This window comes from Mastacembelus armatus, chromosome 9 (assembly GCF_900324485.2).
Source record: "Mastacembelus armatus chromosome 9, fMasArm1.2, whole genome shotgun sequence".
Lineage (NCBI taxonomy): Eukaryota > Metazoa > Chordata > Actinopteri > Synbranchiformes > Mastacembelidae > Mastacembelus > Mastacembelus armatus.
The window spans coordinates 1,369,405-1,441,493 of NC_046641.1; the positions used below are offsets into that span (position 1 = coordinate 1,369,405).

The 72,089-nt window shown below is 39.0% G+C and overlaps 1 protein-coding gene across 1 annotated transcript; it reads left to right on the forward strand.

Moving 5' to 3' along the window:
* Positions 1-9,629: 9,629 nt before the first annotated feature.
* LOC113138897 (crumbs cell polarity complex component 2) lies at positions 9,630-49,685 on the forward strand. The gene is made up of 13 exons (XM_026321741.1): positions 9,630-9,699; positions 15,808-16,503; positions 17,864-18,059; positions 20,278-20,417; positions 21,283-21,468; positions 21,582-21,695; positions 33,803-34,756; positions 40,931-41,472; positions 42,009-42,174; positions 43,322-44,183; positions 47,823-47,939; positions 48,098-48,224; positions 48,855-49,685. Exons 1-13 carry the CDS (start codon positions 9,630-9,632, stop codon positions 49,074-49,076), a joined length of 4,392 nt encoding a protein of 1,463 aa, XP_026177526.1. The 3' UTR covers positions 49,077-49,685.
* Positions 49,686-72,089: the final 22,404 nt, after the last annotated feature.

Below are 72,089 nucleotides of genomic sequence, written 5' to 3' on the forward strand. Positions count from 1 at the left end.
GGAGACAGGGGAGACGCTGGGGACACGGGAGCTTCTAGGAACCCAGGCGACTCCCCCTCTGGCGGCCGCGGGAGCTCCGGGAACACTACGGGCATGATAGGGTCCGGGAGAGTAGTGGGAAGGACCGAATCCAAGATGGGCTGCTTGGGGAGCTGAGGCGGATCAGGCAGCTCGGGGAGCAGAGACGAACCCGGCATCTCTGGGAGCAGAGGCGAGTCCGAGAGCCCTGGGAACAGAGACGGGACCGGCAGCCCAGGTAGCAGAGGCGGCTGTCTCTTCGGGGTTACTCGAGACTGAGGGACTGAGGGCGCCGGTGGCGGAGGGACTGAAGGGGCTCCTCGCACGGAAGGGACGCCGGGCTAGGCCGGCAAGGAGCCTCGGCGCGTGTGGCTTGGGTGCGGCGCCGAGGGACTGGGACGGGCAGCGGTGGCAGCGGCACTGGAGGCGGAGGCAGCGGCGGCGGCTGCGGCCCGGGTGACGAGGGTGACGACTGCCGCTGTGGCGGCTCGGAAACCTCGGGGATCGGCAGCTCGGGGATCGGCTGCTCGGGGATCGGCTGCTCGGGGATCGGCAGCTCGGGGATCGGCTGCTCGGGGATCGGCTGCTCGGGAGACGGCAGCTCGGGAGGCGGCAGCTCGGGCTGCTGGGATGGCCTCGGGGACTCTGGAGACGCTGGAATCTCTTGGGTGGGTGCCCTCTGCCGGCGAGAAGGCAGGTTAGGTGGCTGTGGGGGCACCGAGTGCTGTGGCGAAGGAGAGTAGCGTAACGAGGAAGACTGGCCGGGCGATCCTCTCCGAGGGTGACCTCCAGACCACCTTGCCAAACGGGTACCACAGTAGGGGCTTAGATAGGAATTATCGCTGAGGAGGTCTGTCCAAAAGAGGTCCCAGTCCTCATCATCAAGGCACTCACCGTCAGAATAATAGAGGAAGTTCCTGAGCTCTGAGTGATCCAGCCGAAATTCCGGGTCCTCGGGGTACTCCGGGTCCTCGGGAAAGTCGAGAAACTGGTCAGGCGAGAGAACGGGGGCATCGGAGCACGGCGGCTTTAGGGTCCAGGGCTTAGCCTTAAGCTCTTCCCAGATAGCGCGCACTTCTGCCGGAGGTTGAGAAGCCCGTGGAAAGGATTGGAGCTCCGATGGAGACACTGGCAGGATTCCGGAAGACGACCAGCGGGGTAAGTCAGGTCTGACGGGCCTACTGCGGGATCTAGAAGCTGAACTCCTTGGAGACTGCGGATGAGACGGCCGGGAAAACGGGTGCGGGGACGGTCGGGGGAGTCCAGGCTTTGAGAAGGAGTCAGGCGATCTCCTCCTGTTTGTTCGGTGTTGGTCTGATCTTCTGTAACGGACACCAAAGGAAGCGGGAACAAGAGACATGGTTAAGCTCTTTATTTTGCACTCACGATATGTATAGGAAACCAGGAACCAGGAACGGTGTGTCCAGGGGAGTGTTACGGAGATCAGACAGAGAGTAGGAGTTAGGGAAGTCCATATATACAGAAGGGGGAGTGCAGACGAGGTGCAGGTGAGTGACTAGGGGACAGGTGAGACTGCTTGTGATGATTGCCAGGGGAAAAGCCTGGCAGAACCGTAACAAATATAATAATACACATAATAATATAATATAATTTGTACCACATACAAGAACTATTTATATGCTTGTAAACTGTTGATTTGTTCCCAGATTTTCCCAGGCCACGTTTGCTAACCTTGATACATTCACTTAGCTAGAATGATAATAAAATTTTTAAAATTTTAAAACTTGTATTTCCTAGCGGCATTGGAGATTGGTACTATTGCTAGTATTTATTAAATTTACATGTCATATCAACCTAGAAATGTTAATAAGCATAAATGAACAAGTTTCAACCATAAAATTTGATGAGGTTTTGTAACCTTGCCCATTTTTGTCCCGTGATTGGCTGGAGAATGATCAGCCAAGATGCTTGCCATCTTGTTTTTACACTGATTAGTGTATTGAGCCTTTGCTACCACTAGATGGCACAAAAAAGGCCTGGCTATGAGGACAACAGGTCTAAGTAAAGCAGAATGAAGAATAAGTTGCCACAAACCCAAAATCTAATGTCCCCATATGACGATGCAGGGTCTCAGGACTCCTCTTTCTGTAATTTAAGTCTCCAAATATCCAGTAATGTCCCCACTGGCAGCTACTTTATTGTATGTGACAAATTCTGTATATTGTTGACCTGTGATGGACTGGTGACCTGTCCAGGGTGTACCCCTGCCTTTCACTCAAAGAGAGCTGGGATAGGCTCCAGCAGATCCCCGTGACCCTGGTTAGGAATAAGCAGGTATAGATAATGGAGGGATGGATGAAAATTCTGTATCTTCTAAAGCAAATGTTATCCTTTCACTTTTAGTGAGGAGTAAAGGAATAAGATGGAATCAATTCAAATTCAAGGTATTTGTAGTGTAAAGCATTTTAAAGTTGAATCCTGAAGAAAAAAAAAAAACATTCTTAGGAAGGCATGTTTTGAGACAGCATGTAGGTTGTTCACTAACTGTGTAGCCACATACTTATTTTTTAATTTATTTTTTCCATTTTCTGCTAAATCTGGCTGTAAGTTTTCTGCCTACATACAAAAATGCTTGATTGACATTTTGATTGAATGAGGTAGAATCCAGTTACCCAGAAAGTTCTGGTAATAAAAGATCAACATGTTTCCTGTTTCACAAGGAGGTTGTAGTTGTCACAATGAATGGGGGAAACACACTGTGGTCTTAAATTATAAATAGTATGTTTACATGTACAACTTAAAACAAACTTTAAGCAGATCAGTGCAGGAAGTTTGACTCACACATGATGGAGTAAATGTGTACTCTATTATGGACATTCTTGAAAACAGATTAAAGTTTGTGATTTTTTCTTCTTAGCCTGGTTTTACACCCTAAGCTGTTTAAGAGGAATATCTAACATGTACTCCTATTTTCCCTGTTCTGCTGTTCACTGTAACTGACTGCATCATCAGTCTGTCTGCAACACCTGTTGGCTCACAAAAACAATACATCACCAACATTGCCACCTGCTGGCCAACACCGTATGTAACAGCCTGGTGTTGCCTTGATTCTGGAGCGCCCTCTATTGGGTCAGACAGGGAGAACAGCTAAAATTACAAAGAGTCTTCCTTTTAGGTGTCTGACAAACCTTACATTTGAAAATGTATGCTATGAGTTTTCTCATCTATAGTATCTTTTGTTGCAAGTTGAACATTTAGTATTCTCTTGTAACAGGTACTGCATAACACACACTACAAGTGCAGAGCCCTATGATACAGTATCACTGCTGGAACAGAACATAAAAACATGTCTGGACTGGCCTGGCCTGACTCCCCTGCTGTGAATTCCTAGTAGTACTGTCAGACCCAAGCAGACAGACAGACAGTCCTAAAGGCTAAATGGAATGCAATGTTTTACTTTTATATTTAGCTTCCAACAAGAGGAAGCTTGCTTTCATCCCACCTAGCTTTGTTCAAATCCCTTTCATTACTTGAGCATTTGAGTGGGCATACTTCAGGCCAGGATTGGAGGAGGAGCCAAGGGGTACCATTGGGGGTGGGGGCTTAGGGGGGCACTGTTGGTAACCTCTCTGGCTTATTAGTCCCTCATCAAGATTAATGCAGATATGAGGCCAGTGAAGAGGAAAACAGATTGAAGCCTGGCAATCTCTTTATACCACAGAAAGAAAATATTAAAGAGGTCATCTGTTGTTCATTTTATGAATCAGCCCATCTGAAATGTTCATATTCCTGTGTTGAGTCTGAAGATTTTGCCATACATCCACCTTATTTATCAGAAATACAATGTATTGTACAGTATGCTGTGGATTCCAGCCAAACATGGATGGCATCTCAATAAGATCCAGTAGAGAAGAAAAGACCTTCACACAGACACGTAGTGAGAAAGACCCCATTTGGTCTACAAATCACTTTATTATGCTAATCAGATGTCTGTTTTGGAGATACACTGTCAGGCAAGAACATTTATCCATCATAGGAAAACCTTACAGATTTGGTAATGTATCTAGTTCTTACTTGGCCAGACTGGAATCCTCTTACTGGGAGTCCCACTATCCACAGTAATTCCCCAGTGGAGGAGGTGAACCATCATGTCGTAGTTCTTATCACAGTCAGGCTGCTACAGCAAAACACCTTTTCATTTAATCTGTGTTTCCAATTGGAGGTTTTGCTCAGTAACCTGCCTCTTTTTAAGTGGCATTCTTATGGTTGCATGCTGTCACAGCCATTTGGAAGAACAACAGAAAAAAAGTCTGATGTAAAAATGTAGTTTACTCACCTTTGATTTCTTATTTGATTTCTAGAAAAGAACTGGGAAACTTTATCAGACTGACACAATGCCATATATGTTGTGCAGGGCAACCATACTGGTCATAAGAACATTAAAGATTTTATTCAGTTTTTTCAGGTTTGTAGACTTGGTGAGTTTTCCTTAAGTGCCACAGAACACATACAATAAATCTGTTACAAAGACATACCAGGTCAGGTCTATGGTTAAGTTTAGCCATGGTGCAGTTTTTTTCAGCATTGTTTATCTTTTAAAAGCTGACAGCAGAGACCTATATGTCTTCAATAGGTTTCTTTTTTATTTTTAATTAATTTGAACATAGCACACACAGTTTAAAAGCAAATATCAATTCCCATTGTCAGGGTAATTTTCTCAGACTGGACAATGTTCCTCCAGGTCCACTAACGTGCAGAAGTGAAAACCCCTGTTACTCCTTTAATTTCAAGAAATGTACACACTTATACACAATCCCCCACCCCACCCCAAGTCCAGTAAGAGCTCAACAAAATTCTTTGCCAGAGTTTAACAGAAGGGGGAGGTGTGAATTAAGGGTCACAGGGTGATTGGAGCTCCTTCGAGATGCCATTGTTTTGATGTTAGAATGTGGACAGGAGGGAAATGTGTGTATTGGTGCGTGTGTGGGGGAGGGAGACACACAGAGCAGGAGTAGTGAGGATGAGCTGGAGTACCCATAGCAAATCTCCTGTCTAGAACTTTATAAGGAGACCCATAAATTATGAACAGCCCTGTCCCTGCTTTCTCCTCCTCTCTCAAGAGAAGGTGCTAAAGGTCATCAGGGATTTTTCCTGAGGAAATCATAAAATGCAAGGTGGTCACACTGTTACTCTCTTCAGAAACCACTCTTTAAAAATATACAGTGCAGATTTTCTTTAATTTGAGGTTCTTTAGACCTGAATATGTACGATAGATTTACTTAGGTAAATCTATCGTACATATTCAGGTCTAAAGAACCTCAAATTAAAGAAAAAGAACCTCAAATTAAAGAAAAAGAACCTCAAATTAAAGAAAATCTGCACTGTATATTTTGTTTGTTAGAACTGTTATTCTGACTTTGGCATACCATTGCTGTCAGAGTATTAATAGGTACACCTGAATGGGCAGTGACTGGCTGCCATAAACCTCACTTACCATTCAAAAGCAGAATTAGTAGCTGTCAATACTAACAGTAGTAGCCCGCTGCTGCTCTTAGAGCTGCTTTGAAACTTAAGCAGACAGAGGTACAGACACAACTGCAAGTGCTTCATACATTTGAGAAACTATAAGCAGTTTAACATAATGCTGAAGAAGCTTCTCTTACCCCCTCCATGCCAATCTGGTGTCATATTGGAGCACTTTCAGCCACAGACGGACACAACTGAAGATCACCATCAAATGCTACAGGAGGTCTTTCATACCTGTGGCTATCAGTCTCTAGAAATCCTCCCCTTTCTGTAGGGAGGAAATCTAAAAACCGGGTATTGTCTGAGACCTAGATTATGGTCTCAATCTGTGCAATATCATTTCAAGATGTATTATGTGCAATACACTCATATACAACTGATACTGGTACAACATGTCCTCATGTGGTCGCTCTTCTGTTAATAACATACTTTTATTTATTTACATTACATATGCTACTGTTGTTGATGTTCATTGTTATCTGTTGCTTGTTGGAGCATCTCTTGCACAGGAATTCCCTCTTGGATTAATATAGTTTCATATAGTTAGTTCTCGTAGGTGTTAGTTTGTGAGTACCATTAGCCACGATAAAAGATAAAAATGCAAAAACAAATGGTCGTTGTTGCTGGTTTTTAAAAATGTCGGGTTTTTGATTCCTGTATCGGACAAGGTCAGACGTAGTGCTCATGACTCTTCCAGTGACATCACTCCCTGTCCAATTGCTGGCCCGCAGTCTGTTGACATCACATCTTAGTATCAGGTCAGCTTGTTTGGAACCTCGGCTGAGGAGGTACTAAAAAGTACCTGCTACCTGGTACTATTCCCTAATGTGAATAAAAAAAAAAAAAAAAAACGAGTCGAGTTGAGTAGAACCGAGTAGTGCATTATGCCACATGGGAGTTTATTTTAGTTACCTTTAAGCTGAAGTTTAGCTTACAGTGTCCATTATTTTAAATGGTCAATTCACAAATTCCAAAAATAAAATAAAACAGATTAGGCTGTTATTTATTACTATACTATAGCTTTGTTTTCTGTGAAAAGACCAAAATCAATAATATGTCAGTGACTTTTCTGACTACCGCTACTCATATGTGCATCTTTAAAAATGTGTCATGAAGGTATACTTTAATTTAAAAAGCCCATTACTTTCTTAAAACCTAAAGCTGTTATTTACTTTTTCCTTTTACAGTCAGGATGTAGGAGGTGACGTTGTTCTTTGGCAGTTTTGCATGTCTTGTTGCACTCACTGTGGGTATCTCTGTGATACCATAAAGTGCAGCTGTAAAAAGGGAGGGAGTGTTGGAGCTGTAATTTTCAGGTGTGATTCTGTAATTGCTGTGAGTGTATTGTGTATTGTAAGCAGGTTTGCTTGTAACCACAGATCACTTAGCTGGCAGCAGATCGTATAAGCCACTGTTCCATGCAGTTTCATGGGTAAGCAGCACATACTGACTGCAGGAACAGGCAGTTTTGGTGTTAGCAGACATGATGACCTCCTGTCATGGAGGCACATGTCTGTGTCCTGAATGACACTGGATTTATCTGTCCAGTTGTGTTTAAAGTACACAATACACCAAGTCAAAGACATGGGTGCGATTAAGAGGTCAAACCCAGCCTACCCTGCGCTTCTGTTTACTAAGACATCAGTGGTGGATCCACAACTTTTTTTGCACTTGGACAAATACATTTTAATAATATATTTATTCTTACATTATAATAATAAACACTTCCCAAACATTTTAATCTTAGACAAAAGGAACAAAACCAGTGTAGGGGATGATCTGGGATGTAAGACATGTAGTAGGAGTCCAAAATTTCAAGTAGCTATAGTGTATATTAAACAAATTTCCATGTCCATATTCCCTGGCAAGCAGGATGACAGCATCCTTGGGGCTGCTCTTTGTGTGGCTGATCAGGTTGAGACTCCACGTCAGCCTGCCATCTATTTCTGTGTGGTGCTACAGCTTTAATTAAAGTAGCAGCCAGTTGCTGAAGAATTTGAAGCTGTGGAGCTGCTGTGACTCACTACTTTACACATTTGCATATTGCTTTTTGAAGGTGCTGAAGTGAAAAGGCCTTCACATCTCCCTCCCACAGTAAGTGTTTAATTAAACTTTTTTGTTGCAGCAATCGCAGTGGGTTGGATTTAAGCCTGATGCTAGGCTCAGGAGATGACTGGAGATGGGGGTGGGAGTGTGTGTGGGAGTTGGGGTGAGTTAAGGCATTAGTCTAGCAGCTATTGAGGCCTCTGACAACCAGATAAGTGCTGGATTATCCCCCTCCACCAGTGCCCCCAGCAGCAGGGGAGGATGAGGGAACTGGGGTGCAACAATACACTGATCCAAGGCCTATACGCATAGTAATCCTGGACAGAACTCCACATTTGGCAGTTATGAGTTAAAAAATATGAAAAATATCAGTTTTTATACATCTAAAATGAGTTGTTAGATCTGGTAATGTGTCAGTGATTGATAAAATTCACAGGAACATTGCTTTTGTAACAAGCCTTCTTTATAGTCACATTCTAAACATTCAAGACAAATATTTTAGTCTATTGACAAATTTCTGATGACTTTACAACAGACTATACCAGAGATAGAGCATAAATATACTGGACTTGTGTCAACTATTGTTTCTGGTTCAACATCCACCAACTAATAGGAAGATGGATATAGGTATACAAGGTGATATCCAAGCCATCCATTGAAAATAGGATGGCTTGGATATAAATTTATGTATTCTTTTCCTATAATGCAGAATCTTTTCACTGAAACAAAAGTATGCTATTTTTTATAATTATGTTATATGTAACTCATTGTTCTTCATCAGAAATAAGGAAACCTGTCCTGGAGAAACACTGGAAAGGTCAATGGCGATACATAAAATGATATATATATACTTAGTCTTAGTCTGTTGCAAACTTCAAATGTAGTTTTAATTACAGACAGGACAGTCTTCAATGACAACGCAATGTACATCAGATTATTTTAAGGTAAAGTAAACAACATTGCACTAATAAGTTCATCTAAATTTCAGCAATTGTAACATTGTCTTAAAAGATGTATATTCTCTTTGTCCAATTTTTACTCACATGGGTTTAACTTTATATTTATTGTCATTTGCACTAAAATATGGGTTATCTATTCCACTAATACTGGAAGGGTTGCAGGGGGCTGGGAGAGGAGTAACACCTCAGACAAAATAACATTTCTCCTAGGCCATGGCACAATTACTTACAAAACAGTAAAATCAACACTTGCACTCAAATATAATAAGATAAAAGAATAGAAAGCATATTGACTGTAAAATGTCCCTTTATCATTTTTACCTGAACCATATATAACAAAAAGTCCAAATCTGGCTCTGGATTATTAAATTGACTTTTTAAAATTTTTCTAATTTAGGGACCTACATCTAATCGATAAATGATAAATGACAAATGACATAATATCTAATTTATTTTATTTGAAGTTTTTATTGCAAATTTTAAGTTTAAAATCAATCAAGAATATTTTTGCACTCCTTTCTTTCATCAGATATGCAGTATATAAGCTAAATTATTTTATTAGTTTATAATTGATCATCAAAATATACTATCTATAAATTCGATACAAGTCCAGTTAGGGTTGAGGTAAAATTTGATGACATCAGCTTGGACTTGGACTAAGAAAATATTAATAATTATAATAGAATTTATATGCATTTGTGTGCACAGAGAAATTTCTGAAAAACATGTAAAAGTAAAAAGTAAAAACTGTAAATATTTAAATAACAGCTGTGAACACTGAGTCCACATCTACAAGTGTTACAAGAGTCTGGACAAAAATACAATGACACAGTAGTTCAGAAAGTCTAATCCAGTATTCCACCCCATGTTTTCCTCTCTTCACTCTCTGCTGGGGTGATTACTTTGCTTTACTCCAGCTTAGCTGGTCCCCCGAGAGACTCACACACAATCCACAACACACATTCACATACACTCAGTTCAGCATGGAGGTGCTGGCGCTCACTCTCAGCAGCTAAGTTGGAGCAGCCTGGATGGAGCACCGCAGTGTGCTGGATGGAGAACCTGTGAGCTGACAGCATCCTTCTACATTGACTGGAAACCTCAGTAGACTACTTTACCATGGAGTTTGGGAGAGTTTGGTCCCGATATCAGAAGACAGTTATGATCACCATGATGATGTTCAAACTGGGTAAGTCAGTTTACTACCACTGTCAGATATAAAAAGCCTACCTTAACATGAGCAATTATTCCATACGTCAGAGTAGGAACTTTTTAGAGAGTTTTACAGTGAAAAACCAAGAATTCACAAATGATCCACAACTATTTGGTGTGCATATGTTTATGTGTGTGCCGTGTGTGTTAAGAGCAATGCTGTAGTTTGATAACTATTTTCAGTTTCATAGATTCAAGATCCTTGACTAATATTTCCAAGACACTTGGTCTAAGTTGGTATTAAATACAAAGAAGGTGTACACATATATACCACATATATTCCATTAATTTATAGGGTAACATTGAGGGTGATTGTGGGTTGTGATTTATATGAAATCCTATAAATTTTTGGGAGTATTTATGTGTAGGTCTGTAATTTCTTTTGAAGTATCAGCACATTTCAGAATTTGACTTAATTTTTACCACTTCTTGGCTCATACAATAACCATTAATGAAGACATTAAACGTAGCTATTTTCTTTATAACTGGCTGTTGATGAATCTGCAGCCGGTGCAGCACCAGCTCCAGGGTGTGTCTGAGCTGGGGGTGCAGGGGGGGGGCTGGTCAACCCCAGGACCTTATGAAACCCCACTGACCTATTTTTCCCGCAACCTTCATTTGTGTGAAGCATCTGAAGCTTGTTTTAAAAAAAAAGCTATGGACAGACTGCAGGGATTGGCTGTGGGTGGCATTGTTAAAGATCACCGTGGTAACAAGCTGAGCGTCTGGCTGCACTGCTGCACAGCTTTTTTGTCTCAGCTTTGAATGGAGGGAGTGATGGGTATTAAGGAGCATGGCAAGAGACCTGGCATTCTGAGCTTTGAAGGATTTAAAGACAGCAGCCAAAAACACAAACAGGAAGCAGAGTACATGTGATGCTGAAGATGGACATTTGCCTAGTAGGAAAACTGTGTTCAAGACCTTCACGAAAAGAAAGGTGCACAAATGAACATGCACACGCAGCATTTACCGAACAATTTTCTTAGAGAAAATGCAGGCCACAAATGCAGGAGTTTCATTTTAATGAAATTTATATTAAATTTCCTAAAACAGCAGGTTTAGGAAAGAGGGAAAACACCAGAGGAACCATTCTCCCACTCACTATGGGCCTCTCAAGGGCTGCCATCTCCAGATGATACACACAGAGGACACATGCATTTATGGCTCTGAGTGTAAAACTGTGACTAACTCAAGGAGAATTTGCTCATAGGAGTTGGAAATTAGTGACCCACAAAATGGAATATTTATTCAAATGGTTTATAGTAAATGTAGTTGGTTGTGAGGTATTTTATTCTACGAAAAAGTTGCTGGGAGGATTACCCTCCCCATGTCGCCATCAAATCTTTAGAAATGACTAATTACTTTGAAAACCATTGGTTTGGAGTTCATTGTTGAGCTAACAACCACGCCAACAATTCTAATGTGTCAAATGAAAGTTAGAAATATCTCCTGGTGAAAGTGGATTTGGCATGATAAACACATGTTGAAGGCCAAACTAAAGACAGACATTCCATTAAAAATGATGAGACAAAAGGATCTCAGACTGGGTGTGTATCTGTGATTGCTTCAGGAAAGATATGTGCACTTTTTTTGTATGAAAATGCAGCCAATTGTTGTGGAGCCTTTGGAGCACAATGTTGAGGCCAGGCAGCTGCCAGTCTCTTGTGGTGATTCAAAAAAAATTGTCTGAGCTCAACTTGTGCATTAGCCAGGGACTTCCCCTCCTCTATGATTCACAGTGCTGCTTTACCCTGCAGCATGACTCTCTGCTGACTTTGTGTTGCTGTTGTCTTGGGGTAAACAATTGCACCTCCAGCCCCAGTCTCTTTTAAAAACTTCAAAAAACTGAGTCACCTTAAGCATATGCTCTCTGCTGTACAGGTGCTAAATATTCTTACAGCTGTAAACTTACACTATACATGTCTTACTAAAGCCACACATTGATGCATTGTGACCTTTGGGAGGTTATTTCCGTCATATAGATGTAAATTTATGTATGCCGGTCCATAAGAAATAGAAGCAGGGTTTTCGGATATTTTAGAGTAAACTGAGTGTTATTTGAGTCTATGTGAAGAAGCAGGATGGTCTGTGTCAAAAAACACTGTATCCTTTATTTTTACAGACACAAGAGTACAATTTTTATTGACCAAATTCACATTATGAATTGCATTACTTGAATTTTTTATTTGTATTGAATTTTTTATTTCATTTCATGTTGTGTCCTTTATCATTGTTCGCTGCAGAGAGTACAAAACTAAGCTCCTCACCACAGATTTCGAACAGATATGGATGAAGTGATGGTATTATAGAAATAAGTAGGTTAAACATTCTGATTAAGGTTAATAACTCTGGGTAACGTGTTGGTCTGTTCACATTTAGAGGAACAGCTTTCATTAGAAAAGCTGTTTTTTTCCAGCTTCACATATTTTATATCTTCCTATAAGACATTGAATGAAGATCTGACTTTATCGATGACTGACGGAGAAAGAATTCTCATGAAACTAGAGACTTAGAAGGAGAAATGATAGTTCCATTTAAAACAAGATGTCCCCCCTGTGGAGAAGTGCTGTGGTCTCTGGAGAGCGTCGGCAGTTTGATTCTGACATCCTTCTACCTGCTAACGGACAGCAGCTCTGCTTTGTGTTATTGTTGGCCTGAGATGCTGGTACCAGTCAGTGCCAGGGATCAACCCTGTCCAGCCATAACCATGATCTATGAAGTAGTTGGGCGGGGGGTGGGCGTCATGTAGGAGGAGCACTTATCAGCTCCCTGGAATGTGTGAGGGGTTGAGTGGGCTTGGAGGGAAGACTGAAGAGTGAGGAGACCCTTGCTGTACTGTCAGCCCAGATCCACAGGATTCATGAAGTAGATGGGGTTAAAGTGCATGATTCTGATGGAGTGCAACTTTACAGGTCAGTCCAGGCCATGTGGAAATGTGTGGTTCTATTTTTAAGAGCGGCAAAAAATAAGAACATTGAAAAAAGAGAACTTAAGAAAAGATCTCAGTACAAGTGACAGCCAATGGGGGGAGGGAAAACCAAGAGATGGAAAAAAGATGATGCAAATGGAGGAAATGACACCGCTGAAAAAGACATCACAGCCTGGGTCAAGATACACTTGCAAAACATATGACCTTTCAAACTGAAACTTAAACTGAAACTTTCAAAATGTAGCATGACACAATGATAGATTTACAGTATTTAAATGAAAAAAAACATAGTGTGTCATGCCATTGTCAAATTCATCTTCATATTTAATAAATAAATTTCCATTCATCTATGTTAAATTTTCATGACTCATGTGGTCACCTGTGTAACAGTATAAAAAACAAAGTCTACTTTTGTGAGTGGTAGGAATAACTGCTGGTCTCTCACAGTAAGGGAAAGGCATTAAAAACAGTTACTTAATGACCCATTAATATTCCTCTCATCACAGAAAGTGGGTCAATTTGGAGTCTCCAGTGTGCTATTACAATAATCATAGTGGTTTTCTGCATGGTTTGTTTAATAAAATTACATTTATATAATTAATTAGTAAATAAAGAGATTAATAAAAATATGTACATTTATAACATTGATGGTATGTATATTTGAATTTAAGGGAGCTGCTAAATATTATGCACTATGTAATTAAAGAGGTAATCAGTCACTGCTCATCTTGGCTGCCCTTTGTTTTGTTAGGGATAAGAATATTAGTCTGTCAGCCAATCAGTTCACAGCAGAATAAATAAAATTGACTTAACTATTTAGTAACATAGCTGATAGTGACAGATTTGTTTTTCTTTGTTTCAGTCAGCCAGTTCTTCATCTGAAAACAAGAACTTTGACATGCAGATTTGAAGCCATATTTGCACCAGAGTTGGAGTGTAAAGCTGCTCCCAGTGACTTAGCTCAGCTGTATAGGGTAAAGGACAGGGAGTGATTTGAATACATTGGGTGGTATTGTTTTTATTATCATGAAAAGAAACCCAGAGGTAATTAAATAATGTAAGTTTTCATTATGAATGGGTTATTCAAACAATGAAAAGAATATGTAGAGAGTTCTGTCCTTCTATAGAAGTTCTGAAGATGAAAGTGTAGAGATTTTGATTGGATTTACATCGGAATGAACGCAACATGCATATTAAATTAGCAAGACAAGCTTGTCTGATTGCACTGTATTTTTCAGTTGGTCCTCTGTGTCAGTGCAGATGAAACTATTTCAGCATGTCTAGCAGGACCTGAATAAATAAAGGCTCATTAATACATGAATCAATGAAACAACAAAAGTAGCACCTTTAAAAAAAATAAAAAATAAAAATACAAGCACAGTACTATACAATATACTATTGGCTCATTTAAAAATAAATATGGAAATTGCAAATGTAATTTAATTAACTAAAAATTAATTTAATTAATTAAGTTTTAATTCACCTCTACAATTCCAGCAGCACATTTTAATCTCTTTAGACTGGGAGCTAGATTTTTAAAACCTTACAGTGTTAGTTTAAGTTGGGAACTTGTTACCAGCATTCAAATTAAAACAGAGGAAGTACAAACAACACAGCATTTCACAGGTTTTATCAGGTAAGGAAAGCGTGGAGGAAAAGTGAGAGACTGGTGTGAGGAGGAAAGCTCAGTGTGAGAGCAGATAAAGAGAGTGATAGCACATGTATGTGACAGGAAGAGAGGGGTTGTAAAGTTGATACAGTGGGAAATAAAATATAGGTGTTGCAGAGACATTCTAGTAACATGTTATTGTTGATGATTTGCTAGGACAGGAGCCAGTCTGCCACTGTGTTGGATTAGTTTATCCACAGCACTGCTGTGATTCCATATAGTTCAGTGTGGGTGCTTTTGGTGAAAATTAAGCACCCTGTTGGGAGACACACAAGACTTGGTACTTCAAGTTTGTTTTGATGCTAAAACTTACACTTTTTAGTGAAGTAATATTTTGAATGCTGAGTTTTGTTTTTATTTTATTTAAGTTTTTATTCATGTAAAAACACTGGGTGTATATTTTACCACTGAGAAAGGCTTTCAGTTGGATACAACTATTAAATAGTCACTGTCGTCTTGTATACAAAGTTAGCAGCAACGGACCACTGAAAGTGGAAATTTCAGAGGTGTGCTCAGTACATTCTATATTTCATGTATAACAGTGGATTTTGGCCGCATAAAAATTTTCAGGGGAGTCAACAAAGTTAGAAGTCATCCTTCTGTAAGCAACAGAATCCACAAGAATTATATTCCAATTACTGTATGGCAGTAGTTGTTGAGCTTTGTTGACCAGACAGATGGATAGACTGACTTGCATCAAAGTGCTCTATTTATTACAGTGTGATGTGCTAAACTGTGAACAAACAGCAGCAAATGAAACTGAATGAAGAGAATGAAACTGACAACTGCTAGTGTGGCCACGTTTTAAGACCCGTTCATGGCTTCCATTGCCCTTGGAGGGACAGGACATGGACTGTGAATCCACATGTACTTCTATTCATAAATCATTTGGGGGTAATCTGGTCTTCCACACATAGCTGCTCCTATGTTTGTATACCAGGGACTATTTCCTCAGTAAAAAGTAGTGAAATGGAGAAATCTGTTTTCATTATTAGGCCTACTATCTTAAATTTTATTTTGGTGACCATAATAGAGTGTCTGAAATTGGATGTTTCAAGCCAGAAGTTTGAGAATTGCCAGTGCGGTGATGCTGAATGAGATAAATCTGTGCTCTGGTTAGATGCCATTTGGATGTCAGGAGACAGTGCTTAGCACATTAACCCCTAGTCTTCACCAACACCTTCTACTAAATGCACTGGTATGTTGAATCACTAATTTCCTCTGTCTGCTGTTTGGGACTGATTAAAGATCTTATATTAGTGAGACCCCTAAATGTTCACCTTAAACAGGTAAGTGTATTTGTGTACCTTAAGCAAGAATTTATTATGAACACAGAACACAAATTTACGGTGTTCAAAGTGATGCCAACAATGTGCTATCTTTCTCCATCCCAGTTTGGTATTTGATGTTTAAGAAACCTTTAAGAAAAACATTTTATAGAAAAATGCTTCCTGTTGCATTTTTAACAGTTTGCCCTCTCATTCCAGGCCTTCTGTGCACAGTGGCAGCAGACAAGTGTCTCTCATCTCCTTGCAATAATGGGGCAATATGTCTTGACCATCGTGGTGACTATGTGTGCCTGTGTCCCAAAGGACCAGTGTGGTACATGGGGAAAAACTGTGATGAGTTGTATGACCCCTGTATCACAGCACCTTGCACCAACTGTACCAGCAAACTAGGCACTAAGGAGTTCACCTGTCACTGCCCGGATGGCTTCATAGGGCTCAACTGCACCCAGGATATAGATGAATGTCAGAGTAACCCCTGCAGTGGTATAAAGTCCTACTGTGTCAACAGAGTAAATGGCTATTCCTGCCACTGCACCATTGGATTAGGAGGAGAGGACTGCCAGGATAATGTGACCACTTGTTTAAAGAAAACATGCCAGAATGGTGGTACTTGTGTGGACATCCCAGACATTGGTCACCAGTGCCTCTGTGCTGCTGGGTTTGAGGGGAGGAACTGTGAGGACAACACTGATGAATGCCAGTCTGAGCCTTGTCAGAACGGTGCTATCTGTAAAGATGGAATCAACGCCTATCAGTGTTTCTGTGTTCCTGGGTTTCAGGGCTATCACTGTGACCTGGACATTAATGAGTGTGCTTCCAGACCCTGTCAAAACAATGGCACATGTCAGGATGAAGTGGATCACTACAGGTGTGACTGTGCTGCAGGCTTTAAAGGTAGGACACCCTGTAGAGGATTTTAGGGTTATGATTAGCTAGGTCTTTGAAATTTTTGTTAATTTATCTGACATTTTTATTTAATATGTTAGCATTTTGTTGTTTTTCAGTTTCAAGTATTTAGCACTTCTAGTATTTTATCACTGGTCAGTCAGATCACTGGTATATCTGTCATACAGGATCCTGATGAGGACCAAAGAGTTAAAGATAAAGTGACAAATAATAAAGGGCAATAGATATTTTATAGATCTGCAGCATTATTTTTCTGTGCCATGGATCTGGTTTAAAAACAGGAGGTTTTTTCACACTAAATAATATTATGTAAAAACTGCACAATGATTATTATCAGTCAATTTCAATTGCACAAAGATTCCTTCATTCCCAGCAGGATTCTTGAGAGTGTCAATGCTTTTAGACTCCTTCTCCATCACTACAGCTCAGAAAAACATGAGTAGATTCTACAATGGTAATTGAAATAAATAAATAAATGTATAAAAATATATTATAAAAATGTATTTAAAATAAATACAATAAAAACATTTCTAATTTAAAGTTTTAAAATGTTTACATTTCTGCATCAACATATTCTGTTCTAGTTATGTGATCATATTGTTTACGGCTCTCAGGGCAGAGTTAAGTATTTCATTCATTGTTCTGATGGTGTCATTTCTAATAAACAACTCCAAGTCTTTTCCCATGAATGCACTCAAGACCAGATAGAAAAACCTAGGCTTCACAGAACCTTCTGGTAACAGACATCATGGTACCCATCATTTGGAATGGCTAGTGTTAGCGTCAGTGAAGCCAGATAACATGCTACTGGTTGGATTTCTGTGTATCGCTAAAAAAATACTGGAGTCTGTCATGTAAACATTTGTAGGGATTAGGTCTATATTGGATTAATTCTCTACAAACATCAACATTCAGTGCCAACACAGGAAGAAACATGAAGAAAATAAGGTGTATTGGCATGCAGTCCAACTGACTTGTATGTGGTAGACCAGAGTGTGTCTTCTAGAAGACTTGAATTTACATTTCTTATAACTGTGACCATAATGTTTGTCAGAGCATTTTATACTGACCATGCTGCTTTCTATTCTTCCATGATAGCATTTAGTGTCTTTAAATTGGTACTGCAGTTGCTATTATACCACTTATAACACTTTTATACCAGTCCTCATTTCAAATGAAAGAGATTACATAAGAGAGATTGTATTTAAATAGCCTCAGTCTGTGTTGCAGTTGTCTACCTGCAGCTGGGCTCTTGGGACTTCCAGTGTTATTGTATCAGTATGTGTGTGTAGGTGTGTTGTCAATCTCATGCCTTGTCCCACTGCCATTCCTGCTCTGTCCCCATCAGGGATTAACTGCGAGGTGGAGATTGATGAGTGTGAGGTGCATCCCTGCCAGAATGGCGCCACCTGTCGGGACTACGTAGCCATGTACACATGTGACTGTATGGCCGGCTTCCAGGGTCCAGACTGTGAGCTCAATATTGATGAATGTGCCAGTACGCCCTGTCTGAATGAGGGCAAGTGCATAGACAAGGTCAACAGGTACGATGGCACACATACATGTTTATACTGTCTGAATGCAAATGTGGTTATAAATGAGGTCAGACAAAGATATCATGTCTGTTTGAGTTTTAAAAGTAGCAAGAGCTGTAGACCTGCACACTTAGGTCTGACACACAGTTGTCAGCTTATATGATGTTAATGATGAAACTCTACTAAAAGTGATGCTGCTGTGTAAATGAAGTACAACAATAGCTGACCATTTGGTAGCTTTGGAAAGCCACATGTGCCCCACTGTGACCTTCTCAAAGGTGATTGAGTGAACACACCTTATCCAGGTAACCAGCAGTGAGTAGAGCAAAGATAGATGGAAAACGTGCAGGGCAGTGGCCCTCGAGGAGCTTGCCCACAATTGATCTAAACATCAACACGTCTCTTAGATCCCATTCCAACTAGACTGTTCAAAGACTTACTGCTCATAATCTTTATTGACCTGGTCAATTTCTCTCTAGTAACTAGACTAGACTTTTAATACTGCAGTGATCAAAAATCTCTGCTGTCATCGGGTGAGAGGTAGGGTAGATCCTGGACAGATCGCCAGTCTATCAAACAGCTGGCACATAGAGACAGACAAAAAACACATCTATGGGTGATATACAGTAGAGTCACCAATTAGACTAACACCAAACTGCATGTCTTTTAATTGTGGGAGGAAGCACCTGAAGAAAATCTGCACATGTACAGGGAAAACAGACAAGCTGCACGCAGCCAGGCAGCTATGTTTCAGGTTCAAATCCTGTTTGAACCTGAAACATTCTGTGAAGCAACAGTGCTAATCATTGCACCACTACCCAAGCTGTTGCAAAGCAGTTTTAAAAGTTATAAGTGATAATGCAGAAAACTTTTTATATGGAAGGTGGTCAGGGACAGCACAGTGCCTTGGTCGTGCCTGTGTGCCTCACACACATAAGGTTCCTGGTTCAAAACCCATCTGGGACCTTTCTGTGTGGAGTTTGCATGTTCTCCCTGTGCTTGTGTGGTTTTCTCCAGGTACTCTGGTTTCCTCCCACAGTCCAAAAACATGTATGTTAGGTTGATTGGTGACTCTAAATTGCCCATAGGAGTGAGTGTGAGTGTGTGAGGTTGTTTGTCTCTATGTGGCCCTGTGATGGACTGGTGACCTGTCCAGGGTGTACCCCTGCCTTTCACCCAAAGAGAGCTGGGATAGGCTCCAGCAGATCCCTGTGACCCTAAATAGGAATAAGTGGGTATAGATGATGGATGGATGGATGAAAAGTGGTCAGATAGTATCTTTAGTAATTGCAGTTTTCATGATGATTTTAAAAGGCAGACACAGGTTTTGGATATTCAGTTATATTTTGTAAAAAAATGGTCAATATTTCTCAAATCATGCCAGGGGCATGTATATATCTATACTTTCCTCCTGCTCATTACAATTGGAATATTTCCAAACTTCTGACTGGTAGTGTAGACCTGTCTTCAGCTCTTTCTGTGTTTATATTTCCCTTCCATGTTAAGCCTGGTGAGACTGATGTGTCATCAGTCTGAATGCTGTATGCTGTATGCTGTCTCAGCCAGGGATAAGAATTACTCCACTTAATGTCAGTCATTGTGATGAGTCTTAAATGGCTACAGGTGCTGAAAATACCTGTTACAATAGTAAAGCCAACTGGGACAGCAGAGAGTGAAGAGGACTGGGAAATTATAGATGTAGGGACAACAAAGCTGATTAAATAGTTAAGAAAAGTGTACAGTAACATGAAGTTGTTGATGGCTCATAATCAGCTGATCTCTGAACACTAATTACATACCTGTTCATATAACAGAGTGAAAGTTCTCCTTTCATTCCTGAAATAATGATATTATTTTGTTGCGATGAATTTACTGATTTCTCTTAGCCTTGGTAATCTTTGCCAAGAATGTTTGCCCAAGCATTCTTTTTGCATATGAATTTAAAAGCACTCACACGTGTTTGTTTCATGCTTGTGGTCCAATTGCCATTCTCTCAATTTGCCTGATTTCAGAGAAATTCATAGTCATTGTTCTGTAATTGTCACTTGTCATTACAGTGGCCACTCTTAAAAATTTTATTCTGTGGCTTCTTTTCTGAATGATCTACTAATCACAAAACTGAGTCTAACTTCATTGTCTTTTGTTTCCCCCATGGATTGATTGATGATGGATTGTTGGTAATCACAACATAAGATTATTTGTGTCTCTGCTTTTTTTTTTTTTCTAGCTATGAATGTGACTGTGTGGGGACAGGCTTTGTGGGCAACCACTGTGATGTGAATATTCCTGAATGTGTTTCTGATCCCTGCCAGCATGGAGCCACCTGTTTGGATGGAATCAACCAGTACACGTGCCTCTGCTGGCCTGGTACATTGTGGTTAAACATCACACTTGAAATGACATAATACCATAATACCATAATACATGCTTTTATACACAGTAGATTTTAACACTCACGATGGATCAAGGGCCCTGCTTGTTTAGAATACAACATACAAAATCTTACGTAAATAGTCTTGGTAAGCCTGAAGGTTTCCCCAAACTCAATACAAGTTAAATAAATTGGTGCAGTTTGGAGGACAAATAAGAGAGTTACACTCTTTATGATTGTGATGAATCAGGAAAAATCATGTAGGAGCACAATGCCACAAAAAGATGCAGATGTATTACTTACAGTGGGGGCACTGAAAACTGTTTACACACTCACACAGTAGGGACTTTATCTCCTCTTGGGTACTAGCATCTAATCATCACCATAAAAGACACTGAACATAAGGTTTGGGTTAGGTTATGATTAGGTTAGTTAGGGCAAGCCTCCAGGAAAAGATTTCAAGTCAATGTAAAGTCTCTACATGGAATGAAAACAAACAGGATTAGGGGTTAGGGTTAGTGGGTTATGATTAGATTGTAATTGGTTGTTGTTGTATACATGTCCCAAAAGTACCTTGCTTCTCAGGTGGATATAAAGACCTAAATTGACTGAAATTTTCCATTTCTTAACACAACAAATCATGTGTGCATGCATGTATGCATGTACACTCATGTACAATCATGTACGGTATATGGGAAGAGATAGTAGTCATTGAGAAAAAAAAACGATCACAGCTTCTATGGATAGAAGGAATGATTACATTGACCCGTAGCACTACCAGTAAAGTTAGGCATGTGAGCATTGTATTAAAACAGGTTAGAAGAAAGTCCATCCCTTCTTTAAACATGGATTTGTGTCCAGGTTATGAGGGAGAGAACTGCCAGGTGGATATAGATGAGTGTGAGCAGCATCCCTGTGAGAATGGTGGAAAGTGTTTCCAGCGCTCAAATATCCAGAACTACAGGATGCTGCCTGAACTTATTGCAACCAATTTCACCTATGAAGAGGCAGCTGGCTTCATCTGCCACTGTGTGCCAGGGTTCACTGGTAAGCCAGTTTACAAAACTCTTTAGTGCCTTGTTATGTTGCGTCACTGACTCATCATTAAGTGATGAGGACATAGAGTACATATCAATATCATCACTTTGGTTCACTTGCAGGAAACATCTGCTCAGTCAATGTGGATGAGTGTGAGTCTGCACCGTGTCAGCATGGAGGACGCTGTCAGGATCTGGTCAACTCTTATCAATGTGTGTGCCCAGCCGGCTTCATAGGTAGGATAAGTCTCTTATCTGAACTCTGCCTCTCACCTCCTAATAAAACATCTTCACTGATCGGCTCTTCCACCATCAAAACCCCACAGGGTTGTGTCTTGTCCTCTGTTCATCCTCTATACAACTGACTGCAAATGCCATTACAAGGACAGCAACTTTCTGAAAAATAACATTACAATTGTTGGATGGGCCTGTGTTCAGTGAGGGTGTATGGTGGCATGACATAGACCCAGTTTGTGTCTCTCATGTGTTAGCACACCATCAGGTTACAAAGGACGCAACTAGTTTCTCTACAATTACCTGGTGATATTTGAAGTCATGCAGCACACAATCTATTAGGAGAGGAAACAGAATCAAAACGTGTAGAAGGCATTTGGCTCATTCACAACAAATAACGTGAATGGCCCATTACTGAAACTGAACGTTACTATAAAGACACTGCTGTCAGATTCACAAAAACATGTCTTGCACATTACTAGATAGTAGAAGTGGAAGTCTAGCTTGGTATACTGGAAATTTACTTTCAGTACTTTGGCAGTTCGTTCATTTTGAACGAATCTTTCCCATGACTCGAGAATGTTGAGCGGTCTCTGGGAGTGATTCATTCATTTTGTGTTGACCGTGCATGCGCAACATCGCATAAGATCAGTTAACAGATAAGATTAGTTCACTTTTCGAGTCCTCGGGTTCGAGTCGTTCATTCATCACGTGACAGCCCCATAAGCTAAGGCAATCCAGTCTGAGCCGGAAAAAGAAAAGATTAGTTCGACTCGAAAGGTGAACTAATCTTTCTTTATGGGACCGTCACGTGATGAGCGACCGACTTGAACCGAAGGCGCGGGAAATGAATCATTATGTCGGGTATACAGTGGGTACGGAAAGTATTCAGACCCCTTTAAATTTTTCACTCTTTGTGTCATTGCAGCCATTTGCCAAAATCAAAAAAGTTCATTTTATTTCTCATTAATGTACACTCAGCACCCCATCTTGACAGAAAAAAACAGAAATGTAGAAATTTTTGCGAATTTATTAAAAAAGAAAAACTGAAATATCACATGGTCTTCAAAAATACAAATAAAGTGTGTCCTCCAGCAACAGTGCCAACGGCTCCCCGATGCAGAGTACAACCTTCGAGCAGGATCACAGACATGGAAGATTTAATGGCCCAGTACTATAATCACTGTTTTTATTATTATTATTTTTTTAGACCCCACATTTTGTTTGCATGGGTACTGTGTTCAACAAATTTCTCAACAAGAATGTGCTCTACCAAATAGTTGATCTGAATGTTTACGGATTAAGATTGACATTGTATTCCTCCAGTACACCTATCTGAGCACTTCGGATCATTGTCGATTGAAAGGAGGGTGAGTGGGTCAAGTATACCACTCTTTTATCTGGGTATATCATACTTTGTTATTGTTGGCGGTTGTATGGGCTCCCCTGTTATCCTAGCTTTCCAAATGATCAAATATGGTAACACATCATCTTATCCCTGGAGTTAATTTTAACTTTGTTCTGTCCCCTGTTTTTTAGAAGATATGTGACAGCAAACGTGGCGATTCTGTAATCCTACTGCTCAAAACTACTCTCTTTTCTCACTAGTGCATAACTCCTACTGAATAGATTAGTGATAGATGAACTCAAATCTCCTCTAATAACATGTAACTATGAAGCCATAGTTGTATTTGATCATGGCCCACTAACAATAACAATATACATTCCCACTACAGTCTTGCATAATGTTTCTGGAGGCTTAATACTACTCTCCTTTCAGATGAAGTTTTTGTGAGCTCCACCACATCTGAGATAGAGTCCTTTTTAAATATTAATCAAACTCCAGGAATGTCTACATCCACTGTTTGGGAAGCATTGAAGGCTTACCTAAGAAGCCAAATTATCTTGTTCTGTGCGAACCAGAGAAAAGTAAAAACTGAATGACTCAAACATCTTTTAGATTAGATACTTTAACTGGATCTTTTGCATAGTCAGGCACCCTCACCAGCAATGTTTAAGCAAACTGACTTTTTGACAACTCAAAAAGCTGAATACCTAATTTCCAAATTGCAGTGTGATTTTTATAATTTTTTTATGAACATGGAAAGAGGGCAGGTAAGCTCCTAGCCCATCAGCCATAGATGTTTTTTTTAAAAATTGGCTATCCCATCTACAAATCCAGAGATAGCTGCAGACTTGGAGGGGTCAATCACAATTCAGAAGATAGACTCAGCAATTAGGAGTATGCAGAATGGAAAATCTCCGGGTCCCGATGGATATGCACCCGAGTTCTTTAAGAAAATTTCATATTCAGCTCTCCCGAGTGTTGTTATCTGTTTTCAAAAAATCTTTTCTGTCCAACTCCCTACCGCCCACTTTGCGCCAGGCAGTTACCTCTTTAATATTAAAAATGGACAAGGATCCTTTTGATTGTAGTTCATATTGACCAGTATCACTTTGAATACCAAAGTAAAAATCCTTGAAAAAAATCGTAAAAAGTCTGCTAAGGTAAAGATTAAGGGATCTAAGGTAAAGGAAAGAGTATTACAAATACCTCGTAAAATGGTGGATATGGCACTCTGAAATCTCATATAAAATTACATGTCAGCTAATATAGGAGCATTGTTATATTGGATAAGAGAGGACATCACTGCCAGCTGGATGTTGATGAAAAGAATGTCGCTTCAATTTACCCTCTCAAGTGGCCACTTTCTTTTTACTTTTGTCTGTTTTGAGTTTGCATCAAATCCAATTGTGACATATTCAATCTATGAAAAACTTAATTTACATAATCTAGCAGCTTTAGATGATTTAAAATAAAAGTGGGAAGAAGAAATCAAAGAAAAATACCAGATGACATGTGGCATAAAGTGATTGAAAGAATGTTCTATTTGTTTCAGACATGTTGTTTCATTTCATTTCATTTATTTATAAAGCACTTTCCACAAACACCAGGTTGACCCAAGTGCTGCACAATACATAAAAGTGGTAAAAATACAACAAAAGAAATGTACAAACAATGTACAACTGGAGCAAATCATGAGTCTGAAGTGAGAAAATAAGTTTTAAGTTTGGATTTAAAAGATGAAAATGTGGGCATCATTCGGATCGATGCTGGTAGTGAATTCCACAATTTAGGGCCTGCAAAGGCGAGGTCTCCGCGTTGTTCCTCAACCTCCGAACAGAGAGCAATCATAGACTTCCTGATCTAAGTGTTCTGGACGGTGTGTGAGGGTGTAAAATATCCATAGATAGGCAAGACCATGTAAGGCTTTAAAAACAGAGAGTAAAATAAAATTCTCAGTTCAATTCTTCAGTTAATGGGAAGCCAATGTGGCTGATAGAATGGGTGAAATATGGTCGAACTTGCGTGTGCCTGTCAACAGCCTGGCAGCAGCGTTTTGCACCAACTGATTGCGACCGCTGGAGCACTGGGATATTCTGTAGTAAAGAGAGTTACTGTAGTCGAGGCGTGAGGTAATGACTGCATGAATTATTGTTTCAAAACTTTTTGCTGACATAATGGGCTTCACTTTCGCAAGGCGACGTACATGATAAAAACATGACTTAACAACAGAGTTGGAGTCTGGATTCAGGTCGCCCAGATCGACTTGGCTAAGATCGTAAGACTTACTTGGGCCAAACAATAAGACTTCAGTCTTGTTTTCGTTTAGGGCAAAAGACTTTTGGGCAAGCCAGGATTTAACTTCCTGAATACAGGCTGATAAGGTTTCTATGGAGTTAGTGTCATTGTGTCTAATTGGGAGATATAATTGGGTGTGAAAATGGATTTCAATGGGAGCAGGTAGATGGAGAAAAGTGTAGGAGATAGAAAGGATCCTTGTGGGACGCCACAGGGGAGATGAATAGCTGAGGAGGTGTATTTGTGGATACAGACAGAGAACATCTTGTTGGTTAGGAATAACCGGAACCAATTTAAAATGGTGCCATGAAAGCCTAAAAGATTTTGCAGTCGTGAGATGAGACTAGAGTGGTCAATCATATCAAAAGTTGAGCTGAGTTCTAAAAGGACCAGAGCAACAGCGTTTCCCACATCAGTGGCTAGGAGGATGTCATTGGTGACCTTAAAATATGACCTTATTGCTATGCAATTTCCTGAAGCTTGACTGAAAAGAGTCGTAGTGTTGATTTAAATTAAGAAAAGAGTGCAGTTGGGTAAATACAATCTCTTCGAGGATTTTTGAAATGAAGGGCAAATTGGAAATCGGTCTGACATCTTCTAGCTTGGATGTAAAAAGGTAGGTAAGCCTCTGGGGTACTGCTGACAAATGTGTAGACAGCAACAAAGTCCTCTCGGGCGGAGGTAGGGAAATGGTGAGTCCACCAGGCCAGTGCAGGAATCGTGGAGGGGCGAGAAGGGGGAGTGATAGAGAAGGACAAATGTATGTGGTCCAAAAAACCAGAATCTTCCACCACCAAGTTCATGATGGAACAGTCCACGGAGCAAAACAGGTCCAAAATGTGGCCATGAACATGGGTGGGGGTATGAACCCATTGAGTAAAGTTCAGAGATTCCATGATTCCATGAGATTGCAAAAATCACTGGATAGAGATTTTCCAGGGCAACAGATGTGAATGTTGTTCATGTAAAAAGAGACTGTTGGGCTGAGGGGGTCGATATATGACACATAGTATTGGTTTAACCAGATCCAGAATAAACAGTTGAGCCTCAAAGCTTTTATACGCTTCCGTGAGAATAATACGGCCATGAAAAGAGTTTTTAAAAACAACGGCCAGACCTCCTCCCCGAACCGAAGATTGTGAGGAGCTGAAAAAAGAACAGTTCGAGAGAGTTCAGTGTTCAGTTTAAAATTAAACATAGTCTTCACTGGTGCAAGGCCAGATTGGCAAAGATTAAAAGTGATCTTGACCCTACATGTGATTAATGTAACCAATCCCTACACCTTCTATATATTCTGGTCATGTCCAAAACTATCAAATTTCTGGGGTTTAATTTTTGAAACCTTTTCAAAAATTTTTGGACAACCAATTGCCCCTTCATTGTTTATGGTGATATTTGGAGTAACTCCTCAGGATGTTATGGTTCGGTATTTTGAGTTTCCAGTCATTGACTTTTATTTTGGTTTCTTGTTTCCGGTTTCACCTTTGTTAGCCATCGGTATCTTCTTTATGTTCTATTATTTGAATTTGTTTCACCTGTGTTGAATGAGTCTTTTGTTCTTGTGTATACAGTTGCAAGAAAAAGCAGGTGAATGCTTTGGGATTACTTGGATTTCTGCATAAATTGGTCAGACAGATGGTCTTAAGTTTTCCTGCAAAATGTCTTGATAAACTTTGGAATTCGTTTTTTCGTCAATGACAGCAATCCGTCCAGGCCCTGAGGCAGCAAAGCAGCCCCAAACCATGATGTCCCATCCACCATATTTCACAGTTGGGATGAGGTTTTGATGTTGGTGTGCTGTGCTTTTTTTTCTCCTGTGTGTTCTTTCCAAACAACTCAATTTTGGTTTCATCTGTCCACAGAATATTTTGCCAGTAGTGCTGTGGAACATCCAGGTGCTCTTTTGCAAACTTCAAACATGCTGCAATGTTTTTCTTGGACAGTAGTGGCTTCCTCCGTGCTGTCCTCCCATGAACTCCATTCTTGTTTAATGTTTTACTTATTGTAGATTTGTCAACAAAAATGTTAGCATGTGCCAGAGATTTCTGTAAGTCTTTAGCTGACACCCTAGGATTCTTCTTCACCTCATTGAGCATTCTGCACTGTGCTCTTGCAGTCATCTTTACAGGATGACCACGACTAGGGAGAGTAGCAACAGTGCTAAACTTTCTCCATTTGTAGACAGTCTGGATACATGAACATTTAGGCTTTTAGAGATACTTTTGTAACCCTTTCCAGCTTCATGCAAGTCAACAATTCTTGATCGTAGGCCTTCTGAGAGCTCTTTTGTGCGAGGCATGGTTCACATCAGGCAATGCTTCTTGAGAACAGCAAACTCAAAACTGGTGTGTGTTTTTTATAGGGCAGGGCAGCTTTAACCAACACATCCAATCTCATCACATTGATTGGACTCCAGGTTGGCTGACTCCTGGCTCCAATTAGCTCTTGGAGAAATCTAGGGGTTCACATATGTTTTCCACCCTGCACTGTGATGTTTACATGTTGTGTTCAATAAAGACATGAAAACATATAATGTTTGTGCGGTATTAGTTTAAGCAGACTGTGTTTTTCTATTGTTGTGACATGAAGATCAGAACACATTTTATGACCAATTTATGCAGAAATCCAAGTAATCCCAAAGGGTTCACATACTTTTTCTTGCAACTGTATATACCTCTGGTTTTCTTTTGTTCCTCATTGGAGGATTAGTGTTTTCTCCTATACATTTTGCTCGTATAGGAGAGAGTTTTGTTTGTGCGCCGTGTGGCTGAGTTAGGTTATTTTGTATGACGAGTGGCAATTAGTGTTTAGTCAGCGAGTGCTGAGGAATTTTGACACTGTGGCGGAGTGGCTCGACGGCCTTTTTGTATTCCCGAGACTGGTGGATCCAGGAGAATAAAGAGACTTGTTTTGTCATGTTAATTGGGTCCTACGCCTCTCCTTCACTCAACTTAAATAACAGTAGACATAACATAACAAGTAGATCTCAGTCCAGTGTCATTGATTTTTTGTACACTCATTTTTTGTACACGCTCATTCTCTGTAACTGTAAAGACTCCTCCTCTCCACCATATGGACACTGGATTAAGGATGTATAATGTATTATGTATGACTAGTGAGAAGATCCGTTAATCCACTATGGAAGCTGGGAAAATAGACTAGATATGTACTATGCTCCCATTCTATTTAAATATTATTTATATTTATGTTTGATTTGTGGCTGGTGTAGTTGTTCATGTTTCATGTTTGTTTTTGTGGGTTATGGGTGGGTATAGTTGGGGTTGGATCTTCTTTTTGTTCTTTTGTGTGTCCTGCCCTATGATGGACTGGTGACCAAAGAGAGCTGGGATAGGCTCCAGCAGATCTCTGTGACCCTAAATAGGAATAAGCAGGTATAGATAATGGATGAATGGATGGATGTGTGTTTTAGAATTTTTCTACTGTTGTGTACGTTGGTTTATTGCCTTCAATACTGATAAAAAAAGTAACCTGGTAGAACAGTAACAGTTAAACTAAAATATGTGGACAGTAAACATGCATATGAATCTTTTTCATAAGCTTAATTTAGCTTTTAATGTTTTTAATATACATAGAAAAACGTCTGTGTTAGTATTAACTGTATTTGGGCTTTACATTTCATTGTGTTTGTACTGGTGTTATATTGGCTCACTGCAAATTGATCTTCTCTTTGTGGGATGAAACAGTTCTGGACTGAACTGAATGTCCTCATAGTGTAGACATAACCTTCATGCCAGGTCTCACAATAAAAGGTTAATCTTCCTCCAGCTAATCATTCCTTATGGCCAGCCAAGGTATTAATTCCTCATTAGAGGAGATTTGCCACTGCATTACTCAAAACAAGAGGGACTGCACGAAAAGGCAGTCTTGAAATTCAAAATCTGGACTGAGAAGTGAAAAATTCAGCCAAAGAAAAGGGCTAATGGCTAAGTGTGGAGACCTCAACACAGTAGAAGATAGGAGGGGATGAGGGGGTATATGGTATGGAGAATCATAGCAAAAGCAACAGATCAAATAAAAGGTGCCATATGTGTGGTGCTCATCCTGGGCAATAAATGGGGTCTCCTAAGAAATTTGTCAAGAGGTGGGCGGATTATAGAAAAGCTGCTTAAAAGCCTAATTAAAGCCCACCCGGGGAAAAACAAAACAAACAAAACAAACAAAAAAAAAAAATAGCAATTGTGACCAATACAAGCACTTTTTTCCAAATGATCAACATATCTCACTATGAACGTATTGTTATTGGCAAACTCCATACTCATACTCCATATGATTTAATTAACTATATATGCGTGTTTGCAACACATGCCATTCCATGTGTGCGGTGGTCAGTCCTGGTTGTTAATCCAGTGTGAATTAATTTCCCTTTGTGGCATCTTCACTTCACATGGATCATGCTGACTGCATACAGTAGCTATACTGTATTTTATCTGTTAAGAGTTTGACTGACATTCTGAAGGCTGAAACATGTCTGAGTTATGATTATGGCTATTAGTTTTTTCATATAAAATTTACAGATCTCTAAGGGAATGACATTTCACATTTTAGCTCACGCTTTTAAAGCTGTTATGACATAGTGGTGTGATAATGGTGAAGGATGAGAGTAGGACCCAAATGCAGGTACAATACAAGTTCTTTAATACCCTGGACGCACCAGGCACAGGCACAGGCACAGGGACATTATTTCCGCCGCTCAGCGGGCAGGCAAAAATAATTACGCCACTCTGTGTTCAAAACAGACTCTCCCTTTACAAACCTATGTAAATGCTCTGACCGTGAACAATAACCGATCTAACACAGGTGAAACAAGTCTAGACTAACAAACTTAAGCTACCTATCACTAACCTTGGTGCTACAGGAACTCAGAAACCAAAATAAAAGTCCAAAACTGGAACTCAAATTTCACTCCATGACAAAGGCTCATTATAGCAATTGATTTAATCAATTACAGATTTCATGCATTATTAATTTATTATATGTCCATATTTTATTTTTCTCTATTCTTTTATTTCTGTGTGACTCCCATAACTTCATTTGGTGGTTCTCTTGGGGCTATATTCATAAATGTTCTTCCAAAAGATCCAAAATGATGTGATGAATGTCATAAATCTGAGAATGTTACCCAAGTGAAAAATGAAAATGTTGTTTCATACTTAAATTATACTTTTAGCATATAAGGTGTGCTAAACATTTTACAAAGTGTATTTGTGTTGAAACATATTACTGGTTAAAAGAGTTACTGATACAAAAAAAGCATATTCAAAGTCGATTTTTGCAAAGTATATTGAAATGATATCATTACTTCATCTTTGCATCTTTTGCATCTTCTTCTTTTCCTTTCGGCTGCTCCCTTCGGGGTCGCCACTGTGAATCATCTGCCTCCATTTAACCCTATCCTCTGTATCCTCCTCACCCACACCAACTATCCTCATGTCCTCCTTCACTACATTCAAGATATTTCTTAAAATTTCACTTTACTTTAAACATGTTTTCCAAAAGTAGGTTAATGGTTATCTATACCTCTGGGGTCTGAGGGGGTTTTGGGGCCCTGGACAAGTTTTGACTTGCCCTGACATTTGTGCTTTTTTCAGTTGCTTTTAAACATATTAATGGCTAAAGTCTGATAACACTGTATTCAGCACAAACTGGGCTACAATAATATGTGAGCAGCATATTTATACATGATTGTGTTTTGGAGAAAACAACGTTTATGCATGGTTAGTGAAAAACTACAATTTTTAAGTCACTGAAAGACCATAAAACACATACAGAACATTGGTTCACAAGACTTTTGAGAACTGGATCTTGTCTTGAGTGTTTGCTTCAAAATGATGTGAAAATAATCTTGTTCAGAAAACAATATGTTGATTTAAAATTTCTAAGGCACTTTTATGAGTAGAAAAGACATATGCCTGATCATGAATAATCATGTGATTTACCTGAGAATTTCATAATGAGCCTTTCAATCAGGAATATGGGTGAGAGGGGATTAGTGCAATGCAATGCAGATGCAAACGTTTATCTGAGTCATGTTTTTCCTCTGAGGACAAAGTAAACATACAAAGTGCTTCTTCACTCATGTAGCATGCCATCATCCCATCGTGCAGAAAAAGTGAGTAAATTCTGATAAAACTTGATGTTTTATGCCATTTCTTGGGGGTGTGTACAGAACTACTTGGCTCACCTCAGATTATTTCCATATGGACAGTGCGCTCAGTGCGAGGCAGGAGCACATTAGCTATAATGAGGTGAGAAAGGAAAAACCATACTGCTTTCATATGGATTACATAAAAAGAGATGATTTGATTTTGACTTGAGTTGCTTAATTTAAAAGGAGATATTTTAAGCTTTCTAGGCATATACTTCTCATGTCTTTGAAGCAAGCATCAGCTGAGATTCCGGTTGTTTTATTTGTCTACGAAGACAGGTGACAGTGACAGAGAAGACAGAGAGCGCACCCTGTCTGCTTTCTTTATTTTACAAAAGCACACCATTTTGTTGTTGTTATGAGTGTATACAAATAAAACTAGACCCTTTACAGATTTGAATGATATATTGCTCTTATCTGTACGATCAAAACTGACGAAGTAATTTAAGTTTGTTTCGGCGTTATCAGGAGAAGATGCCACAAAGCGTGTTCGTCAACCCCTGAGGGTTATGTGATTCTTTTCAAAATATTACTTAAATACAAAATACTACTTAATTAGTAATTTATCATATTTCTTAAAAGTTCACCTTACTTTAAACATGTTTTCCAAAAGTATGTTAATGATTTTTTTAGTTTAAATTCTTTTCAAAATATGCCTACATTTAACTTTAGCTATATTTCAGGACAGCTCGTGCTTGTTAGTACTAGTAATACTGTGTCGTTTTGAATGTACCAAAATTACATGTAGTCTACTTTAGAAGTTACACAGTTGTACCAATTACTCCACTTTCCCCAAGTGATATATATCTAATATATATATATTTAGAAAATATACAAGTATATGTACATATATATATATATGTATTTGTATGTTTTCTAAAAATATATTGAGTATACTTTTTAAATGTTAAATTTCATTATACTTGAAGTTGTGTTAAAGGAAACCACTTAAGTTGCATTTAATACACTGGAAGCTGCACTATAACTCTTCTTTAGTACATTAAAAACATATTTTTCATGTTACATTGTCCATTGTCCTGGAGTCAGATGTGTCTTCCTGTAGGCAATAAGTCTAATTTGATACAATCAAACACAGTCCTGAATGAGACTGTCTGGCTGATATATAAATGTTAATTTAAAAGAAATCAGTATTGGCTCTATGTTGTGGTCCAGCCGTGTTCAGGCCTGGCTCAGCCTTGAACCTGCAGCATTTCCTGTGGGTTCTTTCCACCAGCTCCTGCCACTAGTGGGCATCCACAGGCCAACACATTGGGCAGGGAGGGGACTGCAGCTCCACATTCCTCTTGTCAGACACTGACAGGAGCCAGCTGGACGCTGGAAGCTTAACCACTCTGCTTGGGCTGGGCTGCAGACAGAAGAGGAGCAGGGGGTGTGAAGGAGGGAGATTCAGGGAGGGATGGAGGAGGGAGAAAGAGAGGGAGGAAAAGAAAAGGTGGGCAGGGCTTCCCTGTAATCAGTCCTGCCTCTCTGCCTGGTACAGAGTGGAGGAGTGGCAGCACTTCTGCTCTGTAAGCTAAAGAAACAGAAAGCATGTGTGAGAGAGAGAGAGGAGAGAACCTGGTTGTGTTACTTCTGTCATCAAAGAGTATAAAGAGTGTGTTGGCTCAGTGGATCATGAGGGGAAGGAGTTTGATGCTGCTGTTGCTGCTGTGCTGCTGCTATGGGCCCTGGTGGCTGACAGGTATAGTATGGTACAGCACTTTATAATGCCATATTAACAACAACGAACAAAGTTTCATGCTTGTTTATGAGGATGGAGTCTTGGCACAGAGAGGATGAACAGCTTTAGAGTTCCTTGGGTGTAGAGTATTTTAAAGGACTATGTTAATGCAGGTTGACTGCTGCTGCCAGGGCTTAATGTTGAATGCAGTTGATGAGGCAGCTCTGGCTAATGAAACCAGGCAAACCTTATTTCTGACAGAGTGTATGTATCTCTGGTACTAGTTTGTCTGACAAGTAAATTTCTCAATCTCTAATTGATACAAACAGTATGACAGACTGGTTTATTTGTTTTATGCAGGACTGCAAATCTAATGCATAATCTAACACTACTTCCTTTAATTCATGCCTTCATGCCTCAAATCTGTCTGTTGATTAGTGTGTTCACACTTAGCTCTGTATCTCATGACACATACTGTGACTTTTAAGGCTACCAGTGCAGTTTCCTGTTTTTTGATTAATTAACCAGATTGATGTGATTATTATATAAATATTAAATATGACTTCTATTTTGACATGAAGGTATTTTGACTGACTAAATGTAAATGTCCCTCCATACAGGTGTGCATTGTGAGGTGGACATCAATGAGTGTGACAGCCATCCCTGCCAGAATGGCGCCACGTGTGAAGATGCTGCCAACTCCTATAGGTGTCACTGCCCTGCGCCAGAGCCTGGCCAGGAGCCCTGGGGTGGACAAGATTGTGGTGTTCGCCTAGTTGGGTGCCGACAGCACCAATGTCTGCACAAAGCAGGTTGTGTCCCTGTGCTTACTGATGATGGAGAGCACAGTTACACCTGCCTATGTCCACCGGGCTGGACTGGGGAACACTGCAACACCTCCACCACCTTTTCCTTTAACTCAGAGGGCTACGTCCATATACTACTGGCTGGTTCCAAAAACAGAACTAGGCGAGACTCTGATGACCATAACCACGGGCACCACATACAGCTTCGATTTAAGAGCACCCTGCCTGACATGGTGCTGTACTACCAGGGCACCATAGAGCACTTTGTCTCCCTAGAGCTTGTCCATGGCTCCCTTCAAGCCAGAGTGAAGTCATGGAAAATACTGCAGGTCACTTACAATGGCCCAGTCAATGATGGAGAGTGGCACCAGGTCACTGTGAGCATAGATAAGAGACTGGTTCTGACTGTACAAGGAACCGGCTGTGAGCAAGGATGCCAGGTGAAGAATGAGGGCTACAATCATGTGGTCATCCTCCAGCCCAGCTCCTCTCAACAGCTGTATGTAGGAGGGGCACCACAGGAATATTTAGGCCATACATACAGCAAGAGGGGTTTTATTGGCTGTATGGAAGACCTTCATGTTGAGCATAAGCTGCTTCTACCTCAGGACCTCATGAGGGAAGAGAATCAAGGCTTGGAGCTGGGGTGCAGAAAAAAAGACTGGTGTCAGGAGGATCCATGCATGCAACATGGACAGTGTGTGGACATGTGGGTTAATGCCAGTTGTCAGTGTCACAGGCCCCACTACGGAGAAAGGTGTGAGAAAGGTGAGAATACGCACACTGTCATATTCCTGCAAACTTTGTTACTTGCTACTAAAGTGGCAGCTTTCTCAAATTGGGGTGTTTCCAAGACAATAGCTTGTCATATTCCAAGTGAAAAAATATGTATATATATTTGTATATTTTCTAAAAGTATATTGAGTATACCTTTTAAATGTTAAATTTCATTATACTTGAAGTTGTGTTAATATGAAACCACTCAAGTTGCACTTGCTTTAGTATATTAAAAAGATATTTTTCACGTATTATTGGGTACTTTTGCTGACCAAAATACACTAGTGTTAAAATATACTAAACATTTTACATATACTTCTTGCAAATGTAAGAAATATATATACATATTATATATATATGTAAGAAAAGTTGAATAAGATATTAAACTTACAGTGTATTACTAATGCACTTAGAGCCAAAGTACATGTACTTGAAAAATTCTCTGTTGGCTCTTCCTATCATTGTGAAGCAGAATTCACCAAGCGTTGAATTGTTCACCCACTAATAGGGAACGTGAGCTGGGTTTAGACTGTCGTGAGACAGCTTAGTTTTACCCTACTGATGATGTGTTGTTGCAATAGTAATTCTGCTCACTTTAAGTATATATGAGATACAATCAAATGATGTTTAAAATTTGAAAAAAAGTACATAAAGTATATTTTTAAATGTCTTTTGATATTTTTTTCTGAAAATGAGTCCACTAATAATAATTTCTTAGTACCCAATAATATGTGAAAAATATATTTTTAATGTACTAAAGCAGATTTATGGTGCAGCTTCCATTTGATTAAGTGCAACTTAAGTGGTTTGAAAATACACAAAAATATATATTTTTTTCAGTTAGGGAATGTGGAATAATTGGCATGACTGTGTAACTTCTAAAGTAGCCTACATGTAGTTTTAGTACATTCAGAACTTCACAGTATTACTAGTACTAACGAGCGCAAGCATGGACAGCAGAGAATAAGAAACAATGGGCACAGGAGAGAAATGGAGCTGTGGTGTCAGGAGAATGATGGAGCACAGGGCAGGTGTCCTTGTGAATTAGACTATAGCTAATATTGTTCAGTCCAGTCCAACAAGTAATTCAGTTCAGAAAAGATCAAGGCATCCTGAAAGTAATGGTATTAAGTATAACAGCAAAATGACAAAAAACAACAGAAAAACACCAGAAAACTCCAAATTGTAAAATGTGACCACTCGATAACCACTATCAGCAACAATTAGCCAAGTTCTACTTCCCCTTCCACCTACGTCATAACACATGGTGCAGTTTTGGTAAAGACAGTTCAAACTGTCACTGTTTATCATTTATACCAATTTGACATGTAAAACTAACTAACATAACATTTCTCCTTTACATGGGGATTTTCAAGGCAGATTAATTATGAATTTTGAAAAAATGAAAACCTGTCGTATGTTAGCACACCCAGGAACACAACTAGTATTATATTTTGAAAAGAATTTAAACTAAAAAAATAATTAACATACTTTTGGAAAACATGTTTAAAGTAAGGTGAACTTTTAATAAATATGATAAATTACTAATTAAGTAATCATATCATTTCAATATACTTTGCAAAATGTGAATGACTGTGAATATGCTTTTTTTGTATCAGTAACTCTTACTAATCTTGTACTTTGGAGACTCACCAAAAATATACTTTTACTATGTTTCAACACAAGCACAAATACTCTTAATAAAATTGTTTGCACAGTTTATATGCTAAAAGTAGAATTTTAAGTATGAAACAATATTTATATCTTTCACTTGAGAGTAACTGTAGATGTTTTCCTTACCTTGCCTTAATACTTCAATTCAATTCAATTCAATTCAATTTTATTTGTATAGCGCCAAATCACAATACAAATCATCTCAAGGCACTTTACAAAAACTAAAACTAAAAACCCAACAATTCCCTTATGAGCAAGCACTTGGCGACAGTGGAGAGGAAAAAACTCCCTTTAACGGAAGAAAAAACCTCCATCAGAACCAGGCTCAGTCTGGGCGGCCATCTGCCTCGACCGGTTGGGGTGAGTGGATAGAGCAGAGAGAAAAGAACAGCAACAATAAACAACAAATAGACACTGCAAGTTGGTGGGGCCAGTAACTGCACATCAGCGATAAACAGCTCCAGGACCAGGGACACCTGCAGAAGGTACAGAGAGAGAGAGAGAGGGAGGGAGAGAGCACAAACTAGGGGAGAGAGAGAGCACAAGGTTAGTAACATTCAATGGTGGAATATACATGAGGTGGGAGAGAAGGGTGGGGGGGTTAGGGTAGGGGAGCTCAGTGCACCGATGGTCCTCGGGCAGTCTAGGCCTATAGCAGCATAACTAACTAAGGGATGGTTCAGGGTTGCCTGAAGCCAGCCCTAACTATATGCTTTGTCAAAGAGGAAGGTTTTAAGTCTAGCCTTAAAAGTACAGAGAGTGTCTGCCTCCTGAACCCAGGCTGACAGCTGGTTCCACAGGAGAGGAGCTTGATAGCTAAAGGCTCTGCCTCCCATTCTGCTTTTGAGAACTCTGGGAACCACAAGTAGGCCTGCACTCTGAGAGCGAAGTGGTCTATTGGGATATTATGGTACTATGAGGTCTTTAAGGTATGAAGGAGCTTGATTATGAAGGGATTTGTATGTGAGAAGAAGGATTTTAAATTCTATTCTATATTTTACAGGGAGCCAATGAAGAGAAGCCAATATAGGAGAAATATGATCTCTCTTGCTAGTTCCTGTCAGGACTCTGGCTGCGGCATTCTGGATTAATTGGAGGCTTTTTATGGAGATATTGGGACATCCAGATAGTAATGAGTTACAGTAATCTAGCCTTGAGGTAACAAATGCATGGACTAGTTTTTCTACATCATTTTGAGACAGGAAGCTCCTAATTTTGGAAATGTTGTGCAGGTGAAAGAATGCAGTTTTAGAGATTTGTTTTATGTGTGAGTTAAAGGACATGTCCTGGTCAAAAATAACTCCAAGGTTTTTTACAGTAGTGCTGGAGGCCAGGGCTATGCCATCTAGAGTAGCTATAATTTTAGAAAAGTTATTTCTGAGATTTTTAGGCCCAAATATAATGACTTCTGTTTTCTCAGAGTTTAAAAGTAAAAAGTTACTGGTCATCCAGGCCTTTATGTCAGTTAGACAGGCTTGAAGTCTGGTTAACTGGTTTGTGTTAACAGGTTTAATAGATAGATATAACTGAGTGTCATCCGCATAGCAGTGGTAATTAATAGAGTGCTTCCTAATGATATATCCTAAAGGAAGCATGTACAGGGTGAACAGAATCGGTCCTAGCACAGAACCTTGTGGAACTCCATAACTAACTTTTGTTCGTGTGGAAGGTTCATCATGGACATGAACAAACTGGAATCTGTCCGATAAATAGGATTGGAACCACTTTAACGCTGTTCCTCTGATACCAGTCACATGCTCCTGTCTCTGTAATAAGATGTTGTGGTCAATGGTGTCGAATGCTGCACTAAGGTCTAGGAGGACAAGTATCGAAACAAGTCCATTATCTGAGGCTAAGAGAAGATCGTTGGTAACTTTCAACAGTGCTGTTTCTGTACTATGATGTGCTCTAAATCCTGATTGGAAATCTTCAAATAGTTCATTCCTGTGTAAGTGGTCTGATAGCTGCTTAGCAACAGCTTTTTCTAGGATTTTAGAAATAAATGGCAGGTTGGATATTGGTCTATAATTAGCCAAGACTCCTGGATCAAGACTAGGCTTTTTGAGTAAAGGTTTGATTACTGCAGTCTTAAAGGCCTGTGGTACGTAGCCTGATACTAGAGATAAATTTACCAAGTCCAATAAAGATGAGTTCATTAATGGCAAGGTGCCTTTAAGCAGTCTAGTCGGGATGGGGTCCAAGAGACACGTTGATGATTTCGATGAAGCAACTACTGATGTAAATTCAGAGAGATCTATAGGAGAGAAGCAGTCTAAACATAACTGAGGTCCTACAGATGATTCAAGAGCTACTGTAGTAAAAGATTCATTTATTGCAGGTATAGGAAGCATCTGCTGAATTTTATCTCTAATAGTTGTGATTTTATTTGTAAAGAAACTCATAAATTCATCACTGCTGAGAGCTAAGGGAACACTGGGCTCAACAGAGCTGTGACTTTTTGTCAGCCTGGCTACAGTGCTGAAAAGAAACCTGGGATTGTTCTTATTTTCCTCTATTAGTGATGAATAGTATGCAGTTCTGGCTTTACGGAGAGCTTTTTTATATGTTAGTAGACTGTTTTTCCAGGCTAGAAAAATTTCCTCTAAGTTTGTGGAACGCCACTTCCTTTCCAGCCTTCGTGATGCCTGCTTTAAGGTACGAACATGTAAATTATACCATGGGGCTAGTCTTCTCTGAATCACTAACTTCTTTTTCAGAGGGGCTACAGAATCAAGCGTTTCACGCAGTGAGGTTACAGCGCTGTCAACAACATGATCAATTTGGTAGGGAGTAGGATTAAGGCAGCTGCCCTCCACTATGTTTATACTTGGCATAGATGCAAATAAAGATGGAATCATTTTCTTAAATTTATTAACAGCGTTGTCGGATAAATATCTGCTGTAGTGGAATTTTCTTCCAGACGCTGCATGATCCATCATTTTAAATTCAAAAGTTATTAAAGAATGATCTGACAAAACAGGATTTGGGGGAAAAATTATTAGATGTTCAATTTCGATGCCATAGGTCAGAACAAGATCAAGGGTGTGATTGAAACAGTGGGTGGGTTTATTAACGTTTTGAATGAAACCAATTGAATCTAATATAGAATTAAATGCAATGCTGAGGCTGTTATTTTCAACATCTACATGAATGTTAAAATCTCCCACTATAATGACTTTATCTGATCTAAGCACTAAATCAGACAGGAAGTCAGGGAATTCAGTTAAAAACTCTAAGTAAGGAACAGGTGGACGGTACAAAATGACAAGTAGAACTGGGTTTTTGTGTTTTCCAGTTTGTATGTGAGAGACTAAGAGTGAGGCTCTCAAATGAGTTATAACTGTTCTGAGGATGAAAGTTTAATAATAAGTTTGAGTGGAAGATTGTAGCTACTCCTCCACCTCGACCTGTGCTTCGAGGAACATGATAATTTTTATGACTGAGGGGGGTTGATTCATTCAGACTGACATATTCATCCTGCTGTAACCAGGTTTCAGTAAGATAAAGTAGGTCAATTTGGTGATCAGTTATCAAATCATTTACTAACAGAGATTTAGATGAAAGGGACCTAATATTTAATAATCCACATTTGACAGTTCTGTTTTTCTGTTCAATAAGAGGAGTGGTCTTAATTTTTATTAAGTTTTTATGAATAACTCTTAATAATACTTAACAGAAACAAATTTTCTGTTCCCCTTAAAGCGATGAGTGTGGTTTTGGTATGACAATTTAAAAGGTACATATAAAATGTATACCCCTCCGCACTCCCAATGAGCAGTGAACACAAACAATCTACACTATACATTACACTACTGCTAAGACTAAACAAAACTGGATGTAGCGAGATCTGAGCTTGTTTATTGCAAAACAAAAACAAAGTATGAGTAATCCGCTATATGTTGAATAATATTCACCAGCTAGTTGCTAACTTTGTCTGTTATTTGTTGATGAGCAGGTTTTTCACTGACACGAGCTGCCTTATGTGCATGACTTCAAATACAAGGAATTTGTTTTGGTGATGTGTTACATAACTGTTTGAAAAGTATACATTAAATAAAGAAAGAAAAAAGTAGGGAGTACTGCAAGATAAAGTAATTGACATAATTCCAAAAAATGATCTAAAATGCTCTGTAGAGTTGGAGAGAACGTCAGTGGTGGTAATTCTCTGTGGCTCTGTCAAGATGCACTGTATCACACTTTCCGTAGTGCAATGCAATTGTCGGTGTGTGTCATACTGACTTTTGCTAGACCACTCATTATGTCTTTCATTTTATTCTGTAAAAATGTATAATGTTCAGGCACAGGCAGGTATGATTAAGCCACACAAGACGTTAAAACTGTTTCAAGAGATGGGAAGAATTCATCTAAACTGTAAAATCATATTTTATGTATAGCTGTAGGTCCACTTTAAGGAAAACAAAATGAACTATTGCTGATACAGATGTGACATATAAGATACTGAAAATGTTGTCCTTGCCACTCCCACTTCAGAGTATCCATCCTGGACCTTCAGCCATGAGAACACTACCAGCCACTCTGCCTTCAACATCTCAGAAAGCCATGGAGAAAACTTCACCATTTCCTTTTTAATACGCTCTCTGAAACACAATGGTCTGCTGCTACAATTCTGTCGAGAAGAAAAGCCCTACCTGACAATCTATCTAAAGGAAGGCACTGTTGCCATTTACAGCCCTCACACCACACTACTGTCAAAGGCAAAGTTTGTCACTGATGGCAACAACAATTTAGTGACCATAAAGGTACACTATGGTCATGTGGTCTTCGCCAAAGCGGGAAACAGTCGTGCCTTAGGAAATGTGAGTGTAGAGGCAGGGGATGTGCTATATGTGGGAGGGCTCCCTGTAGGCAAGAGCATGGCTGCCTGGGGAGGATATTTCAAGGGCTGCCTGCAGGACATTCGGCTGGACCACAGGCATCTGACTACTGAGGATCACCCAGTTGGGGTGGAGGTATATCAGGCAAGCACAGTGGAGAATGTGCTGCCAGGATGCCAAAGTGATGACACATGCAAGGTAACAGAAAAATATTGTTTGCTTTGCAATCATCATTGAAACTGCAGAATAAGAAAAACTTTGTTTAAATGTATATCTCCCACAAGATAGAGTGAAATTTAATAAAAGGCTGAACTGATGCTGAGATAATAATTTAGAGTACATTTTATTTTAGAGCAATGTTCATGTATTTATATATATTTATATTATATTACATTTATATATTTATATATTATATATTTAATTTTTATATATTTACATTTGATTATTATACCACAGCTGCCAGCCAACATTGCTAGCTCCTGGGTCACTATGGCTCGGTTTCCTTATATAATTAAGCAAACTTTAACACTGAGCTATACAAATGCTAAATGTGTTAGTGTCTTGCAGTGCTGTTTGTAGCTCTGCTGTACGGTATTGCCTCTACCCTATTAACTTTAATCTGGTCTTCAATCCTTTTGATCTGTAAATTACCCCCAAATCCTCTATGCAGCTTTTACCCCGTCAGGTGAGAGATTTATTGCCTATAGGATGCATCTGTGTTTGTCTGTGCACAGGATGAGCCCTGTTTAAATGGTGGACTGTGTCAGGTCACCTGGAACGACTTCCGGTGTAACTGTTCCATTAAGTACTCAGGCTGGCTTTGTGAGACACGTCTGTGGTGCGTCGACAGCCCTTGTTTTGATGGCGTACGCTGTGTGGACCTACAGGACGGTTATGAGTGTGAGTAATCCTGTGGTATTGATTATCGCTCTGTTCACTACAGCAGGGCAAATACCGCAAGGTCAGGTCAAGTTTATTTGTTTAGGTCTTTCTTATTTAGACTTATAGGTTTCTGAAGGGCCATTTAACATTAAGTGGGATGGACAGCCTGCCAACATTAGACCCTCACTGACAGGATAAACTTCTTAGTACAAGACAGGAAAGAAAATCCATGACTTCAAGAGTCCTGCAAATGCGATAAGAAAAAAGATTGTTACAACAACATACTAAGATATGGAACCACCATGATCATTCTTTCTCATTTTTTCCTCACTTGCATTATTTGATTATTTTTGACTGTAGGAGAATTTGTTAGGGGTTTTATCTTAAGGTTAGAGGCTAGGGTTACACTGGCACTCCAGTAAGGGAGTCCAGCTTGGCCATTAAAATGAAAGATTAGTCTGCCAGAAGTAAACAGTACAGGTTTCTAATCAAAATATTAGACTGAGGTGGAGGAATTCATCTGCCTTCTTGCCAAACCCCACTACCTTCCCACTAGCGCTCTTACTCACTTTAACTGAGATATCAGCAAAGACCATTTAGTTAATGGCAGCGTCCTCATAATTTTAACAGTTGTAATTGTTAAAATTATATTGTAATTGTAGTTGTTATTGTAATAGACATTATTTAAGCTGTAAATATAATTTTGCTGACCAACTGAAAGGACATTCATCTATGGACCTGGCTTAGTCACACACGCTGTCTAATTGTATGACACTGAGTGGCTATGCACACCCAAAACTCTTTTGCAAATTCTAGAGTTTCCATGCGTATTAGGTGAAATGAGATACTTAACTCAACTGCTAAGGATAATTTCACTGCCATCTTGGATTTTGACAATTGTCTAGGTTGTGGGATGGTTTGGCAGCCTAACTGCATTGCATAGTTTTTTTTTTGTTTCAAGATTTTTTTCTAGGGAAAAGTTGTTGCCTCCTGTGATCAGCTGAGTATGTGGTTTTCCAATCAGTACAAAAACAACAATACAAACAAACAACAGTAACATCTAGTCTTTTAACATGCACACATAAAGATTTGAAACAGCACGCACTGTAACTCACACAGTGGTCAGTATCAGTACCTTTTCAAAGCTGATCTTCTCCTCCTACAGGTTTAACTGAAGCCAGTTTTCAGGACAACTCTCTCCAGTATGTTGCCAACAGCTCCCTGTTGAATCCTGTCACCAACATCACTATGAAAATACGAACGCGGGATGAGAACGGAATCTTGTTGCGTGCTGCCAGCAGAAGTGAGGTCTTCTGCTTGGGCTTGCTCAACTCCTCCGTGCTGGTCAAACTGGACAGTGGGATGAATACAGAGCTACTGGCCTTCACAAGTGACAGGATCATCGCAGATGGTGCGTGGCACCACATCCAACTGACAATGGTTGACCCAGCACAGTCTGCATCTCGCTGGTGCCTTACAGTAGATGGGCAGAAAGTGGGTGGCAGCTTCAATGTTGGTGGTAACCTCAACTTCCTCAATGATAGCAAAATCTGGCTGGCTGAAAAATATACTGGCTGTTTAGCAGAAGTGAGAGTGGGTGGAGTCTACCTGCCACTCATTAATGTACCTGTCCCCCCTCAGGTAAGCCGGTTCTTTAGACTGGGTGGACATAAGCCAGTCATAGGATGTCAAGGTGCACCCATGTGTGATTCCCAGCCTTGCCTGAATGAGGGTGTGTGTCTGGACCAGTTTTATGAATTTAACTGCAGCTGCAGCTCAGGATGGGAGGGGGCTCTGTGTGAGAAAGAGATAAATGAGTGTTCTTCAGGTCCCTGCGTCTATGGGTCTTGTAAAGACCTACTGGCAGACTACCAGTGTGACTGTGAGCCTGGATATACAGGAAAAAACTGTCAAGAGGAGGTGGATAACTGTCTAGAGTTTAGCTGTCTCAATGGAGGAACCTGCATGGAAGCAGTGGAAACTCACACATGTTTATGTCCTTCAGGCTACATCGGCAAGCGCTGCCAGTAAGTACAGACATTTCTGTTTCTCTACAATTATTTTGGGCTTTTTTAATTTGTACAATATACCCAAGCACTGGTTACATAAATTGATTATTAACTAGTTAAATCTAAGTTTTTCCTCTAATTGTTTTATAATTCACATTTACTGCAAGTAGGAATAGGGGATTTTAGATTGTGGAAGTTAAAGACAAGAGTCAGATTAGCCAGATAGCAACAACCAGAGAAATATGTTGGTAAATATACATGCACCTTGAAATCACAAACTCAGTGAGAGGTGAGAGGGGTATCTTGGAAGAATGATTTCCTATTCCCATTGAGTGATGGCAATTGCTCCTCATTGAACAGATACAGTAGGTAGAGTTAGCAAAGATTTTAGTGGTGTCATTCCCAGTGGTGGCAAACTCATCCTAGTTTTTCTTCAGTATTGGAGACATTTCTTGTTAATAACACCTGCAGTTGGCCCTTACTTTGGAAAAATGGGAGAATGCTGGAGAGACACGAAATACATGCATTTTAGGGGCGGATGAAGTTTTGTTTCAGTATTGACAGAATTGTTAATAATACTGATACTAAAAGCATCCCCGACTCTAAAGAAAGTTTAGGGTAACCTACCACCTTAATGGCACTGAAATGATGCTTCCTCTCTTAAATGATTACTAATTTTGTTCTGCACTGGAACATTACATCACAGTGTCCTATAATCATTCAGTGACTATCAATCCACCACCTGCTAATGCTATGTGGGTATCTTGCTCATTCCCAGTACAAGATAATCTCCAAAGGCCCCTCTCCTTCTCCAGACTGTGCACATGTCACTGAATGGCCATATCACACACGGTGCATGTTCCAAGTTCATGGAGCTCTAACTAAAACTGTAGCATCACCACCCAAAATAAGTCATAACTCATTTAATTGAACATATTTTATATTAATTTATGTAAAGAAAACTACTGGGACCAAACATAGATCACCACACCTAACTGTCACAAACATTATAAACCAATATAATCATTGCTGTCAATAGACAAGTTGTTGTAAAACAGGTAGACTACTGGTTGTATATGCCCCTACACTTCGCACTCGTTATTACTGTTGAGCAAAACAGGCATGCGATGAATAAATGAAAGAAGTTTGCTGTACTAACCTTTTCTTCGCTACACCAGAAAAGCATGTCCAAATAATTGAATTAGTTCCACTGTTCATGCAGCATGTTTAATGTTTAACTCCAAATGTCAAGCACCAATCTGTCCATGTAGCAAACCATCCACACACTCAGCTGTTTATGTCAGGGGACACGATAATAATGGGACACTGAAGGCAAAGCTGGGTGGTAGCTAGGCTGTTAGTGCGTTAGCCAGATGTTTAAGTTGACACTGGTGAAAGGAATGTCTCACCATGATCTGTGTTAATAATTGGGTTGAACTGGTACTTAAAGTTGCATCTTACACTTTTTTAAAAAATATTCCCTTAAATGTCTGTTGTCATTTTCTCTTTTTTCTGAGCGCCTGACTTTTGGTAACTGGCCAATTTTAAAATTTACTGGAGGTCTGGAGGTGCAGGCTAGATGGTAAATGTTGGCCAAGCCATTTCTACATTACAGGGAGGGAACATACCACTGTTTTTGACCATTATGTCAAGGATAATTAGTAAGATAACAACAAACTCACAACTACTAGGCTACTATATCAAGTCTTTACAAATAAGTATATTTGACAAATTATTTCAACAGACTGTCTAAAAGTTAGCGGGTCCCTCTGGGCTCTCCTCTGACCCAGGGCCCAGGATAACGGAGCTAGTGTTCTCTCTGACTGTAAGTAATTCTTTGCAAGGTTTGAGTAGTAGCCTGCTGCTTGATGTTAGATTTCAAAAACATTAGTATGCAGGCTTTGTGAATTTTCAGAGGATGAATATAGGGATGAGGAGAGAAGAGAGCGAGAAGGTCAAGATGTGACACTAGTAAAGAAGGTGAAAATCATAAAGATGATAGGGGAAAAGAAACAGAAACTGATTCAGATCCAGCCAAACAGTCAGCAGATATAGCCTCCTGAGAACCGAGGAAAATAAGTGTCTTCCAATTTCTTCTTTTTTGTAATTTCTTACCTTTTTTTGGTTAAAAAAAAACATGTTACAATTTAGACTTTTTTAAATTAATTTTTATTTTTAATTTTATAGCATGTCCACTGTAGTGGACCATAGGACCGTTTTTGTGTGAACATACTGTCCACTACAAGGGACACAAGTCAGTGGGCTGGGTCTCAGGAGGATAGAGACATGTAGGCTCTGAGAGAAAAAAACTGTTTAGCTATGTCTCACTGATATTTTAATCAAAGTCCAATCTAGGTCAAAACTGAAGATTGGAACCTGGTATAAAATAATTGATAGATGTTTTAAAACAGGAACTGACATAAACAACTATATGAACATATTTGTCTTCTCGTGCTGTTTAAGGTCTGTTTATGTTTGTGCTCTTACCCCTCTTTATCATGGTCCCTCAGCTTCTCACTTAGATTAAATGTTTTGCACAGTTTTCCCATACAGCACCAAACACTTTAATAATCACAGCCAAGTTCTCCATTAGACTTTGGAGCATCAGTCATTTCCTGTTCAAAAATCTCAGCTGTCCATCCTGCAGCATCGTCATTGTAGGGATAAGATTTTCCTCCTCACAGCTTCTCCACCTCTTTTGGTGTATAGTCCCTTTTAGAGTCTTGATCAGTGGTAGTTATCCTCAATCTTTTACTCAGTTATCTGTGGGTTTTAACAAATATAGGTGCATTTTTCTTTTTTTGTTTATCTTTAGAATTGGTATTTCCCAATTGACTGACTGTGGAGTAATTGAAACTTTACGAAGATTTATTTATGTGAACACTTGGGGAATGACATACAATCAGCATGCACAATACCTAAGCAGCATTCCAAAGACCTTAGTGGTAACACTGCTACTAAGCTTCTCTTAGTTATATGCACGTAGTTGTTTTTTTATATGTTTAGACCAATGAAATCAATGTAGTCAAATATGTTTCCTGTACTTACTGTGACAGACATTATTTTAGAAGATTAGACAGTGGGAATAACTATGGCCTGTAATAATATTTGCCTCTCCAGGGTGGATTTGTTATGTGTTCCCATGCCTGCACGCACAGTCTGGAACACAAACCCGAATCTGACAAGAAAGCTGTAGAGGAAAGTACATATTGTATAATATATGAACACACTGGTTACATACACTGATTATATTATTATCTATACCCTATCCCAGCTCTCTTTGGGTGAAAGGCAGGGGTCCACCCTGGACAGGTCCCCAGTCCATCACAGGGCCACATAGAGACAAACAACCTCACACACTCACACTCACTCCTATGGGCAATTTAGAGTCACCAATCAACCTGACATACATGTTTTTGGACTGTGGGAGGAAACCAGAGTACCTGGAGAAAACCCACACAAGCACAGGGAGAACATGCAAACTCCACACAGAAAGGCCCCTGATGGGTTTCAAACCAGGAACCTTCTTGCTGTGAGGCAACACTGCTAACCACTAAGCCACACTGAATATAAGAAAATTAACACCGCACCCATTGTGTAGTTTTACAGTTAATGCAAATGTAATAGAAAGTAAAATAAACCTTGTATGTCCAATAGGTGGCGTTTCCCCCCAGTGTCATGTGATGCAAATACACATTGTCTCAATGGAGGGGTTTGTATAGGGAGCGACTCTGGAGGAAACTGCACTTGCAAACCTGGATACACTGGTGCCAGGTAAGAACAGCACATTGCACCTTTCTCACCACATACATCATACCTGCTGCTCTGGAGAAAGTGTGTCTGGCCCACATCCAAGTGCGAAGGTCAGGAGACTGTGTTAGCTCCTGCTCTGTCAGTGAGCATTGTGTTAAAGCCCTGCTGATGTGTTTCAGGTGCGAGACAGAAATAGACGAATGTGAGTCCAACCCTTGTCTCAACAGTGCCACCTGTCTGGACAGACTGAACCACTTCCAGTGTTTGTGTGTGATGGGTTTCAGTGGCACACTGTGTGAAAACAGCGTAAGTGTCAGATCATTCCAATGATATTATCTCAGAGTATCTATACAAATACAGCAGAAATATTGAAATTCTTATTGAAATATTTCTGCATGCATGTGGAAACATTATAAATGTTCCCTTCCAAACTATAACAAAGAATTTGAAATGAAAATGCTTTGATATACAGCCTTGAGTATATCCTTCAGTATTTACATCAATGGCACCTTTTCATCCCTAAATAATGTATTAATTTATGCTGTTTTCCGTGATCACAGCTTTCAACAATCAAATGAATCCGCAATACTGCTTTCTGATAAGGGACGCTTTATTACTGCTTTGGAAGTTGTAACAACTTTATTAGGATTTATAGAATAATGTTTGAAATAAAAGCTTTGACTAAATGTCAGGTGTCCTATAGCCTACTGTGAAATTTCTACCTTTTGTAAAATATAATCACTTAATGATTTTAACCAAAACTGAAACTCCTCCGTGATGATACTTGCTTTGTCTTTTAGAAAAGTAAAACATGTTTTTAGAAACATTACAGACTACATTGAAACCACTATGTTAACAACTTATTAAGTCTCCAGGCTTGATTGATGTTTGCTTTGCTTTAAACAACATTTTACTGTAAGCCCTATCATGTTGCAGAAAGAGGAGCATAATGAGGGCATTCCCTGGCTGGTGGTGACCATCCCTCTGACCACCCTGTGTGTGTTGCTGGCCATCCTGCTGGTGTTTTTCCTCATCATGACAGCCAGGAAGAAGCGTCAGTCAGAGGGCACGTACAGCCCCAGCTCACAGGAGGTAGCTGGTGCCAGGCTGGAGATGGGCAGCGTCCTCAAAGTTCCCCCAGAGGAGAGGCTAATCTGAGGTCTATAGTCCTTCCTTACAGCCTTACATCCAGTGGATGTGTCTATCTAACCAAAAAGTGGAGAGCTGTGTCACACTGCTGGGCTCTCCTGCCTTACAGGTAAATGACGGAGTATAAGTCATTGACTGATTGTATGTCTGAGAAAACTACTGATACTTACACCTCAGAGGTGAACAAGTAAAGTCCAGAGGCTGACAGCGGCAATCTCTTGATTACCCAGGCTGCCTTGTTAGTGGGGTTGTTAGATCAACAGATACTCTGACCCTGGGCATGTTGAGTATAGGTTTAAAGTTGATTTGAACAGGACCAAATTCCTGTGAGGTGCACAAGGACTGAAGAAAATCCACACCTGTGGATACTGAGAAATGTATACCAGCAGGCTGAAAATATCTGGAACTGAATTTGTCTGAAATTTTCTCTGTTCATGTAAGGGCAAGTAATTCTTCATTTATGGTTTAGCAAAGCAACATTTGCAATCTTTCTCTGCAGATTACACTGCTGACTGTGTTTAACAAGCCATTTGTATAAGGATAAAATGCATTTGAAACAAATTCTGTCAAATTAATGTTATTAATTTGCATGAATATATTTTGCATAATATTATAAGAGGGGCCCATTTTTCACCAACATATGCCTTGTAATAATATTACTTTACATATACTGTACCAGATGGTATCTAGTTAATTGTGAAACTTTTTGAAGACAGACAATTTGAATCTTGGTTTTACAGTATCTTGTTAGAGGTCATTTGCTAATGCCATTTCTGCATGACTTCCACTCTTCTGTCATAATGGGTTTTGCCACCAGATATCCTGTTTTTTCCTTGTACAGTAATTTTGTGATTTTAAATTTGAATTCATACAAGCAAGCACTTGAAATTTCAGGTGCTTTTTAAGAGAGCCCAAAAAAGAGCATTCTTAAGTTGAAGGCAGCATTCTTCCATCATGTGCCTGCTGGTTTCCATTCATCCTACCATGTCTCCAGAATCTCCACCATGACTACACTAGAATGTGCAGGAGTCAAAGACAATTATGGTAATAGTTTTATACTGTATTAGTATTATACTGTCTTTGTGCACTGTGTGGCTCAACAGGTCAACCATGTGTGTGTGTGTGTTCGTGTGAGTGTGTGTGTTGTACTGCAAAAGTTCAAGTCACTGTGTTTAATTTTTTGTAATATTTCCAAGGAAAATATTATTTAACTGTAGCAATATTATTGTAACTTAAGGTGGTCACATCAGTATTTGAGGACATGCATAAGTTCAAGTACCAGAAATCAAAATGTAAAAAAGGAGCAGATTGACTTGTAGCCAGTTTGAAGGAATAAGTCAACATTTTTGGAAATATGTGCATTCAACTGAAATATCTGTGTGTGTTAAATACAGAGCTGGACACAGAATAAAGCTAGCCTAACTTAGCATAAAGACTGAATGCAGGGACAATCAGCTACCTTGGCTCTGTTTAGAGTAAAACAAATACCCCTACCAGATCACTGATACATCTCAGCTTGTCTGTATAGAAAAATAAATTAAAAATGATAAAACCTGCAAATCACAGATGTCAGTGGCAAATTGTGTAATATCTGGAGACACTGAACAAAAATAGTGCTCAGAAGGCTAAAGTGTTATTCACCAAGAAAAAGTTCTAGTACATGAATATTTCTGAAACAACAATGTACAGTGTGTCACTTAATACATTTCTAGGCTTATTTTTGAACTTTTAACAGAGCCAGTCAGGATCTTTTTATGCTATACTAGGCAAATCACATCCTGATTCCAGTTCTGAATACAGGAGGCTGATATTCATCTTCTCATTAGAGAAAGTCTATTGTTTTATATATACAAAAAAGAAGTACCACAATATAATTTTCCATGCTATCTATACTCTAAAGAACATGGCTACCATGTCTCAGGATTATGTTTCACAAATACTGCTCACAGTGGCATTGAACTCAAGAGTAATGTAAAGAATTCATCATTTCAGCTAAAAATTCTTAAACTAAGAATTAGTCAACGCCTGACACAGCTGTACTCGTGTACTCCAGGATCGCTCACTTGCCTGTTCTCACTAGTGCTGCTACACTAAACCGCTTAACCAGGATGCTTTTACAGTTAACTTAAAGGTTTTGCGATATGATGTAAAAAGTATGAATATGAAAAACACTGGTCAGTAGTTTTGAATGTAGTATTAAATGTTGTTTTAAAGGGGTAATAAGTAGAATTTTGATCATGATCTGTGAGTGATGTGTAAAATTGGTACAGTACCAGTAACTAAGTTATGACTTTGTTGGGTTTCAGAGTTTATTATGATTCTGTTACAAATAACCCAACATTGTCCAAATATGGGATGGATTACATACCCTCTGTGACCAAATGTATGTGGACAACACACATTTCTGGCCACACGTTCTTAGGCCTGTGATGGTTTTGTTTAAACCTCTATTTTTAAATGAAGGTTAAATCTTGGTACTGCAGCATGAAAGTAGATTTTAGACAACACAGATTTGTGGACAAAGCCAGATCAAGAAATATTTTTTTCTGTTTTTTTTTTACTTGACTGAGCTGCAGAGATCCCTGATGTCAACCCCATCCATTCACCTTTGGGATGAACCAGAATGCCAAATGTGAGTCAGAACTAATCACAACATTAGTGCTGAAACTATCAGACACTCTTGCGGCTGAGTGGGCTCAAATCCCTGCAGGAGAGTGCAGGCAACATATTATTTTGAAATGAAAGATCTTAAAGTTTGATAAGAATGTAGTTTTCAAGTGTCCACATACTTCTGACAATGATCTGTATACTTTATGGAGGAGGTGTATCTCTGTGTATATCCAGATCAACTTAAGAGACCTGCAACTAAGGATTCCATCACAGGGCAATATATTTATAAATTATAAAACCAAAATGGAAAAAAAAAAGGAAAAAGTTAAATAATAAAAAAAAAAAAAAACTCTGGGCCATTAATACATTTAGCATGAACCCTTATAAAAAGGGGTTTCTTCATTATTTATTAATAATAATTCTAATAATTAATTACAATTATAATAATAAGTGTAATTCTACTACATTGCCCAGCCTATTTATTTGTGCAGGCCATTATTTGATTACTAGCTTTTATATGAAAGTTTACTATAGTCTCCATGCAAGTTGGGGCAGCTGGATAAAATCAGTAAGGGTAATTAGCCCAACACATCTTTATCACCCAGTTTGCCACCACCTCTCTTACTGTTTATGAGGAGGCAGGGCTTTTTGTTGGGTTACATAAAGGTCAGAAATCACTTAATGCTCCTTTAGAATGACAGCAGTATATCTCTGCTCAAATAGTCATATGTTGTTAACCACATTATCAGATTGTTCAAAAATACAACAGGATACATGTTATGTGATACTCTTAGCTATACAGCAAATTGTCCTTGCAGGGCAGATAGATATCCCAGCTACTGTATGTGCACAATGATGGTGATTATACACTGGAGTTCTTTTTGTTCGGTGCATGTTGAGTTCTTTCCCAAATGTTCTTACATCATTAATATAGTAACAATTCTTTGGGGATGTTTAAACCCATAATATAATTAATACTAAAAGGTCAACCTAGGACTGCTGCAATGGACCAATATGGTTTTCAGTTTGCTTGGGTTTGGAAGTACACAGAGCCAATTTTCATGTTTTCTATAAAAGACATTTTGGAAAATAACTCATTTGCACTGAGAACATCTGATTACATCAGGATGATTTTATGATTTGTCTGTAAAATAAGTTTTGTCTTTTCAATTAGAGTGGATAGTTGTAACTTTGTGTATAGTGGAATCAAAGTTAAGTGTGAAATGTGTCACGAACAGTGTTAACACAAAAGAAATAAATAACCAGGATGGATATTTTCATTTAGTAAAAACTCACTGTTTTGTTTTTTATATTTATTGTGTGTTTGTTTATCCCAGTTCGATTTGAAAATGTAAAGGACAGACACATACCAATGTGTAATGAAATCATTTGTAATGAGGTATAGTTTAAAAAGGCGTCTTCATTAGAAAATGATAAATTAATAAAATAGAGAACAATTGACATATTTCTCCAAAGAAATTCAAATTTTAGAGTTGAATGAGCATAACTGTTGCATTTTAACATATGTATGATACCATAACACATTACCAGTTGGTGTCTGTATGAAAAGCTCCCTGTCTTCTCAGAATAACCAAACATTGTCACAGAATATTTAAAGCCAATTGCAGCTCCTGATAAAAATAAAATTAAAAAAAAAAAACATGTATGATTTGGTATAGCTTCAGATCCACCTCTGTGTTCTGCATAGTCGTTAATTCCAGATCTCCTCTGTATGTCAGTACTCTTCATGTATCTCTAAAATAATAATGTAATAGGACTTTAGAAGCAAAGGAAGTTACATTTCTAAAGCAAGAGGCTAATGAAACACCATTATTTGAATTTTTTTGAAAATTTGCAAATAACAGCATTGTGACTTACAAAGATTATAGTTGGATTTAAGCTAATAAGAATAATATACTTTCTTATTATATACATATCCTGTATTTCTTTTATTTCCTTTTGGGAGTGAATCAAGATTATCATATCCTATCTTACCATTTATACAACAGTCCTATATCCCTTTAGGCAATAAATCCTCCAGACATCATGGATGGAGGAACTGTACATTTCTTTAGGGTTTTGCAGAACATATTTGTTGAACCTAAAATATATAAATAAAAAGATGGATTACCAATAATAACTGCCTACCAAAGGGAAAAAAAACACCTATAAGCCTTCAAAGAACAGGAAATGAAAAAATAGATTAGTTGAACTGCTGAACCCCTTCTACATTCTCCCTTCTTTTCAAATAACATCTTTTTTCCCCTACTTCCACTGCTTGCCCTCCCCACACCCCTGCACCTCTCTCCTGCTTTGAAGCTATAATGGTGCATTCCTTTGTGTCTCTGAGCGACTCCCACCCAGGGTGGCTGCTGGCTTGGTCAGTACGTCTTTTCCTAATGATGGCAGGCAAAGCAGGACAAACATCCTCCTACTTCTCCTCCCTGATTGCACAGTGTGGGTGGATGAGCCAGGAATGCTGGTGTGAAACCCTGCTACTCCAAAGCAAGTTAGAAAATGCTGAAAAATATAGTCACCTTGTCAGACACACAGTGGAAATTTTCTGCTTGCATGGAAATATTTAAAATTGGAATCTTGAAAGTACTGTTCAGGTTCTACAATCATAATAGTCATAACGTTGGTGCTGTTTCTGGGCACCTTCCTGAATTCCTTTAAAGATAACTGTGAATTCAACAAGCCACCTCGCCTGTCACCCCTAGCCTCAAACACACTAAAGATTTGACATTTGGCAAATCTTTAGTGTCATCTGGACTGTGATATAAGTGTGGATATGTTGTCTGGATAAAGATATCTGATTTCCACTCTTTGTCATTGCTCCTCAGAATTAGTAAGGCTTCTAATTATCTTCAGTCTGCCACCCCAAGAAAGAACTGTCAGTAACGTACAAGAGACCACACAAAGTACACTAAGATACTATTTATACCGGTTATTACCAGATGATTGGTGTGGAGTCTGTTATCATGAAAAATTTATGGTATTGCAGGTGTACAGATGTGGCTAGAAATGTTGGTAATGTGACAACTCACTGAAGCAATGCTCTTTTCTTTTTGAAAAATGTTGAGAATAGATTCTGTTTTACCATGGATACCTGCATACCTTTGGTTTGCCATAGAAACCAAGCTCTTTCACAAAGTGATAATGGACTCATTTAGAGCCCAAAAATATGGATAGAATTTTCTTCTGTTAAATAATAATAACAATAATAATAATAAATACAGAAGCATTGCAATTTAGCAGCAAGGAGAAAAGAAAAATAATTAAAATTACTGCTCTGCTTGATTTCAGAGCTGTTATGACAAAAACCCAAGTTAGAAACACCAGTCTTTATTGACTCAGATCTTAGCTTCACTTGCTGCATCAAGGCCAAACCTAAATCAGCACATCTCAAACAAATAGCAAGATAGGTTTTAGAGAAACTCATTCATGGATTCACCTCCAACAGGTCCCCTTCTCTGGTCTTGGAATAGCATGCTGATGAATTTAAATGTACCTGAAATCTAGCTACTTTCCAATCTAAACCAACAACTGTTTTTATGGGCTGAGTTCCCTGCTGGACATTTATTCATTGAATTCTGGGCAACTTATATATTATTCCAGGACTGCAACTTTTGTACATTGCAACTGGATGCTTGAATTTCCTCTGGGATCAGTAAACTAATCAATCAATCAATCTGTCTGGCTGTCTATCTAACTAGATCTCTATCTGTATGGCTGGTCTATTCTACTATTGTTTTAATGATTTTGGTTTCATACTGCACACCTTAGAGAGCTCAACTGAGCAAGTCACATTCAACAAATACTGCAGTCCATGGATGGAGACGTTCTCTTTCTTCAAGTACATGTACTGTACATGTTACTATCTATCCATCCATTCATTACCTATTCCCGCTTATCCAGGGTCACAGGGATCTGCTGAAGCCTATCCCAGCTCTCTTTGGTGAAAGGCAGGGACAGGTCACCAGTCCATCACAGGGTTGTTGAGTAACTATATATACTTCAATTGTTAATGAGAAAAATTCATCCAGTAAACAATCTTTGCTATACTGATTATGGTAATATTTACAGTAACATGAATATTCATACCTTGGTATAGATACTGATTCCCAGAGGGTCAATCCTAATATTACTGATACACCCTGACACTTTTTCCCTTATATTGCCTTTTTTTTTATTTGTACACAAAAATGTTAACAGTCTGTCTCTCAAAAGCATTCCCTTGTAATAAATGTTCTGCCTACCTTCAACCTTTTTGCATTAACTGTGCCCATATGGTAAGGTTTTACCCCTTGTAGATCTTACAGGATAGGCTACTCCGACTTGTTATACATTATCAGGACATAATAGCCTTATTTCTACATTATTTTTAACTAGCAACCTTATACTGTCCATACTTTGGAAAGGCTGGAAATGTGAGGAAATCCAAAGAATATCATCAACCTGAGAATTGGCAGTATACAATAAAATGAATACTTGTATTTACCCAAAGATTTCAAACACGACTCCCAAAGTCTATCTTGTGACAAAGAAAAAAAGAAAAGAAAGAAAAGCTAAATTCAGCATATTCTACAGTGTAATGTTCACTAGTGGGGCTTTACACTTTGGGTCTTAATTATTCTCAGTCTTTGTCTAACCTAACATTTATCAGTTTTTCCACTTAATTGTCTCTGTATTACTTTACATTTGCAATTTTTCAGAGTGAATTTGTTAGAATCTGTTATGATTGTGAGTGCATGGTGTAACCCTGGTTTAAAAGTATTATTAGAACAACTTCCAGTTTGCTGTCACCACACTCAAATGTCAATGCTGGCCACATATTCTTCAGACACTATGACATATATTGACACTGCTATACAAATAAACTTCATTATTGTCTCTCCCTCCCTGGTCTTATACTAGAGTGCATTGTGCACACTCCCTCCCACCCTTATGCACCTCATCCTCCACCCATCTGCCCCTCACTTTTCCTGACTGGATGGCTGGCTGGAAAATGACAGGACTGACAGACGAGGCCTGTTCCTGGGTTAGTATCATGTCGGCAGGGAGCGAAGCCTCCCGGCGGTGTCAGCCATCATGGTGCCAGCTCCAGGTCTAATGAGGGAGACTGCCGCCTCCGCATTCCCTCCCCAGTGTCAGAAATCGGCCGACAAATCAGCAGTGCATCACTGGCCCACCACAAATGATGTGTTGACAAATGCAGATATTTCACTTTTAATTGACACTAAGAGACAGAGATGATCCGGCTGCCAGGGCTTCTGAGGAGACAAGGACAAGACAAGATGGGAGAGAGAGATGGTAAGAAAGGAAGATTGCATTGAAGGGGGGTAGGGGGTAAAACTGCTAAAAAAAATAAGATGTTGGAATAGGCCTTGGAAGATGTTTAATATTTGCGCAGGGTGTCATTTTTTCTGTGTGTTACGGTTGAAGGGAAGCAGAAAAGGGGGTTGAGATTAGAGGTGTGTGTTTCTGAGACTTGTCAGCCCTGACAGATGCTGTATTATACGGCAGCCTCACAGCCGACTGACTCTTCTAAACCCTGACAACATTGCCTATTCATTTAGCCAGGTGGGCTTTAACTTTAAAGTCCCTATCTCAACTGCCTGACAAAGGCTGGATTAGGGAACACTTGATATTCTCCTATCTGTTATTGCTCTAATAGTTTGCTGGCTATTCATTTTTGGGACTTACAAAGGCCCATCTTTACTGCTGATTAAAAAGGGCTGTCTTTTATTACCAAATTACACTTGGTGTTAACTACGCCTATAGCTAAATTCACAGCTTAGCAGTAGTTTCTATGGGGGAATACACAAATGAACTGATGCTGATTTATAAGTCTGATGATTCAGGTTAGTAATAGGTGGCATTCCCTACCTAAATAGGGTATCATGAAAAGCTGATGTCAAGCTAAAAAGGCCCACAAATTACAACATACAGTACAGACAGGAAACAATACAGCGTTGATGCACTTCCTTTTGGGTGAAGCACATATATAGTAGGCTAATCACTTCTCCACATATGCAGCCTTTCCTTCTTTCCTCCAAAACGTTTTGTCAAAATAAAACAGCAAATAAACTGATCTACTTGGTCCCATCCTACTGGGAAGACATGGGGACAGGGAATTGAAGTCATTTGGGGTAATGAATCTTTTGTATCATTTAACGATCTTCGTCTCTTCATCCTTTCTTGTATATTATAGAACTTCTCTTTTTTATATTATGTTTGCCTGACATACAGTATGGCCATTCTCTTTGTCTACCCAAGGACACACCAAGCAATGGTGCTTTGACTAGGAAATACAAAAGCACAAACTGATTTCTGCTATTAATGAAATACCCCAGATGTTACATACTTTATATACTTTGCTTTTTATATACTATACTTTTTTCAACCTGTGGCTTTGTTTTGTTGTCTATTACAATACTTTTGATTGCATGGCAACCACCATGCACTTCCAGCTTGTTAAAGCTCATGTTTAAACTCCCTGATGTTTTTAGCAGGTCTTCTGTAGTCAGAATCTCTGCAACAAACTAGGGCAGTAATATCCAGTGATAACTGATAGAAATGATTGGCAAGATCTGACAAGCAGTGTAGTTTTTGTGCACAGTTCTGAAAATGACATACTCAAATGGAAATGAATTTTGACTACAGTCTTATCTCATGTATTTGGATGTATTTGGCATGTATTTGGAGTTAATTATCAAAATGCCTAATTCAACACACAGAGGAATAAATATGTGTTTATATTTTCCTTTACTCATTTGTGAGCATTTTTATAATAACTACATTATGTAACTGCAGTAAATGATTAAAATAATTTAGTCAGCTAAAAATTCATATTTCCGCCCCTGTTTGTTAAAAAATTTCTTGAATTGCCCAATGAGCCATTGAAGGGGCCCCAGTATAAGTCAGTCTCCAGCTTAATATAATCCTACTCTTCTCATAATGCAACCAAAAGCATTTTGTTGTTAGACCCCAATCATGATCCTTACGCACCTACACTCCAGTTTGCAAAACTTTTTCTAAGCTCTCTTCCTTCAGACTGACTGTCAAAGGTGACTTCAAAAGTGATTTTCAACAATCTCTTACTGACTGAAAGCACCTGCATTAGTTTTGGGAAAAACAGCAATTATTAAGTTTTCAGTCACAACTTCTGTCATATTTGTGCTATGTGTTGCAGTTTATCATTTTGACAACTAGAGGGCAGACACAAGCCACAGCTCTGTCTAAGTCTGAGCATTGGCAACAGAAAGAGAACATCCAAGTTTCAGTCTGTTTATTTCATATCCTTGGGCTTTGCTCATCAGATCAGTTTAAATAACTAACCCTCCCAGCTTCCATTTCTCTCTCATGAATAAAGCTGTGGCCCTTAGTAGTGCCTGCACTGTCTCTTGGCAACGCTAGACTGCTCTCTGAAGCTTAATACACAGTCACACAGACACACACATGAAAACCCACAAACACACATGGGTAATAGTTGCGGGTCACAACAGAAACATCATTAGATATCCAGCTGTCAGCCACTTTCTTGGATTTTAAATTGGACGAGGGGGTGAGAGTGATACAGCACAGCTGAATAATGACTCAATTGCATATTGTCTGATCTGTTAAAAAAAATGGTGTCTTCTCACCTTTAAGCATCTACTGGAAGTGAAGCCAGACAGGCTTAAAGTACCTCAGGAATCAAGCAGAGTCTGGGCTGAATCACTTGACTCGAAGAGGGGTGAGGAGGCTCGCTTTCTCACGGAAGTAAGAGTTTGAGAGAGGAGTAAGTTTCACACGAAGGCAATAAGGAGTATTTACTCTGCTGATGAATTTGTGGTTAATTGTGAGTGTTGGTGTGTATGACTATGTAGGGGGGAATGTTAATGTGCACCCTTGGGTAGGGCCGATAGAGAGGGAGACATCCCTCATTAAAGTAATTAGACCTGCAGGAGAGGATCCCCCGGCCCAGAGATAGATATGCAGACATCCACACACACACACACAACTGTGAGGACCTCTCACACACTGCACACTCAGACATGTATGCATCCACACAAAAACACCAATGCATGCACACAAATGAAACTGCACACTACTTCATGTACTCTCACACACACACACACACACACACACGCACACACACACACACACACACACACACATTTGCCTTGCGCCCTTATACATTAATCCTCCAGTATGCTTTAAAACAATAATGACAGATTTTTTGAAAGCAATAGACAAACATTCAGTTGTATGAATAATGTACATTTGTGTTGAAGGGTAATTCTGGTTTATTACAACTTGGATCTCATTTGGTCTGATGACCTGACTGCTTCCTTTTCTTGAAACGTTGGACTTATTGTGTTGATGTTGCTATGTGTTGCTATTTCAGTAATTGATCTGTTGAATATATTACTTTCATCTCACAGAAATGATGACACATCCTCCCATCATGCTGCAAAATGCCCATTTTTAGGGTTTTTTGAAGCATAACAACAAAAGAGTCACACTGTTAACACTGGAGGATTTAGTACTTTAAGTTGGTCAGATAATTTGTTGATATGGCTATTGCTTGTTATGCTAATACACAAACAAACAAAAAACAAAATTGACAGGCCAGTAGCAAAAGTACAGGTGTAAACAAGAAAACAAGTGATGGTTAAATTCTATTTTGCTGCTTTAAGATTTTACATAAGCTGATAAGCTACAAGCAATGTTCTGTCATTTTACTAGAACTGAACCATCTTTAATGTTACTATTTGCTTTAGCTATGGTGACAAATCTAATGGTGCATGCAAGGTTTTACTTTGTTTGCCTTGTTTGCTTTGTTAACCTATTGAAAGCACTTTATACAAGCCAGCTGTCTTATTGCTGAGATGTGACAGAATAGCTATTCTATAAACCACCACATTCTACTCTGTCATTTGTAATATCCTGTTGCTGTATTACCTTGCTTTTATTTCCCAAGTGGATTAGTGTTTTTTAACCTCACACCAATTCTTGGAAAGTTGATAACTTTGTTGCAAGCACAGAACTTTAAAACTGCATACACTCGCATGAAGTGTAAAATATATAGGCACAGGCAACACTTATTTTATTATATTTGTATTTACATCAGTGGTCAACAACCCAGTTGACAACACTAAGTGTGTTGCTTTGTCATAACTTTAAGGTTAAGAAACAAAGTAAGCAATTATTTTTAAACTATGGTTCCCTCAGCAACAACTAAACACAACATAACCTCCATCAACTATACTAAAATCTGTACAGTCAACTCATGACAAATCACATTAGAAGTTCTCTTCAACTGTCTGGTGGACAGTTCACACCCAGGTGAGTGGTCAGCAGATTTAGGTGGGCTGCAGTCAGCCTTTGTTCACAGCTGTATTGTGGAGGAAACTGAGGGATGGTCATGAAAGTCAGGTGCTGTTTGTCTGTATTTGAAACAGAGGAGATCTGGGGAGGAGGAGAACAACAGAGCTAATTAGTCAAGAGGAGCTGACAAAGCCTAGCCAAGTGGCTAAGCGCCAGTCAGGGAGGGGGAGACAGTGGTGAGGGCAGGGACATCAGGGTTACATTCATATACTGGTTTGCAGGTGCTACACTTTTATTAAATATCCCATATTATGGTGCCAATTATCAACCACACTGCAGTTCCATCTACAAATGGGCTTCATTATGATCATTATTATTATTACCCAGTGCTTTTGATGCTGTTAAAGGGGATCACTTTATAAATATTTGGCATGGAAACAGTCAGACACAAAATGAGTACAATCACATCCAGCAGCAACATTTTTTTTATACCTGTACTAATACCCACCCAATGGTGCTGTCAGTCAAAGACAATAAACAGACTATAAGCAGATCATAGTCACAATAAAGGATGACAAAGGAAAGTACATCTCCACAACCTACTGCAGGACTACTCAGCCAGTTGGGATTTAGATTCAGGCGTTACAGCAGTAAAGCCAAAAAAAAACCACACACACACAAAAGCAATACTACTACTACTACTATTATTATTATTTTTTTTGTTAAAATGTGTGCAGGCAGGGACCTCCTATGAAAGACTCTTATTTTGGCTTACTTCTTCTTTTAGCCTTCATGGTCATAGACTTCAAGTTTCTTGTGTGTTGCCTTTGTATTAGTACTGTTGTATGTATTTAATTCAGTCCTCAAGATATAGATTCAAATTTTTGGGCTTGTGCTGACTGACACCTCACTATAATTCCATCCATCCATTTTCTATACCCGCTTATTCCTTAACCAGGGACCTGGGGATAGACACACAAAGACAAACAACCTCACACGCTCACACTCACTCCTATGGGCAATTTAGAGTCACCAATCAACCTGACATACATGTTTTTGGACTGTGGGAGGAAACCAGAGTACCTGGAGAAAACCCACACAAGCACAGGGAGAACATGCAAACTCCACACAAAAGGGCCGGGTTGCAAACCCAGGACCTTCTTGCTGTGAGGCAACAGTGCTTTGCTAACCACTCAGCCACCATGCTGCCCACTACAATTCCTTGTTATGTTTTATGTCTTCATTTGGGTCCAAACCCAAAACCACCATACCAGAACCTGACACATGCATGATGGCCCAAACTTGTTTTTTCATTATACTGATTCAGAACAGAAACTGTGTTTTAAGAAATTTAAAAATTTAATGCAGGAGGTAACAGTGAAATGCTAATGATCTGTTGCAAAATTGCACATTATATTTTTGCATTATGTGTATGAATACAGTAAATTGAACTTATTTTTCCATGCTTGTGGAAAGTTTGAAGCAGGATACAGGATGCTTAACATGTATTTAAAAACATTACCTGTTTTGCCTTAACCAAAGTGCTTTTGTGGACTAAACGTAACCACCAAAGGGACTTGGATGACAAAGTCCTTCACTTTGTCCATTCACCATCCACCCTGACCACCTGCCTACAACTTCCTTATGGTTCAAAAACATTTTGTTTCATTCTCTGGAAAAAAAACTTAATCCTAACAGCAATTATGTTTACATCACAAAATTACTGGCATATAAAGACAATTTCCAGAAGACAGGGTTGAGCTTTGAGGTGAAGGCAAGCAGCTGCAGCGTGTACACACACATTTATAAGGAACACTCCAGATATAGATTAGCATTTCTGTGCTTGTGCTGACTGACAACTCACTGTAATCACATTATGCTTCTTGTGACTGGACTAGAATAATACACACAGCTGTGTGTGGTCCACAGTGTGGTCTGGCTGTCTGCACCATATGTCACATATTTTATTACCATGTGCACTTGTAAGTAAACTATGTCTGTACAATATGTGGTCTAATGCAGATTAAATTTACAGTTTAGTCTGAGTCTGAACGTTGACAAGTCCTGAACTACTGCGTGTGCTGCAATGTTAAAGCATCAGTCTGTCAAAGTGCTTGCTTATGCTTATGCACCGTATTGTTCTTCAGTTATCCTGCTCTTTCAGCTACAACATATGGTAGCTGCCCAGCTTCACAGACTACTGATGGATACTTGTAGGTGGTACAGTACGATGAGCAAGATGAGTACATAAAGCTGTACTAATCAATACTTTTATGTTATCAGTGCACAAAAGTGCACTAATATCTAATGTGAAAGGTGGCACTCCACAGAGAATAATCGCCCTCACTTTTGTTACATTTTTCTGCTCCATGTGTTAAGGTTCATAACTTTACTAGTACTACTACTAGCTTGTCTAACCCCCCCCCCCTCGCGTCTTCGGCTGGGGCTGAATGAAAGCCTGGTCTGATGACAACAGCTTCAAATAACGCGTCACATTTTATTGTCAGTGACAGTAACACTGTTACAAGTCACTTTTACTACACTCAAAAATAATTCTTGGGAAAACTTCACTATAATTATGTTGTCAGTTGATAACACACAAATTTATTGTTTTTTTTTTTTGTTAAAGAAAAAAAAAGTTAAATCAGATAAGAGAAAAGTAGACAATTAGATAAAATAATTTAAGATAAAAATCTTTCAATCAAATTAAACCCATTGCTCAAATGTTTCACATTTTACTAAAACCCATCAGGTAAACATAATATTTTCAGTACTTACATACAAATTTGGAACTCCTAAGTGATAACTCCCTCAGATGGCTCATAGACTATGCTTTCAGTCACCAGCCACTTGTTTTGCCCTGTCAGCTAGGAAACTTTGCCAGTCACATGAGCTCCAGCAACAAGACCAAGAACCCTCACAGGCGAAAAATGTGTATATGAAACACCTGGCCATGTCAGGTGTCAGTGGTGCCATTGCTGGAAATTAAACCCAAGCATATGTGGTGGTATGTGGTGGTTGGGTTGTGTTTTGCTTTGTACTGATGTATTTGCCACAGAGGATGTAACAACCCACTTTGGTACAGCAGAACTTAATAATAATATCTAATTAAGTAGTCCTCCATGAGCGTAATGAAACCATGGCTTTCCAAAAAAAAAAAAAAAATTAAGGAATATATTATATGTTTTAGCCTTGCACATGGGCCAAAAACCCTAACCCATGTGGCTGCTTTTCACCAGTGCCAAAAATGCTGCCTCACCCGCTGTGGCAGATAAAGGAGTGGGCTTGGTGCATATGAAAAGATTCATACATAATGGAACAACAGCTACTGCCTGATTCTTCCCTCATTCATAATCCATATTCCTTAAGAGCCCCAAGAACAAAATACCTCTTAGTGCTCAGCTTTGGCATTCATTACAGCACATTTTCCCACTGTTGCTTAGTTTAACCCTCAGTTAATGTAGAATAGATTTTGAGAAGCCGTTTATGCAAGGCATAATGCATTTGGTACCTGGCAGGCTTTTTAAAGTTAAGGTCAGTTGACAAAAGAATTGGCAGATTGTTGATAAAGGCACCACAGTTAGGTAATCTGACTCTGTTACAAGATGGAAAGCATGGCTTTATTGGTACATTATGAAGGGGAAAGTTACTCTCCCACTTGGCATTAACAGGATTATACTTCATAAAGAGCAACAAAATCTCCATAATGTCATCATTTTTACCTTTCATCACCTAGAAAACATGGCAGACATCAAGTACATATGAATAATGCTCTAAAAGGATGAAGGCGCACAGCAAATAAACTTATCAATGCAAATGTAAAGAGGAAAAGCTTAACCCTTACTTTTAAATCAGATCCAAACATATAAAATTCTGAGAGTAAAAAAAGCACTTTTTCCTGGGAACATACCATTATGAATCTACTACAATATAATAGTTGCCAAAACCAATAATGTGTTAGCTTTTATTTCAAATAAACATCACCAGCATATTATGTAAATCAAATTGATGTTTATTTATATGGCACTTTAATGCAAGTTGACCAAGGTGCTTCACATAAAATACAAATGAATTGATATAATTAACAACAGCTTGACAAATTAAGAAAATCTACTGTGAAAAACAGGATAAAAAAAGGGATAGCAGAATGATGCCAACACAAACTAAGCACGTTCACAGAGTCTATATAAAAAAGTGCATAGAAATGAATGTCTCCAGGTGGACTTTTTAGGAATGGCTACAACAAACTCCATCACCTCAGTGCGTACTTCTAACAGGCCCTGGTTGGTAGATTGGAGTACCTTCTCAGTCTTAGGGTGTATTCACACCTGTGACTCATTTGCTTTGTTCCAAATTAGGGGGCTAAAAAGATCCATTGTTGCATTTTTCTTTTGGGTCATTTGTGTTCACAGGGTAACAGTCCCAAGCGGTCCAAAGTTGTAAACAAATGTCATGTGCGAACCAGCTGTTCTCTCATTGGTCAGAAGTCTTACTCAGAAGGTGGTGGTAATGCACCATACCATTTACCAAGCGCCATATAAATAATAATAACAATAAGAAATTGTTTACCTGGGAAAAACAAACTTGTAGCATCAGCAGCATGTGTGGCTGTTTGGTTGTGTTTCTCTGGCTAATGTACCATTGGTTCATTGTGAATACACCCTTAGATAAAATTTTTGTCAAAGGGCTAGACCATTTAAAGCTCTAACAACTAAGTCCATTCTAAAACAAATAGGGAGCCAATGTAGGAAATGAAGAACCAAGGTTATGAGATCAGAACGCCAAGTACTTAAAAAATAGGAAGCAGCATTCTGCACAAGTTAGAGCCGGAATACAGAGGACTGATTAACACTGTCATAGGGAATGTTGCAGTAAGCAAGTACAAGATTCTTAAAGGACAGGAAGAATTAATTAAGATTTAATTATGAAAACATTATTAAAGAACCCCGCCTAACTGCCAGTGTAAGAGAAGAGGCTATGGGAGCCCAAGATGGAGAACAAGTCCATGTTGGCCACTTGGCTTACTGGTACACTTGTTTTATTTTGTTCAAAAAAATTAAAATTCTTCGATATCCAAGCTTTAACAGTCTAGCAAAGTCAGAAAAGAAAAATTCTCTATATATCTCAATGACAAGTAGAGTTGTATGTAATTAGCATATTAATAAAAAAAGCCACTATAATTTTCTATAACCTGCCTGGAAGGTAATTAAATTGTAAAGGAAGAAGGACCAAGGATGGAGACTTGCGGTACTCCACAAAAGAGAGGGGTCAATGTATGTGAATAATCACCAATCACTAATCATAACAGACTTGTGTTAATTTCATCAGATGAGACTAGATGAAATATATTCCTTTTATTTCATGACTAAAAGGCTTTACACACCAGAGGCGAGTTTTGCAAGCAATTTTTTCTCATGTCAATAATATTTTTTGAACCAATAATGCCAGCAAGCGTCATTGAACACAGGCTATGACTATATTAACATGTGATACTGTTAACGAAAAAAGATGAGATGAAAATGTACTTCTTATAACAAAAACTTTGACCGCCCTGTAGTCACAGGGGGGATGAACGAGGAGAAGAAAAGACAAGTGGGTTTGTGTTTATATGTTGCTATAGAGACACTTCAGTACGATTCTCTGTAAGTCCAGATCTCTCTGGTTTATTTGAGTCTTAAAGGGTGTTGGACACAAGGTTTTGAACTTTAAGAAATAAAAATAATAAAATCAGAACATGTTAAGTGTATTGATGTATTTGTTAAACTGTCACACTATATACTTTTTGCAAAGTTACATTCTCAGTTATTCAGTGTGTTTTTAATCAGTTCATTCAAATGGGAGATGAGTGAAAGATTAAATAAATATCTCTTTTGTTTAGACTAGACTGACTAAAATGTCAATCAAAATAGAAAAAGACTTAAACTTGACTAAAATACTTTTGGTTTTCGCTTGACTAAAATAAGACTAAAATGCCCAGACTTTTAGTCAACTAAAATTTGACAATAAAAAAACAGTATATGTTTGACTATGTATGACTAAAACTATTAACAAATTTAACACTATAACAGACAAGGTTGTGTTAGATAAATAGGACTATTTGAGGGTAGTTCCCTGAGTCCCTTTGGAGTAAGCAACGCGCTGGATGATGCCATAATCAACTATATGAAATGCTGCCGAGGGGCCCAACAGAACAGAGAGACAAGTGTGTGATTATGTGATTAGTTACTTTGATTAGTTACTTTGACTAAAGCTGATTCAGTACTGTGACAAGACCTGAAACCATTTTTTAAAAAGAGAATTGTAAGCCCCCTTTCAAAAAATAACAAATAAAAAAATAAGGGTAGGAGGACTGGAGAAGGGAAGTGAAGGAATGAGGGGAAAGTGTCTGTGGATGAAAGAATGCAGATAAAATCATACAGTTTACTGGTGGAGGATGTTTCAATTACATCACCGATCATATTGATGAATATTTCAAACTTATTTTCACAATCCTCTTTTGTACAGTGCACACAGAAAAAATTGGAGAGTTAAAATTTTAGTGTTGGAACATTTCTGAGTTGAATTTAACACCCAAAGAGTAATTTGAACACATTTAGAGAAAAATGTTACGCCATGTTGGAGTTAATTGACAGATAATTTTGTCAGTGTTAATCCAACTCCTTGGAGATATAGTTCCACTCTACCCATGCATTTTAGTTTTTTTGTTTAGGCACGTTACAGCCATTATCCACATGTCCTGCAGATTGAACAGTTATTACATGTACGATTGAACAAACAGAGAATATTTTTTTCAAAGGCTTGTTTGATGCAAGGGCTTAACGGTGGTGCAATTTTGATCAAAAGTGATCAGCTATGTTAGCTACTGCAGACGTCTACAGCTTTATATGCAAGGCTTTCACAGGCACAAAGCGATGTAATACCAATACTAAAAGGGCAAATTTAAATGTTTTTACTGTTTAATCCAAACAGTTTTTTTGGTGTTGGAAAAATATTGGTGAAAAGTACGATTTAGAGCCATCTGCTAATGGGCTGCACGTTTTATACAAGTGAGTAATTTTGTTTACGCCACTGAAAATGTGATTCACGCATTACTTTTTATGTCTATTAGTAAAAAAAATATATATATATATACATATATATTTATTATTAATTGGGCAATGTTTTTGTGCAATTTGTTAGATTGTTTAATTCTGTAGTGTGTATTGTGCTAGGGGCAGCTGTGTTTAGGAGGTAGAGCAGGTCGACCTTGAACCAGAGAGTTGGCGGTTTGATCCTTGGCTTCCCTGGTCCACAGGCCGAATTGTTCTTGGGCAAGACAGACACTACAGTCGCCCCCCGTAAAAGCGCTTTGAGTACATTGGAGTGTAGAAAAGTGGTATACAAGTATGAGACCATTTAAACTATTTCTATCTAAATAGTAAAACCTAACTCTGGACAGTGTTGTTTTTCTGAATCCGTTTGTGTTATTTTAACTATTTTATGACTTAAGGAAGAAACTCTGGCAAAGTGTTAAATATTTAATTATTTTGAAAGTGTTTATTTAAGGGAGCGATATAAACTCTGGAAAAGTGTTGAAATCAACTCTGTGAGAGTTTAACACTTTTTGCTGAGCATCTATTCGTGTTCCCCAGAGGGTGACTCCTATTAATTCCTGTGGCTTTTTTTTCATCCATCACCACCATCACAATAAAATTGTTCATCTGACACTGGTTTATGACCAAATACCAAAATTAGTGACATTCCCATATGATGATATTTAACAAACATTAGAATGCTAACAGATTAAGGTAACAACTTGTTAGCACTGATTCCATCTGTATGTTCTCTCCCAACAAATTTTCCCCTTATTTTCCTTTTTTCTTCTTACAATCAGGATGGAGAAAACTCCTTAACTCTTTTTTCAGCTGTATGTGTGTGCATATTGTATACCCTTTTTTATTCGTTAAATTTTTTGTATTTATCATGAGTGATGGCAAACTGATTAACAGAGTAGTGAGCAGTAAAGAAAAAAAAGTAAAAAAGCACATCCTGAAAAATACACCGCATGCAAATGTGTTTGTCACTCTGACAGTATGTCTCAATTAAGACCTGAAAAGCCAAGCAGAGCTGGTCTGAGCTGCCAGCTTCACTGACCCACCCACCCCCATATGCACACACACATGCATTAAGTCCACATACTTCTTTAAAGCATGGCAAAGAGCTGAAAAGAACAAAGAAGAAAGAGGAAAAACTGAAGAGAAGGGGAAAGAGGAAGCCTTCAGTAGCGTGACAGTGGGGGAAATTTTTGAGAGGAGTCTGTACAGTAAATTGACAACTGGAGAACTATGGCAATGCGGGATGGTAATGATAAGACTGGCTGGAGCATACATGCCACTGATGCCAACGCTAGCTGTAATGACTACAATAATAGCAAACAATAAACACTGAAACCTTCCTCCCCCCACCCACTCCCACACACACACACTCACACACACACCAACGACATAACCGCTGCACAGTCATCACCACCACTGCCATGTTTGACGGTTACTGTGGCACTCCTACTACCTTCTACTGGAAGGAAGTTTATTCTGCACAGTGCACAGACAATAAAAAAAAAATCAGCACACACAATATACACATTGTGTATATAGGCAAGTATGGACACACACACTCACACCAAACCTAAGCGCCTAAGTACAATTATAATTGGACACATTAATACAAACACCTGAACCCATATTTGCGAATACTGCACAACTGCACATGCTTCTTTCTCCCTCTCTCTCTCTCTCTCTCTCTCTCACAGACACACACAGATGTACTGTAGAATTAATTTCCTGCTTACATACACACACCCATACACACCTATATACACACAGTTAGGTGGATCATGCAACAATGAATACACTTAAAGAATGCCACTAGTACACATTAAAACACACACACGCACAAGACATGGCTAGATAGTTACATTTAATAGAGTGTGTGGCTGCACACGCATAGCAGCCCTGCTGTAGCAGGGAGCTGATGGCGAAGAGAGGCTGATGATGGCTGATGTGGCAGTGACTGGCTGGGTAGCCGTTTAATTAATCTCCAGACAGACAGTGGCATCACAGAGAGGGAGAGGTAGCGGTAGAGGAAGAGAGGGGGAGTGCATAAGGAAAATAAAGACAGAGACAGAAGCAGCGACAGCAACACTGAGGCTGTGTCTGTCTTTCTGTCAGCTCCCAGGACAGATGAGAAGACATACTGCTGGAGTCTCCAAAAGTCTGTGACATGCTGAATCTCAGAGGCCAGTCTCTGGCCCAGTGAAACAGTCTCAGTTCATAGATTATGGAGGGATGGGTTGCAGTTATATGGTCACGGTGGAAATGTGTTTTTCTGACATTACTTTCTGTTACTGTGCAGCTGGTTTTGTATTGCAGTGCTAGGACATTGTGTACCCTCACAAGAAAATTTGCTTTTCTTTAAAACATTTTAACATTCCCTACCAACAAATTTTGCATTACAGATCAATACATTGTGTATTCCCCTGATCCATGAATACTGAACTGTATTCTAATAGTGCTATATGTAATGTGGCAGACTGATGCTGTTTATGACCACAGCATCAGGGACATATCCTTAGCTGTGGCTCTCTCAGGCAAGTCTGTACCATACAGTAGCTAAGTATTAAAGCTACTTCATATGCTTTCTCTGCAACTGCTGCCCAGGCTGATTGAGACACATTGTAACTGTGATCATGACTTTAGTGATGGGATGACTGAGCTTTGGCTGTTGCTGTCTCTGTGATTGTGGCTGTTGCTATGGCTATACTATGGCTGTAACGATCCTCATTGTGACACATTTAGTTTATATTGGGTTTAAAACTACTATATGCAGGGGTTGTGTCTGCAGTGAATTGGTATGGTTGTATTGAAGCTAATGTATTCTTGAACTCCTGTGGTTTACTGGTAACACATTTATCATATCTGGTGGAAGCACTGTGGGTCCAAATGCTGTGTGGCTTAATGATAGTGTCTTGCCTAATTTTAGTAGTAGCAGTAAGAAATAACTATAATTGTATCAATAACATAATAGATTCAATCACAAATGCAGCTATGGTCTGAGCAGTTACCACATCTACATGCACCCAGCTGCAGTTGTGCTACCAGTGAGTGGCTGTATACCGTAGCAGTTTGGCCTTTTCAAAGGAGCAGTGAGCAATAAAAGCATCATGTAAAGTGTCTTATCCTCTCTCCTTTCTGTTGTGTCCGGAGAGCATTTCAATGCAATATAATATGAACGTTATTACAAGGGATTTAAAAGTAGCTCTGAAAAAAATCCTACACTGATTTTCTGGGGATTTGAACATTTAACACTTCTGCTGTTTTCTCCCAAAAGAAAAGAACAATATACAATAGGCAATTGTTATATGAACATAATCAATATAAATAGAATCAAACGTGATCAAAATATGTGATTACAAACATTTATGAAACGGTGAAGTCTCATAGTTGTACTTACAAAACATTTGTTACAACTATATCTACATTACAAAGAAAGATTAAAGACTTCAATATGGATGTCGCCTTTTTAGAAATCTTGGTTGGTTAACTGCAGTTTATGATCCAATTTCTCACAAGGCTGCTGTCAAACGATCATTTACAAACTGTAGTGAGCTTGTTTTGAATATAATTGGGATAGTATTTTACATGTTTTGACTTAAACTGTCTTAAGACTGTGCTGTGAAATGATCTGAACTTTGCCACAGACAGACCGCATTGTTCATTTTCTTCTTGCTCTCTATTCAAAGTTAATTTGCAAAAATGCAAAACTGCCGTTTTAGGTAACGATTTTGAAGTCATGTTAGAGTATGTGTTCAATGTGATGGGATCGATCTGTTCAGTGTAAGTAGAGACATCCTATGTTTTGGCCATGTAAATAGGTTAATTAAAATGTATAATCTGAATTAACATAACGTATAAGACGAAATTGTACAGTGTCTGCCCAACTTTAGTTGATTCATGCAGAAATGACATTATCATGATAAATATACCCGTAACAATAGATTTGTAATAAATTTCAAAATAAAAGGACTCCAAATCATGTATTTGTAATAAAAAACAAAAACAG

Coding starts and splice junctions, on each gene's coding strand:
- LOC113138897 (XM_026321741.1), top strand. CDS start 9,630: ATGGAGTTTGGGAGAGTTTGGTCCCGATATCAGAAGACAGTTATGATC. Junction 9,700..15,807: donor CATGATGATGTTCAAACTGG/GTAAGTCAGTTT, acceptor CTCTCATTCCAG/GCCTTCTGTGCACAGTGGCA. Junction 48,225..48,854: donor GCACACTGTGTGAAAACAGC/GTAAGTGTCAGA, acceptor ATCATGTTGCAG/AAAGAGGAGCATAATGAGGG.